General features: G+C 37.7%; 2 protein-coding genes across 4 annotated transcripts; one reads left to right on the plus strand and one right to left on the minus strand.

Moving 5' to 3' along the window:
* The first annotated feature begins 560 nt into the window (after positions 1–560).
* Positions 561–2,997, plus strand: LOC149845051 (CBS domain-containing protein CBSX5-like). The gene is made up of 2 exons (XM_089997432.1): positions 561–1,013; positions 1,768–2,997. Exons 1-2 carry the CDS (start codon positions 661–663, stop codon positions 2,699–2,701), a joined length of 1,287 nt encoding a protein of 428 aa, XP_089853558.1. The 5' UTR covers positions 561–660; the 3' UTR covers positions 2,702–2,997.
* Positions 2,998–14,568: 11,571 nt separating this feature from the next.
* On the minus strand, positions 14,569–50,691 carry LOC149845052 (uncharacterized). 3 transcript variants are annotated; one of them, XM_089997434.1, is made up of 4 exons: positions 50,569–50,691; positions 49,803–50,499; positions 15,878–17,949; positions 14,569–15,290 (listed from the first exon to the last, which is right to left on the minus strand). In XM_089997434.1, exons 3-4 carry the CDS (start codon positions 17,930–17,932, stop codon positions 14,976–14,978), a joined length of 2,370 nt encoding a protein of 789 aa, XP_089853560.1. In that variant the 5' UTR covers positions 17,933–17,949; positions 49,803–50,499; positions 50,569–50,691; the 3' UTR covers positions 14,569–14,975. The 3 variants fall into 3 exon arrangements, with proteins under 3 accessions (XP_089853560.1, XP_089853561.1, XP_089853559.1); XM_089997435.1 differs by lacking the exons at positions 49,803–50,499; positions 50,569–50,691 and adding an exon at positions 37,410–37,496; XM_089997433.1 differs by lacking the exons at positions 49,803–50,499; positions 50,569–50,691 and adding an exon at positions 36,250–36,269.
* Positions 50,692–67,171: the final 16,480 nt, after the last annotated feature.

The following is a 67,171-nucleotide window of genomic DNA, read 5'->3' on the forward strand; positions in this document are numbered from 1 at the left end:
GATTTGGTAAATTTTAGGCTATTGACTTGTCAAGGTCCAAACTATATCAACATCAGAGAAAAAACGTGATGCAAGGGCTAATTCCTGCTAACCCAAACATGCCAATCGCATCTGAAGTGCAATTTTTTTAAAAAGTAATAATCATTTTAAAGAGTTAAATGAAGCGAATTGACAGAAGAAGTAACTTAAAGCGGTCATATGGGCAATTCATTGAAAAGAAAGGTGCATATTCAAAATCTCTTAAAATTTAAGTGGTTAAATGAAATTCTGCCATAAGTTAGGTGCCTATACTTGAATTCTCAAAGAAAAAACTCAAAAACCTCTCACATTTGAACGAGCATACCGCACACGTTAGGAAGTGGCAGCCTCGAAGATATATAGAGAAACGAGGGTGAAACGTTAAAGATCGAGGATGAGGGAGGCAAAGGCCAAAGGGTGTGTGTCTTCTCCTGGCGGGCTGTACAGCAAACGGGATGCCAGGGTTACATCCGGTTGATCGGTCTATAAATATACCTCTCCCCCACAGCTTTTGCTCCGATAAAAAATCTCCCTTTCACCGTTCTGAGTCCTCTCTCTCTCTCTCTCTCTCTCTCTCTCTCTCTCTCTCTCTCTTTTGTGTGTGTGTTCGGCCATCTGTCTTGTGTGTGTGCCTGTTAGTGCATGGCAGTTTGCTTGAGGAGCAATGAGTTATGGGAACTGTGCCTGGGGAAGCCGGCATTGAGGTGGGTTCCTGCGACGGCCACCGTCGGCGATGCGCTAGCCGCTCTCAGGAAGTGCAGTGAGGGCTTCGTGACCGTCTGGTCCTGCAACCATTCGCTCTCCAAGGGTTCCCCCTCCCCCGCCGGCGACTGCAGGTGCCTCGCCAAGCTCTGCATGGTGGACATCATCTGCTTCCTCTCCCGCGACGACAACCTCGCCAGGCCTGCCTCCGCACTCCGCACTCCCCTATCCGCCCTCCTCTCTTCCTACAACCAACCAACAACCCCCATCCTCCATGTCCATCCTGACCTAAGGTCCGTATCATTGCATCGCTTCACGGTTCCGAGAGAAAGAGGGAGAGAGAGCTTTGATGAATTTGTTATCTTTTTCTTTCTTTCTTTTTGAAGATATTTTTTGTTTCTTTTCTTTTCCCTTCTTTGGGATCTCGAAAAGGATTTGAACTATCCAAATTTGGGGGTTCCGGGGTCAGTGGTGAGATTGTCTTTTCGAGAGTGGACTTATTCCGACTTCGCTTCATATTGAAATTGGGACTCGTAATTTTTGGCTTTTGTAGTCCGGGAAGAAGGTACTGTCATCCCCTTTTATAAACAAAAGAGAGAAGAAAAGCAAAGGATTATGGTTTGTGTTTTCGTCTTTTAATAGAATCTTTCGGCGAAGGATTAAAGAACGAGGGCTTTTCTGCTGCCATGTTTCCTTGGTTTTTTCAGTTCTCGTTTGGCTTTCGTTTCAGGGGAACAAGAAGAAACGAGATATTCTTCCCCATTTTTTTTTCTTTTCTTTATCCCAATCTTTTCACTCCTGATGTTCTCATATGCTACCAAGCATTGGTCTCGTTTGGCCCCCTTGTGATTTCCTCCTGCTCACCAATTTTTAGGTTGTTTGTTGATTTATTGTAGCTTTTTTGGATCCGTTCAAAAGAAGCTTCTAGTCCTTCTTTATGGTCTTTTCTTGAGCACGATTTTGACTTTGTTTATTAGGAGTTTTTATTCATTCGAAATTGTAGCAGAAAAACTCATTCGATTTTTCCCCTTTTGTTGGTTGGTTCAGCTTGTTGGAGGCATTGGATCTCATGGTAGAGGGAGGGCAGAATCTGGTGATAGAAAGAAAGCGTGGCATCGGCTTCTCAAAGAAGCATCTCCAGAAGGTCCCCTCCGCCAACTCTGCCACCGCCACCCTGTGGCCACCTACCACCCACGAAGGAAAGGAGTTCTGCTGGGTTACCCAAGAGGACGTGGTCCGCTTCCTCCTGAGCTCCATCGGCCTCTTCTCGCCCCTTCCTGCCGCGCCCATCGACGAGCTTGGCCTCATCTCCACCACCGACCTCCTCTGCGTCCGCTATGACGAGTCGGCGGCCACGGCCCGCGACCTGATCCTGTCCGCTCTGGGGCGCCAGGTATCGGTGGCCGTGGTCTCCGGCGACCCTGAGCCGCGCCTCATCGGCGAGATCTCACCGGAGACGCTGGTCTGCTGCGATGAGTCGGTGGCGCTGGCGGTGGCGACGCTCTCGGCCGGCGACCTGATGGCCTACATCGACTGCGGCGGGCCGCCGGGGCCCCTGGTCGCCGCCGTGAGGGCGAGGATGAGGGAGAAGACGAAGCGCCGGAGCGTGGACGAGGACGGGTCGTCGTCAGACGAGGAGTCCTTCGGATCTTCAGGCTCGGACTTGGGGTCGCCGACGGGCCCGCTGAAGCTGCAGGGGGAGGCGTCCTTCTCCTTCTCCTCGGGGTGCGAGACAGGCAGAAGTAGGGCTCGCGGTGTGTCGGCGAGGAAGGCCCGGCGGGCAGAGGCGATCGTGTGCAGGCCGTGGAGCTCGCTCGTGGCCGTGATGATCCAGGCCCTCGCCCACCGCGTTGGCTACGTCTGGGTCACCGACGACCACCATCGCCTCCTCGGCATCGTCACCTTCGCCCACATCCTCCGCGCCTTCCGCGACTCCCTGCTCCTCCTCCTCCCCACCTCACCGACCGTCTTCGACTCATGATCCGAATCGGATCCGGAAAAAACAAGCCCCTTCCCTTCCTCTCAATTCCAGCCACCCAATTTTCTTTTCTGATTTCCTTTTTTGTTTTTGTTTTTTTTTCGCATGTTTCTTTTCCTCCCTTTTCTTTTATTTTTTTGTTCACCCTTGCTTTGTTGATATGAGAGAACACCAACTGCCCCTGCCTTTGGCTTTGCCTTTGCCTTACGGGGTGTGTGTGTGTTGTTACATGTTGCAGAATGTTAAGGACACAACGTTGATAATATATATTAGTTTTGAAGTTGTTCTTGCAAAAAGAAGCGACCTATGTTTTGTTGACCAGGTGGAAAACCCAAACGTCGAGGCCCACGGCCACCATGTCTTTTTATTTCTTTTCTTCGACAGAGAAAGCTGGGATTAGGCAGGCAGACCCCTACCAGTTCCACAACTATACCTTTGGGGTTGGAACTTGCAACATCCACCAACTGCTCCTGCCAGACAAGCGGAGCCCCCCGTGTCGAAATGTGTTGCCAGTAACAAAAAGAAGAAGATTGGAGGCGCATCTTTTTCTCTTGTTTGCTGATCTGCAAACAACATAAAAACGTACTTAAAAAGCCTGTGTTTTTCTAAAGTATAAAAAGTTTAAACAAAAGTTTCTATATGAAAAATAATCATAAAGTCGACGAAGTTCATTTTCATGTACGAGTAAATTTCTGTTTTTGGAAGTGAACTTTATAGTTCTTACGAATCGCGAGGAAGCATGGAGTCTCATGATTCATGCAGGTGCTTTCAAACAAAATGATTCCTCTCTAAGCAACTCGAGATACAAGCATTTCGGAGAGAGTCTCATGGAGACTCCTATGGAGAATGGGGGATAAGTCGGCAGGGGTGGAGGGATGGCCACCGCCACACAGGGGAAAGCAAGACGGTCATGGGATGGTTGAGAAAATAGAGGGAGCTACCAGGGGATGCTCGTGGTCGCCAGAGGTAGCGCTCAGCAGGGCCCGGCGTTGCAAGTTCTTCAGGCCAGCGAGACCAACCAACGGCTAAGGGTCAAAATCCCGGTTGGAAGATATTCACAACTTTTCGAATCCATGAGCCTCACACTGCTCGCAGGCTTCCTCATTTCGGCAAGCAGAGAAGAGCAGCTCCTACACATATCTAGGAAGGGTGCGTGGAGAGTGGCGAGTCGCACTCTTGTAACGAACCCCTGGAAGCCTGGCATGCCGATGAAGTTGGAAGTTCAAACAACAGTTCCCCTTTGGATTTGATTGCAGGAGCTATGGTCGACAGATGTTTTCGAGAGCATCGCAAAATCCCTAGGTGCGAAATATGTGGAATGACTATTATACGCAAACGAAAGAGCGTCTGCAGATGCGATGCGATGTTCCTCTTGATTTTTGACTGGGCGCCCTCGTGGACATTGAAATCGAATACGGACGTCTCATTCAACAAGTAATGTATGAGAATAGTATCCCATATTGTGGATATTGCACGGCCATCATGCATACATCGGACCGTTGTCGCAAGCTGCCAATGACGACGTAGGAGGGTCCCAAACCAGTTGAAGAGTGGTGGCACCAAGTGGAGGTGACCCAGAAATCGTACCAACGAGGTAGAGAGGGGTAGAGGAATAAGCACACTAATCGTTTTGGCCTTCCATCAGAGGGCAGGGAAACAGATTCGACCAAGATGGAGGAGGAATGGCAACCACCTAGCTTGATCCCTCAGCAAAGCAGCGACGTAACCAGGGGAGACAGATTCAAGGGCCGATCACCACGTTGAGAGGGCGCAAGAGTTGTTATGGTACCTTGGGTGTCACGATGGGACCGCTAGAAAAGCTATCGGCCGGCAAGCTGAAAACACCATGACCGAACAACGAGTTGATCATGTCCAGGTAGTGGCTAACTCAGTTAGCAGACAGGAGGAACAACATATCCTGGTGATGAATGACACAGGATGATGCAACAAGGGGAGCGTCCTAAAAACACACCGTAACGATCTGAACAAGGAAGCCTCTAGGCGCACAACAGGCAACAGGAGGTAGGGAGTGCAGGCTCAAGGCCTGCCAGATGGCAGGTCCCAATCCATTTCCACTGTTGATTCACAACAGCAGAACCAAGGGATGGTACCAGAGGTAACACGTGTAACGTTTCAAAAAAAATCAACTTTTTAAAACTTTTCTCAAAACCCAAAATTTTGAAAAAAAACTAAAATTTTTACTCGATTAAAACTAAACATGACTTTCAAAAGTATTGCATCAACCAGTTTATCTATGGCTACATTTCAAATATTTTAAATATTGAATGGCCCGCCTAAGCACGAGCACAAACATATATTAGCCTTTCAATATCAAGTATAGTACAAAATCATCTGTAAACACAACTCGATTGAGTTTATTACATTATCGAAAATCATATAGTAAATATATTTAAAGGTCAAGACATTTGTGAAGTTACGTAATAAGATTGAGATTTGAAATAAAATTACAATTTGCATACGAGAAAAGAATCAATATTCACGATATCATCTTATTCCAAAATATTTATTAAATCTTTAACCAAAATCCATGACTAATTTGTTAAACAAAAAAAAGTAAGAGTTTAATGTCTTTATAAGAAACCAAAGTTCGGATTCTACAAAGGATCAAAAGGGGTAAGGGTGTCCCTCGAGAGCTTAACAACCCATCATTTGCTTCAGTTCTCAAGGATGATATATGTAATTTGTTTGGGCGTTAATACAATACACTCGTAGGGAACTCAAAACCAAACTTGAAAAATACCAATCAAGTTTGTATTGGTATAATCATAGTGTGATTCTCATCATTTACAAATAAAGAGTCAAAGGAATTCACATTCAAAACATTCATTATAAAACCTGTGATTTTTCTTTAGCATTTAAAGTGAATAAATGCTGAATTTTTGTACATCTATGACTAGAGTGAAAATTTTTTATTTTATTGATTTTCTTTATTTTCTTGAATTTCTTGATTTTAACTAATTATGAAATTCAGTCTCAAGTTGTAACACATGCGATAAGTAATAGGCTAATTAGACTTAGGAATTTATTTGGTAGTAAATTGGGAACTAAACCCAACCCCCTCCTAGATGGTAGAGTACATATGGAAAGGTTTAATATAGTTCTTAATTTGTTTAAAGTCAAACTACTAGATTAGTTTCCTATTTTTCTTAAGGGTCCTAATTAACTATTGGTCCATTAGTTTTTTTAATCATGTGAGAATCCTAATTAGACTAAGAAATTAACAATTAAGGAAAATAAAAATTAGAGAAAACTTTCTTGTAGGATTAGGAAACCCGTACAAGAAATTATAAAATGAAGAGGTTGTTAGCCCTTACCATTTCACGCCTCTCTCTCTCTCTCTCTCTCTCTCTCTCTCTCTCTCTCTCTCTCTCTCTCTCTCTCTCTCTCTCTCTCTCTTCTTCCTCCTTATCCCACGCCCCTCCCTTGGAGGTTAGGGGGCTGGTGTGGTGCTATGTGAACCAACTATTTGAATCTCGATAATTTTGCTTGAATGATTGTCTATTATTCTTAAATACTTATTTTATGAACGATCCATTTATTTGATAAATGATATAAATTGATTTATTAAAGAGTGATGATGCGTTTCAATACTTGTAACCCACTTAAAGTTCAAACCAAACTGAATTAAATGTTTTTTGTTGTGCATTAAAAAAAATCATGTATTTTTAAGTTAAAATTTTTAGGCGTGACAACTTTGGTGTCAAAGCAGGGATACAATTTTTGGTTCATGGCCCATTCAACAACCAAGCATCGTTCTGTAAGTATGTTTCAATTTAAATTGCTTGATTTTGCTATACTTGTTGAGATATTGTTTGAAAATTTTGTTGTATACAATTGTTAACTTAGAAACAATTAGTAGGTATGTCACTCAATGAGTTCTTCTAGATCGAATTGTAGATAACGCGTTGAACAAGTGAGTGACAGGAATAGAGGGGCGTCGTAATGGATGCCCTCAATAACCTAGTCCAAACTATGAATAACCATATTCAAAACCAGAATGCCTATTCCATAGGTGAAAACCATAACCCTGGTGTGGTGACTTACGAAAAGTTCTTGAAACTTGACCCTTCAACCTATTTGGAGAAAGTTGACCCTAAAGTTGCTAAGAATTGGCTTGAGGAAATCAAGCGAGTGTTTCGAGTGCTGCCAGTGCCTAAGGATAGGTAGACAGACTTTGGCACATACTGGCTTAAGGGTGATACCAAGAAGTGGTGGGATATGATGCAAGATGCTATATTCGTTGAGGAATACTACATTCCTTGGGGAGTTTTTTGGAAGGTATTTTTGGAAATGCATTTTCCATGGCATGTCTGAGATATGAAGCAACAAGAGTTCTTGAAATTATCTCAAGGAAGCATGAGTCTGGTGGATTATACCACTAAATTTAGGAGTCACGAGCATTATTGTCCGCACTTGTTCACCAATGATAAGGCTAGGGTGTTAAAGTATATTCGGGAACTTAAAGATAGATTGAGGTATCAAGTGATGATCAGCCGAATAACGAACTTTAACGATACAATCGAAGCAGCTACTACTCTGAATGAAGAGTGAGAAAGATGCAAGGGGTATCAGTCCAAGGAGTCAGCTAGTAATGGTGGGACTCGTGAGCAACAGGTTTTGGGTTGCAATATACAACAATCACCATTCAAGAAGCAGAAATCCTAACAAGTCCACCAATCCCGCCAGCAGCAGAGGCAGCCACAACAACTGAACATCCAATGAATTTGTCAATGGTGTAACCAAGATCATCCCTTAGGTGTTTGCCCTCTTTATATTGGTGTTTGTTATATATGTGGGCAATAGGGGCATGTTGCTTGGTTTTACTATTACTATTGTCGACCATCCTGCTCGAGTTATATTTGATTATAAATGGGAACAACCGAAGAATGATTGGAGACATTAGGAGTGTCCTCGGTATAGTGATATCATGGTATTGAGAAGTATTCATAGAACCTGAGTATAGTATGAGAGAGAAATACCCAAGTTTGTTTGAATAGTTCTCGTATCGAATTTCAAGGATGAAATTCTTTTAAGGGGGAAGGATGTAACACATGCAAATTTTCTTAATTATTTAATTAATAAAAATGAATTTTATGTCTCAATTGTGGGTTGAATTTAATTTGAATTTCTAGTTGAAATAGAATTTAAATATGAATTTCAAGTTAATTTGGACCTTAATTTGATTTTTATTTTATTTTATTTGAGATTTAATTTCAATTTGAGTTGAATTTTATTTGAGATTTAATTTCATTTTAAGTTGAATCTCATTTGGGATTTAATTCTATTTTTAATTTAGAATATAATTGAATTTGGAATTAAATATAAATATAAATTTGAATTTGGTATTAATTTGAATTTGGTATTAATTTGAATTTAACGTGAATTTGAATTTAGTATTAATTTGAATTTGGATTTGAAATCTAATGTGAATTTGAATTTATAATTGAATTTGATTTAGAAGCTAATTTGGATTTGGATTGGTTATGGATTTATCTTAAATAAAACTTGGATCTAAATTGGATTTGGATTTAAATTAAGAAATCAATTAAATCAATATGGAATTTAATCCAAGAGGGTGGGACGCCGACCCCATCCTATTCAACGACTCTCTACTTTCTAAATTCTAATGGCCTAAAAATTCTACCTTAAAGTTAGCGTTGGAAATTGAGAAGGGTTTGGAAGGTTTAAAGAGTTGAAAGATATTATAAAAGGGCCAAGGAGGGGCTCACGCGCACCTATTGGATTTTCTAATTTTTTTTCAAGTTTCCTTCTCTCCTCTCTTCCTTTCCTTCTCTTTTGTTTTCTTCCTCTCCATTGGTGTTGAGGTGCTCGAACTCCATTAGAGGGAGCTCAGCCAAGGAGTACAACCACTTTGAAGGAGGTAACCGGTTCGAGTCCATGCTAGATAGTTTGATATTTGTAAAGTTTCAACTCCGATGATTTTCTATGATTTTTTGAGGTAGGGGGTTCTATCCGACTCAAAGGATGAATATGATTGAACCCATAGATCGATCATTACATACGTGAAGGCCAATGTTGGTTCAGACCTATTGAGCACTAGATCGGTTTCAAAACCAGTATTCAATTTCATGGACTGATCTAAGTATGGATAAGTCATGAGCATTGATCAAGGTGAAACTGATCGACTACGCTATATATATATATATATATATATATATATATATATATATATATATATATATATATATATATATATGATTGATCGATCTTTTTAAGAAAAAAAAGAGAACATTTTTTATAAAGACCAAAAATGGGTGTTTTTGAAAACCAATTTTGAAAATCGTTGGAGTGACCGATCCATTTGTGGATCAATCATGACTTTGAGACCTGATTAAGGTCCAGACAAACAAACCTCTGATCAATGTGTGTTGTTTATATATATATATATATATATATATATATATATATATATATATATATATATATATATATATATATATATATATATATATATATATATATATATATGTAAGGTTATGAGCATAAGAGTCGAGTAAATCGGTCATGGTCAGTTTCATGAAACAGTCTTGCATACTGACCAAGAACTGATCCACTTGTGGATCAGTTTTGAACCAACTTGGGAACAAACCTGATCAGTTCTTTAGTGGGATGGGTCGGTTCGGTTCCTAGAAAAAAATAAACGTAATAAGATATGTGTAGTTTGATTACTCCAAAAACATTTTCGAGGAAAAACATTGTTTTTATTCTTTTTGCTTTACTTGCTTTACTTTCTTACCTGCATGAATAGGTGAGACTGTTATGATTTTTCTTTTTATATGGATGCTAAGAAAAGTGAAAATATGTAAGGATGTATGCAATCAACCATGGCTAAGATGTGAAGTTAATAAGAAAGGTATTTCAAAAAAAATGTTTTAAGAAAAATGTTTTAAGATAACCAATGTATTTTGCAAATCTTGATTTCTTATGCAAATGTGATTCATCTTTGTTATGTATTGAGATGTGGGACTGATATAAAAAAAGAGATATAAATGATATATATTTATAATATACAAATATATGCAAACCGGCTGGGGTTTTCCCCAACGCCTGGTCGGCTACGCCTATGCCTTGCGGACCACATGGGTCTTGACCAACACGACACTCGAAGTTGTTGTGTTGGTCAGAGTATAGGCCCAGCTGCACCTGCCAAGGTGCAGCAGACTGGGGTCAGTCGGACCCTAGCCTGTCGGCTCACCCGAGTGGCCAACAAGGTGTGACATTGCTGGTTCACCGAACTGCAGCAAGTTGTAGGATTGCCCTCTGCTTGTTGCAGCTCAATGGTGGTCCCGACCCTAAGAAAAAATATACAATATATATTTTATATATCACTATCGATTTAGATCATAAATTATTTTGATTTCTATATAAAAAGAATATAATTTATATGTGTTAGTAGTTTCACACGATTTATGTTATTTTCGTCTATGTATGTAAGATCAGACCTTTGTCCAGTAAATCGTTCGTATCTTCCTCATTCGAAAGAGTTTTACAAACAGTTTGTTGAGTTGAAAAGCTGACAAAATTTTGCATATTTTATAGAAGTTTGAGTTATGTTTTCAGTTTGTGCACAGTAACTATAAGAACAACAGGGCAAATATGGGCCTAAACGGGTCTCGAACCAGTTATGGATAAGATAGTCAATGCATAGCATGAATGTCTGATATGAATCTATGATTTTAAGTGTCTATTTAGCATGCAAATGTGATATGTGATGTTGTGTATATACAAGAGATAAATTTCTAATGAGCATGACATCAAAAAATATTACTATTGTATGATTATGATTGAATGCACATTACTATCAAATTTTATATGTTGTGCATTATATTGTTTCATGCGATTATTTTTAGATGCATATAATTAATCATGATCAATGCCTATTGGTGTACACTTTAGCAATGTATTTTTGAATAGATATTTTTAATAAAAGTATTTATGAAAGTTGGTCACCAAATTTTAAAAATCCAACTCTCACAAGTAGTGAGAACCGAGATCGAACTCGAGGAATGGGTTGATAAAACTTTATATTCTACTCAATTCAAATTATTTATTGCCTTAAAAAGAAAAAATTAAAACTAATTACAATGTTCAACAATGAAATATTAAACATATTGTATCAACTATAATTAAATTTTGCATGGACCTAGTTTCAAATTTCATGGGTTTAACTAAATTTACCAATTTGTTTTTGAAAAAAAAATGATATGACAAAAAATGCTATATCTAAGGATTTTGACCATGGAAATCCTTCAAATTTTTACAAAATGTCTATAATATCATACACTACTGGCCCAAATCAAGATTTTTAGAAAAATCATAGCCCAACCTATGTATTTTGAAAATTTACGGGTTTAGTTTCTAAGAAACCGATTTTTGGAAAAAACGTGTTTTCAAAAGAGGTTTTCTCGCAGAAAACCATTCTATTTTCATATTTTAATAGCCCTAAGCCAAACCCACGTATGTGAGGGTTGGTTTAGGGTCCATGCTTATGAAAAAATAGTGGAATTCATGCTACAAATCATGTTTCGCAAGTAAAGTATAGATCCTCTTACCTTTTGGCAAAAAATTTGCTCCTACGCAAACCAATGGGCTTTTTCTCACAATCAGGCCATTCCACACGATCCACGAACCCGGGAACAGCCTCCTAACACCAGCTTGAATGATGTGGAAGCCTTCTTAATGGTGAAAACCCTATGGAAGGGGCATAGGGAATGAAGAGAGAAGAGAGAGGGACTTGAGAGGGGGTGAGAGAGAGAAAACTTGCGAGAAAAAAATAAAAGGCAAAATGGGGGGGGGGGGGTGAGCCCCTCTTCCATATTTATAAGGTTAGGACTTTGGGTCAAGGGCTGGAATCAATCCTAGCCCTTGATCCAATCTTAACTTTGTTTCTAAATTTCATTGCCTTATACTTACCTTTTTTAAAGTATTTTTCTTATTCACTTTGTTTTCTAGAATAATATATGGTATGTATGTTATATACATTACTTAGTATATATATTATATAATGTAGTTTAAATTCTAAGGAAGGGGGTAGGTCAACCCCCATGGTTGGCCTCCCTTTCCAAAATCCGAAATTGGCAAGTTGATTGCCATGTCATTTCCTTCTTTTCTTTTCTTTTTATATTTTTTTCTATTATAGTGTATGGTATAAATGTATATATAATATATACTATACACATCATATAGGGACTTCCATAGGGTTAGTCGACCCCCCCCCCCCTATGGGAGCCAAACATTTCTATTTGCAAAATTTAGCAACTTGCTCGCTTGGCAAGCAAGTTGACTAATTCAACTCTATATTTATTTTTTCTTTGCTTACCTTTTTCCTTCTTCCTTATCATATTTTTTTTCTTTTGACTTGGTCCAACCCCCCTTCTAGAGAGATCTAGGGTTGTCACCACCCTTATGGGCTCTTTCTCTTTGAAAATAAATTTTTTTGACTTTTTTTCTCTTTAGTTTAGGTTTTTGGTAAGTTTTATTTTAACCCCATTTTAAAGTATATTTTAGTTTTTATTATTTTAAAACTTTAATTTAGGATGCCACATAGAATGGGATGGCCCACCTATGGACTTCTATAAGATTATATAATCTAATTAATTTTTTAGATTTCATTCCACCAAATGAAATTCTAATTTAATTTAAATTAAATTCAAATAGAACCTTTCATAAATGCAAATGCAAATTCCCATGAAATGTAAATACATGGAATCTAAATTAAGTCTACCCTAATTAAGTTTTAGTAATACATTTCCAAAATCTTAAGTATTTAAATTACTTATTTTAATTAATTCCCCTAAGGGTCAATTCAATTTTTTTTCAAAAACTATTTAGGAAAATATATTTCAAAATTCTAGAAAACCCTAGGCATGTAGGGGTTATTTTTCTCCATATTTAAAATTTTCAACTAAACCCTCTAGTGTATTTCTAGCTAAAATTTGGAATTATAATTTATCAATAATAACTCAAACACAAAAAATTCAAGAAAAAAACTCAAAATTTTTTGGGTATTACAATAACAAACTCAAATCAACTTGAATTTATTGAAAAAAAATTTGTAATTGATTTATACATGGCCTTATGGATGGAAATGCTCCAACTAGACTAAGCACTAGGGGGCAGCCTGAGCACAAGCGTGAGCATATATTAGCCCACTAAAACTAAGTTTGTGAATGAGACAACCGAGGATAAGAATCTTTTATATTAAAAAAAAAACATAAATACATCCCAAGGATCCAGTGCACATCACAGATTCAGAACCCGTGTTTCACCATCAAACCAACTATTCATTTCAAACCATTATTGAAATGAAATAGTTCAAACTTCAAATAAAAACTTGATAAACTTCAAATTAAGTTGACATGTTCCCACATGGTTTAGAAAAAGAAACGCCTCACAATCCATAGATCTATCCTCTCCAGCACTAGTCTTGCCATCATGCCACTCAACTATATCTGAGTTTCACTACCTAAAAAATATAAAATAATGGGTGACAACTATAGTTCTCGTATGAAATTATTACACAATCCAATAGTATAGCATAAAGCATAAATCAAAGAAACATCAACTTTAGAAAAATATTAAGGTATGTAAGACAATTTAAACATGCTTGCAATCATATAAAATGCATGAACGGATGCATAATGTGTGACATAACTTTTATCTTTCTTATTGACATTTATCTTTGAATGCATGAACATGCTACATGTAATTAATTTAAATTTCTTCATTACCCTTCTGTGGTATTGTTCATAGACAAAAACTAAAGTATAATGCAATACCAGAGGTATTTTCACTCACATAAAATTTATATTTTGTTAACCTGGTATGCACATGTTCCTCAAGCTATCAACAGGAATCACTACCTTCAACGGCCACTGTTAGAGAATTACCACCCTAGATGGTCACTGTCAGAGAATCACCACCCTAGACGACACTGCTTGGTATACCAATAACGCTTAACAGATGAAGTCCAACCACACCATTCTCATGTCTGAATGGTGGAAAGAGGTCCTCTACTACCATGGTTGAGGACACGAGCCTCAATATAGTGCTTTTGGGGAAAAAACATTATGGGTTTTAGTACCACCATGTCCCCCATGATAGTCATCCAAGGATCTCACCTTCTTAAAGGGCAACCAAGGAGAAAAATTAGCACATTGTTTGGGTATCTTTTACATCTTTAATTTGTATGCATTCTTTCTGCATAAAACGGTTTTAGATCCACCATATTAATAGCATGCACTCATGCTACATGAGCTTCATATCCATCTCAAACACACATATCATCTCATGCAATATTCGATTGGACAATCTCTCTGCTCAGACACAATAATATATTCATCATGTGCCAATGTGTACAAACATGTCATTCATCATATGCATCGTGACAGAATTTAAACTTTGCATTCAATATAATTTTTCACAAAATATTACACTAGCATACAACCTCAATAGGCCCATATGTTACTCAACAACATGCCACAAAGTCCATCTGGTTCAAGTATGGAACCATCACATGTTCGTTTAGTTCACTTCTGGAACCATCTCATGCATTCAAACACAATCCCCTAATTCGGGACTAATAGCACAAAATTTACCTGTCATTATAAATTTTGTCAAAAATCATACAAAATGATATAGGCTCTGGGAGTTTAACAGAAGGTTCTTACATGCGTATAGGCAAAAGCCTAGACCTTAACTGATTACAGATCAGGAATTAAAATTCTTGTAACACAGGTTATTTTCTGTTCATTGAACAATCTTATCTAATTCTGCCCTTTTAAGCAGCCTCGCCCACTGCATACAAAGATTGAAAAATAATGAAAGTCTAAAGATCAAAACCATTAACTTCAATAGCAAATCCCTGGTATACCTGCCCACAGTAGTATTTCTTGAACATTCAAATATTTTCACTTTACATTGTTATGTGACTTAATAAGTACATTAGCACGTACAAAGAATAGAATAGCCTGCTCGCGCCAATAGATCCAATATGGACCCTCTGAACAAACATAAAACTGGAAACAAACACGATGAGGATCAGAACTTCAATTCCCAATCATCTTATAGTCCATAAGAAGCACCTGTTCTGCATTCCAGAGCAACAATGTACAAATCTCTTGCAAGATCGCTGGCTATGGCACAGCAGCTCTAGCTCCGATATTGCATTTGGATAGTAAATCCTACTTTAGCCTTCTGAATTGGAATGAGATAATATCAACTATACATATTATCACTATACCCTACCAATTGGCGAAATTGGTGGATCAAGCATAAAATTTGCCTGAATATCCACCCTCTTTGATGTTTTCCTTCTTCCATCCTCTGTGACCATTCCAATCAAACATTCCTCAAGAAGAGCCTTCAATGAATTACCATTCAACCTCTGCTGGAAATTCTCTTTCCCTGCAGGTATAGAGATCTCAGAGCTATGTAAGACAGCAACGCATATTGCAAAGGCCTGCAGTGATGATAGTTGTGCATGAAAATTGACAGAATATAATCCTTTGTCAACAATTGCTATAGTCAATGCAGGCATCTCCTTCTGCCCCTATGGAAAGGAAGAAAAATTATCAGTCATCCACAGCACAAGGCTCTTAAGAAACCAAAAGTGGAAGATGCCATGCAAGCCAGTTTGTAAAGAGTTACCACTGAAAAGTGAGAATGAAAAAGAAACATAAAAAAATCACCAAAGTATTTTCTTTTTCTGTCAGCACCAAAGTAGAATTACAGTATCAAAACTTATAGGGGCTGCATTAACTGCATCTCTAGTTTTTAAAAATACATACTCTGTGCCAAACCAGAAACAACAGCAAATTCTCACTAGTGTATTCCGGCCCAGTACAACAACTTGCAATCATAAATAATGTCAAGAACTTATTGAACAGAAAGGGATGACTACAATCCAAAAAAAAACGGCTAGCTCTCAAATCAGAACAATCAGATATCAAACCTAGGAGATACTAGGAATAAAGAGAAGACATATTTTAACTTTTTATCATCCTTAAACAGCTAAAGATCCAATGTACAAGAGAATTTCCAGCGAACCATCAACCTACAAAATGCAAGAGTTAAAAAAGTTTTTTATGAAGATGAACACAAATGATGATAAGCTTCTCCATTAACATCCAAATTTACCTGAACAAAAAGTTCCAGAAGCTGATGACTCCTCTCAAAGGAAAACCCCACGTGATTATGAGCTCTGTGATTATCAAAAATGATAACTGGGCAAGCCATGTCCCATCCACCACAATCACAGCCTCCACCGGATCTCCATCTATCCAATAATGGTGATGGTCCAGTTGCTTCACTAATTGGTAACCCATGGATTCCACTAGGGGTAATAACAGTCACATGTGCAGCATTTTCTGCATCAAGGATAATGTCACTATTCCGGTTGGTTGCAGAGGAGCTGGACAAGTTTTGATTTCTGTCACAGCACATACTGTCATCTTCAATTTTACCTTTTAAGCTTTCACTTTTTCCCAAAGGCACCTCAACGATCATTGCTGCAATCTGAAGATGTGGTTGAGAATCCAGAGACATCCATGAACGAGAAACGGTAGCACCATTACCATCATCAAGTGTCTCAGAACGATTAACAAAGGGGCAACCACACTTCAGAGGCTCTAATCTACCATGTGTCTCATGTCCCTCAGAAGGAGATCTCATCACCATACTTTCAACAACAGTTCTTTCAGGGGTTTCATGAGATTGTTGATAACACTGCCTGCTTGGAGAATGGTTTTCCCCCTCAGGGATAGAAAAACTTTTCCTTGGGCAAGTAGAATCAAAGAGAACAAACTCTGTGATGGCATAGGGATCTAGAGATTCATGATTTCTCATCCTGGAGCACAAATTACAGGAAACCTTCATTTGACCAACAACAGAAGTCTCCCTATATCCATCTTTTCTCCCCCAGTTGTCATTCTTCTTTTTACCACTAGCAGAATGAAACGTGTATAACCAGTTAAAGGCATTGTCTGTTCTCTGAGTTCTGGCTGCAAAGTTATTTTCAGGGTCCTTCAAACTGAACTCAAAAAATGGAGCGCCATGCTTATATGCCATTTTAAGGCAACCATGTAATTGAGCAGGTGAGGAAGCTAATACTGGACCACAATCTAATGAAAGAACATGTATTTCTGACTCATTCGAGAACTTGTGGTCTGTTTTAGAGAACTTTAACAAGGATTTCTTAAGCAAGCTGTTCTTAGTGATGCTTGCAGGATACAATCTTCTGATATGGCCGAGTTTTGTTGAAGGTAATGAACCATGTGAAGATTTGGAATTCATGATGGGATCCAACATCCTTCTAAATGGGCTGACCTGAGTTTTTGGGCATTCTTTTGACTCATAGACATCGAGATTAGAAAGCAGATTGGACACTGTGCACTTTTCTGAAGAAGATTTGGATGAAGGGAAAATATTGGCATTATCAAATAGAGCATGCATCTCAGTTTTCAAAGTAGAATTTTCATCTCTGTTCAAAATTACCTCTTTCTGCAAGCTTCTCCCTGCAGCCTCAGCAACTGTTTCACCATGCCAGTGCTCTGTCACATTATGCCAATGCTCTGTCTCATCAGGATGAAAACAGATTTCCAAGAAGCTCTCTGGTGAACTAGGTTCATCCACAAGCGAACCTAGATCATTATCGCAAGCCTGGAATGAATTGGCAAGACGATCATGGAAGCCTTGCAAACCTTCATTCTTCTTCTTGGGGTTCATCCTGCTTATACTTGTTGCTTTTAAGTAGATGCTGGAAGAATTTGAGGGAACCCTTTTCTGTAGAGCAGATGGTTTAGTCTCATCTTGATAAGATATAGATAGTGTGTTAGTAGTCTGAGAACTGAACTCTGGCCACATCAGTAGTCTGCTTCCAGGAATTCCCCGGTTCTTTGTTTTTCTTACAGCCTCCGAGCTTTGGTATATAGAACCTCTCTTCAGCTCTCCTCCGTAGCTTGTTCCAACACTCTCAGAAGGTACATTTTGAAGTGAGATACGTGGGCTACTGAAGCATAACTCTGTAAAGTAAGGGTCGTCATTTTTGAAATGGTAGCTTCTGCTTGAAAGCTTTGCTTTTCTCCTCTCTTCGGCACTGAAAACATCATGATAATGACAAGAAGGCTTCATGGAGTTTAGAGTACATCCCGCTCTACTGTTGGTGTCACATTCCATAGCTACATGAGGGCCCATAGATTCTCTATTGCAGCCTGGAGAAAATGGGCAAAGTTAAGATCTCTTAGAATATTGTTTCTGATAGAAGCAATAGATTGTATCCTACAAGGCAGAACATGATGCAGCAAACTTGAGCAACACAGACTTGAACCCCAGTAACCTGGCTGCAAGGTTCCTGAGTAGCATAAATGCTCTTTTCATTGAATAAAACATAAACGGGAAAGACAGACCACAAATCTTAAAGATTGTAACCAAATACCATTAGAACTCATTAAGTTGTTATGAGGGCAGTATAGTTTTGCAACATTGGCATGATGTATTATTCCATGAGTTGAAGGGTATTTTTGTAACATCAGTTATATTACTAAGATAAAGGACATGCCCTAGGTGTGTGGGTATCAATCCAAGATCTCCCCATCTCTTTCTTCTTCTCTATTCTCTCTGTTCTTAGGGCATGTTTGGAAGCAAGAAAAACTATAATAGGAAAAGAAAAAATTTCCTATGAGAAGTTTTGATATGATAATTTAATGAAAATTTTTCACTCGTTTGGGTAGCATGAGAAAAATAAAATGAAAAATCTTTAAAAAATGAGAGAGAGGAGGAGGGGGGGTGGTGGAGCTTCTCCGGCATGGTTTTTTGAGAGGTGAGTGATGGTGGGTGTGGTGGTGGTGGTGAGATGGATGGTAGTGGTGAGAAATCATTGTGGGATGGTGGTGGTGAAGCTTCTTTAGTGTCGTTTTCCGAGAGGTAGGTGATGGTGGTTGGTGACGGATGGTGAGGAAGGCGGTTTTTCAGGAGGTGGGCGATGGTGGTGGTGAAAAATTATTGGTGGTGGTGATGGTGGTGGTGGTGGTGGAGCTTATCCGCACCATTTTTTCGGGAGGTGGGTGATAGTGGGTGGTAAATGATAGTGGTGAGATGGATGGTGGTGATAGATAGTGGAAAATCAATGCGAAGAGGGTGGTTTTCCAAGAGGTAGGTGATGGTGGTGAGATGGATGGTGGTGGGTGGTGGGTGGTGGTGGTGGTGAGACGTGAGATGGGTGGTGGGGAGTGACCTCACCATTTTCTTTTGGTAGAAAACATTCCTTCACCTCCCCTGTGGAGGAATATTTCCTATCAAAAAGTGTACTTTTTAGAAAAACTCTCTCAGAGAGGAATTTTCTCTTGTCTGGAAGGGTCAGAAAAACAGTACGAAATTTTCATTTTGTATCACTTTTCCTGCATCTTTCTCACTTCCAAACGTGCCCTTAACATGAACTGCAGAGCACAAATTCTGAGGCAAGTTTTGACATGGTATCAAAGCAGGGCAAGGATAAACCCTCACTGAATCAAGACTGTTGATATTCTTGGTTTGTCGATTTCCTTGTCTTCTTATTTCTCCTATTCTTCTATTCCTTTTATTCCCCTATTCCTCTTCTTTAAATCCCATTCTTGATATTATTCTCCCTATCGTCCTTCTTTCTCTTGCTTTGTTTTAAAAGGAAAAGTCCCTGCCCTCTCAGCATGATCTGATCTATAGACTATCCCAGTTAGTATGATCTGATAAAAGAAAAAGGAAAAGACACAAAAAAATGACACAGCAAAAAAAAATCAGATCTCGTGAATAGATCTGATTAGCTCATTGCCTGAGATCAGATCCAACCAAGTTGTTTTTCTGCTGTAGATCAGTATATATATAATCAGACAAAATAATGAGTTTGAGTTTGAAGAGAAATTCAGATATGAAAGAACGTAAAGAGAAAAGGGAAAATCGACACTCCAATATATATAGTTTTGAAGTGAGTATGAGTCTGATTTCATCTCCTCCTGTGTGTTGCCCTTCTTTTATTCTTCTTGTTCATGTTTTCCTTTGTGTTCTTATATTCCCTCATTGATTTGTCTTTTTGGACCTATCGTAGTTTCTTCAAACCCTATCAATTCATCATTTTTGAATCAATTGGTTATTGACAAACTCAATGAGTGAAACTTCATAACTTGAAAGAAACAGATTATTTCCTTTATTAGCAGTCGCGATTTGATAGGGCACCTTGATGGTTCCCAAACTATGTCACAGGTACGGGTACGAGGGTAAGACACAGCAACAACAACAACGCCTTCATCCCAAACAATTGGGGTCGGTGATATGAACCAAAAAGAAAATCATTTTGGGTCCTCCACATGAATCCTATTCCTCCAATTATTTCTATCCAATGGCATGTCCTCAGTGAGGTTCAAAGCATTCATATCCTTTCTTATCATCTCCATCCAAGTCTTCTTAGGCCTACCCCGACCTCTTTTAGCTAATATATTTTCCCATTTCTCCATCCTTCTAACCGGAGCATCATTAGGCTTTCGCCGAATATGCCCAAACCATCGTAAAGGATTCTCACTCATCTTATTTTCAATGGGTGCAACGCCTACTTACGTATTTCCTCGTTCCGAATCTTATCTTTTAGTGTCTTTCTACACATCCATCGAAGCATACGCATCTCAGTTACACTCATTTTTTGAAAATGATGTCTCTTGGCAGTTCAACATTCAGTACCATATAGTAAAGCGGGTCTAATTGTCGTCCTATAAAACTTCCCCTTCAACCGCAATGGCATTGTACGATCGCACAACACTCCAGTTGCACTTTTCCATTTCATCCACCCAACCTTAATCCTATGATTTACATCTCCATCAATTTCTCCATTCTTTTGAATGATAGATCCCAAATATTTGAAACAGTCATCCACCGCTATTTCTTGCTCACCAAGCTTCACTACACTCTCATCACTACTTCGTTGCTTACTAAACCGACATTCCATATATTTTGTCTTACTCTTACTCAACGTAAAACCTCTTGCTTCCAAAGTCTGTCTCCATAATTCTAACTTAGCATTAGCCCCAGCTTTAGACTCATCAATCAAAACAATATCATCAGCAAACAACATACACCACGGCACATTTTCTTGAATTGATCGCGTAAGTTCATCTATCACTATAGCAAAAAGGAAAGGGCTTAATGCAGATCCTTGATGTTGTTAAAATATAGCTTGCGTATGGATCTGGATCCAGATCCATACACATGGTATGTTAATATAACACATGTTGTATTTTTCTCATTAATGGCATCCTTGTAATATCTCTGATATTACAAGGATAGTTGTATAACTGTTGATTTATTTATATATTGATTAGGGCTTGGAGGTCGTGTATTCTTTTGCCGCCCCAGCCATTGTGCTCTCTCTCTCTCTCTCTCTCTCTCTCTCTCTCTCTCTCTCTGTGTGTGTGTCCTGTAGATGCTATACCATATCTCAAAACTGTCATGGTATCAGAGCACACGTGAGGAAACTCTGAAATAGGAGATCGTGAACAGCGTGCGTGAAGAAGATCTGGAATAGCAGATCGTGAACAGCGTGCGTGAAGAAGATCTGGAATAGCAGATCGTGAACAGCGTGGGTGAAGAAATTCTGAAATAGCAGATCGTGAACAGCACCCATCTCTCGATCGTGAACAGCAGCAATCAGCAGATCGAGAACAGCGTGAACAGCGTGTTCATCCCAAATCTCATCAGCACCCATGTCCCGATCGTGAACAGCAGCAATCAGCAGATCGAGAACAGTGTGTTCAGCGTGAACAGCGTGTTCATCAGATCGAGAACAGCGTGTTCAGCGTGAACAGCGTGTTCATCCCAAATCTCAAAGAAATGAAATCTCCCCTTCTGAAAGTTGGTACCTTTATTTTCCTTTCAGCGTGAACAGCGTGTTCATCGACTGTGTTCATCCCAAGTTCCCTCTTTTTTGTTACTCTATCGTCTGTGCTGGTTCCAATTTTTTTTTTCTCTTGCCTAAACATCACCAACTGTTGTTTCCTTTCCTCTTTGCTGTTTTAGTGTTCTTTGTGCAGCACTTTTGGTCGTACAGGTATATGCCCTATTACAGTTTTTACTGATTGATTAAGTGATCTCAAATCTGTTTATTTCTTTTCATTCATCGTGTTTTGCTTATTCATTATTCCACTGATATGGATTATTCTTCATCTTCGTCATCCGGTCCCTCTGCCAATTTCTTGAGTCAGCTCGTTACAGAAAAACTTACTCATTCTAATTTTTTGACCTGGAAAAGGCAAATCCTTTCTTTTATACGGAGTCAGGATCTCGATGAACATTTAGATGGTTTAGTTCCTATACCACCACGGCTTATTTTGCAGGAAACCAAGGATGAGAAGGGTGACACAATTACCATTTCCATTAAGAATCTAGAGTATACAGCTTGGAGGAAGCGGGATCAGTCTTTGGTTGCTTATATTACGTCAACACTCTCTCAAGAAGTGTTGGTTACTCTTTCAGATGATTGCACTGCGGCAGATCTGTGGAGTAAGTTGTCTCAGACATACTCTCAGATATCAGAAGCCTGAGTTATGTACTTAAAACATGAATTTCAAAGTTTGAAGAAAGGCTCCATGACAGTCATGGAATACATAGGCCGCTTGAAGAGTATCACTGATCAATTGGCTGTTGTTGGAAGTGCTATTGCAGATAAAGATAAAGTTCAACAACTTCTCAATGGATTGGGTCCTGATTTTGACATGTTTACCACAGCTTTATCATGCCTCCCTCACTTGCCTACTTTTGACGACCTCCAAGCGAAACTTCTTCAGCATGAGATGATTATGAAGCAAAGGGCAGAAGGAAATGAATCAGCTCGTCCTCATTCAGTTTTGGCCATGGACACTTCTGTAGGTTTTGGACGAGGGAATGGAGGGCATCAAGGAGGCAGAGGCCGCGGACGTTTCGGGCAGGGAGAACGTGGTATCTTGCCTACACCTAATATTTTAGGGGTTTTTAATATAGGGAATCAGAGGAGAGTGCCCACTTGTTTCTTATGTAACAAAAGAGGACATGTGAAAGCTGATTGTTGGTTCAATCCACAGAATAGAGGAAAAATAAACAAAATTGAGAATAAATCAGCTATTGCTCTGGACACAAAAGTGTCATCCACAGATGTGCAACAACTTTTGTTATCAGCATTGTCACAGATGTCGATCAAGCAAAATGAACAAGGCGAATGGTATGTTGATTCAGGTGCCGCCACACATGTTACGGGTAATGCGGGTAAGTTATCTCACTTATTGCCTTACTTTGAAAAAGGTAGTATAGTTACGGGAGATGGAACTTATCACTCCATTAGTCATACTGGCAATGCACATATCCCTATGTCAAAGTCCTCACTTCACTTGTCCAATGTCCTTCTTGCTCCTAATATTAAAAAGAACATTGTTTCTGTAGCTAAACTTGTTGACGATATGAATTCTTCCGTCGAATTTACTCCCTCTTCTGTTTATGTTAAGGATCTACGAACGAAGGAGACGTTCGCTAAGGGGGAGCGACAAGGAAACATGTACGTCTTCAAGGAGATTCCTTCAGTGTCTTCGTCTTCAGTCCCAGTCCTCCAGTTGCACTCGTCCAAGCATTCTTCAGTGTCTTCGCCTTCAGAGTCTTTGTTTTTTCCTTCATTGAAAGTTTTTAATTCATCTTATTGTAATAAGCCAGATATTTGGCATAGTCGTTTGGGACATTGTAGTCGAGGTTTCGTTGAAAATCTTGTATCTGATGGTCTCCTTCCAGAGTCTAGTTTATGTTCATTTTCTGATGATAATAATAAATGTTCTTCATGCGAACTCTGCAAAAGTCATGTTCTTCCTTTTCATATTATAAATAAACGAGCTTCAAAGCCATTTGAGATTATTTGTTCTGATGTTTGGGGACCCGCACCTATTCCCTCTCTTTCTGGCCGTCGTTACTATGTTATCTTTATTGATTCCTATTCCCGTTATACTTGGATATATTTCTTAAAACACAAGCATGAAGTTTTTCAAATATTTCGGGAATTCCATTCGATGGTCAAAACAAAGTTTGCTTGTGATATTGTGCATTTACAATGTGATGGTGGAGGAGAGTATTCATCGAACGAGTTTATTGCCTTTCTTCGGGATAAAGGAATAAGTCAACAGGTTTATTGCCCTCATACTCCTCAACAAAATGGGGTTGCAGAGAGGAAACATAGGCATATTGTCGAGAGCGCGATGAGTTTTTCACACATCTGTTCATATCATAAATCGTCTTCCTATGTCACTTTTGGATCGAAAATCTCCCTATTATACTTTATTCGGGCAACATCCCTCTTACGATGAGCTGCGTGTTTTTGGTTGTGTATGTTATGTACATGTTGATTCATCTCTACGAAATAAGTTTCAGGACAAGGCTGTCAAGTGCAGATTTGTTGGGTATGCAGATGAATACAAAGGTTATCGATGCTATGACCCTACTACAAAACGTATTAGGACCTCCAGAAATGTTGTTTTTGACGAACGAAATTTTCAGGTTAATGACTCTGCAGCGTTGCCATCTCGAGAATTAGAAGTATATGATTCATGGATGAGCGCAGATCTTTTTGCTAATACCGGAGAAACATGTCAGACAAATTGTCCTCCCTTCAGCTTGAGTAGGGAATTGAATGACTCACAGATGCATGTTGAATTATCTCCAATTGAGTCTCCAGTTCAGCCACCCCCAGTAGAACGCTTCTCTGGACAGATATATACTAGACGGGACAAAAATACAGAGCCGAGGAATGTGGAAAGCATCGCCAATGATTCGGCTCAAAGGCCGTCACGCATTAAGCATCCTATTCAACGATGGGTGAGTTATGAGACCTTCTCCCTTGATTTCCAGTTGTTTATGTCTCAGCTCACAAAACAGGATGAACCCACTTGTTTTAATCAAGCTCTTCAATCCCGTCATTGGACTGAAGCTATGAATGAAGAAATGGAAGCTCTTCATGAATGCCAGACTTGGGAAATAGTCCCTCGGCCAAAAGGAAAGAATGTAGTTGGCTCCAAATGGGTTTATAAAACAAAGTATAAGCCTGAAGGAAGTATTGACAGATATAAGGCGTGACTTGTTGCTCGAGGATTCACACAACAATATGGTGAAGACTACGATGAAACTTTTAGTCCGGTAGTCAAAATGGGTACTATTCGTGTCATCATATCCCTAGCAGTCGATCGAGGTTGGAGCCTTAGCCAGATGGATGTTAAAAATGCATTTTTGCATGGAATTTTAAAGGAAGAAGTGTATATGGAGCAACCTCCTGGTTATGCCGAGAAGGATCCTACTGCCTGGGTGTGCAAACTAAGGAAATCTCTGTATGGGTTGAAACAGGCATCTCGTTCCTGGTTTGAAAGTTTCTCTATGCAAATTCAGAGTTATGGTTTTAGAAGATGCTCTCTGGATCACTCACTTTTTATTTACCAAAAGGCAGACATTGTTATACTTCTTCTTATATATGTTGATGACATTGTGATCACTGGGAGTTCAGATAATCATGTGCAAGACGTGAAGCAGTTTTTAATGAAAACTTTCAAGATGAAAGATTTAGGGGAGTTGAGGTACTTTCTTGGTGTGGAAGTTGACAGACAACAAGACACATTGACACTCATGCAACACAAGTACACTCTTGACCTTCTGGAAAGAGCCGGCATGACGAATTGCAAACCAGTCAGTACTCCTAGTGTATTACATCAAAGACTGAGCTCTGAAGATGGTCATCTTTGTGTCAACCCTACAATGTATAGAAGTCTCGTGGGAATGTTACAGTACTTGACCTTTACCAGACCTGATATAGTTTATGTTGTCAATCAGGTATCCCAGTTTATGCATGCTCCAACAGAGGGTCATATGGAAGCTGTGAAGCGCATTCTACGCTATTTAAAAGGAACTATAGGAGACGGACTTGTTTATCGCAAGAACGATAATCTGCATAGAGGACATGAACTCATCACTTATACAGACGCAGATTGGGCAGGGGATCCAGATGAGAGACGATCTGTCTCTGGATAGTGTTTGTATTGGACACAATTTAGTATCCTGGAGCAGCAGAAAACAAAAGGCAGTGGCACGATCGAGTACAGAGGCTGAATACAGATCGATGGCTGCAGGCACGGCAGAAGCCACATGGATTAGACACTTATTGAGTGATCTTGGGGAGACAATTATTCAATCTTTTCTTCTATGTGACAATCAAAGCGCAATAAACATTGCATGTAATCCTATCCAGCATAGCAGAACGAAGCACATTGAGATTGATCAACATTTCATACGGCAGAAAGTCGAGATGAAGGAGATAGAACTACATCATGTTCGAACAGAAGATCAAGTGGCAGACTTGTTTACCAAGGGGTTAACAGGACGTCAATTTTGGCTATTGAAGAGCAAGTTGTACATGATCCAAAATCACGTACAACTTGAGGGAGGGTGTTAAAATATAGCTTGCGTATGGATCTGGATCCAAATCCATACGCATGGTATGTTAATATAACACATGCTGTATTTTTCTCATTAATGGCATCCTTGTAATATCTCTGATATTACAAGGATAGTTGTATAACTGTTGATTTATTTATATATTGATTAGGGCTTGGAGGTCGTGTATTCTTTTGCCGCCCCAGCCATTGTGCTCTCTCTCTCTCTCTCTCTGTGTGTGTCCTGTAGATGCTATACCAGATCTCAAAACTGTCAGATTAACCGTTATAGGAAAATTGTTTGTCACCCCTCCACAAGTGCGGACATTGGTTACTACTCCTTCGTGCATATCTTTAATTATACTAATGTACTTGAGAGAGATACCTTTCTTTATCATTGTCCACCAGAGAACATCCCTAGGTACTCTATCTTATGCCTTCTCCAAATCAATCAAAACCATATGCAAATCTTTGTTCCCCTCTCTATATCTCTCAATAAGTTGTCTAAGAAGATGTATAGCTTCTATAGTTGATCTTCCAGGCATAAAACCAAATTGATTCTCTGATATCATGGCAACCTTCCTCAACCTATACTCAATCACCCTCTCCCAAAGTTTCATAGTATGACTCATGAGTTTTATACCACGATAGTTTGTGCAATCTTGTATATCACCCTTATTCTTATAGAGGCACCAAAGTACTCTTCCTCCACTCATTAGGCATCTTATTTGTCCGCCAAATCTTGTTAAAAAGATTTGCCAACCATACTAAACCTTTCTCACCCAAGCATTTTCAAGCCTCGATAGGTATACCATCCGGGCCAACTACCTTTCTGGATTGCATTTTCTTCAAGGCCACTGCAATTTCTTTCTTTTAAATATTGCGCATGAAGTCACGATTCATCTCATGAAAAGGAATGGAGAAGTCTCCAAGATCCTGGGCATGCCTTCCATTAAATAGCTTATCAAAATAATCTTTCCATCTCTCCTTAATCTCCTCATCTTTAACTAAAACCCTTTGTGTTTCATCTTTGATACATCTAACCATACCCAGATCCCTCGATTTCATATCTCTCATCTTTGCAAGCCTATAAATATCCTTTTCGCCCTCCTTGGTATCCAACTTGTCATAGACCTCCTTATATACCTTATCCCTCGCGTTTCGAACTACTTTTTTAGCTTCCTTCTTTGCTACCATATACTTCTCCAAATTCTCATTATCACGACTCTTACTTAGATTTCTATAACACTCTCTTTTAACCTTAATAGCTAATTTGACATCTTCGTTCTACCATGATGTATCCTTACCTAGCAGTGCACCGCCTTTAGACTCACCCAAAACTTCATTCGCCACCTTTCGCATGCAACCCGCTATCTTATTCCACATTGATTTTGCATCCTCCTCGAGACACCAATTAGCTACCTGATCTACAAACATTCCTTGTTTATCTCCTTTCAGTGCCCACCACTTAATTCTCGGATCTATCCTATGTCTATCCCTTTTGTGGCATTTTCTAATTTTAAGATCTAAAATTAAGACTCTATGTTGTGTAGCTACACTTTCTCCAGGTATAACCTTACAATCGATGCAACAACCCCTATCTCTCTTTCTGAGTAGAAAAAAATCTATCTGACTCTTATTAACCCCACTTTTAAATGTTACTAGGTGAGACTCCCTCTTCCTAAACCACGTGTTGGCTAAGATCAAATCATAGGACAAACCAAAATCTAAAATCCTTTCTCCACTTTCGTTTCTTTCTCATATACCATAGCCTCCATGGATACTCTCAAATCCATCTCTACTAATGCCTACATGTCCATTAAGGTCTCCGCCGACGAAAATCTTTTCTCCATGAGATATCCCTTGTACTACTCCGTCTAAATCTTCCCAAAATTGATGCTTAATGGAATCGTCTAAACCGACTTGAGGTGCATAAGCACTAATAAAATTAATAATATTCGTACCAACTACTAATCTAATAAGTATAATCCTATCCCCCTTCCTACAGACCTCAACTACATTATCTATAAACTCACGACTAATAACAATCCCAACTCCATTCCTATTCCTATGTATTCCTGAATACCAAATCTTATATCCCCAAGGTTGTATCACTTTTGCTTTCGCACATACCCATTTGGTCTCTTGTAAACATAAAATATCAATATTTCTCCTACACATAACATCTACTAACTCTTCCAACTTACCAGTTAAAGACCCTATGTTCCAAGTGGCTAACCTAATTGTATGGTCTTGAACTATCTTTTTTACCCTCACCCATCCAACAAAGTGCGGGAACCCTTGCCTATTTGACCCCACCCCCGGGCACCGGTTTGACGCATCGCTTCTGGGCAATGTCCTAGCTACACTTGCCCACTTATCACTACCTCCGGGCCTATAGAGTACAGAGCGTCGCTTAGTAGGGAACGCCCCAATGAAATTCGCATATTGGTTCATATTCATAGGGTGTGACTAAGTTTTTACGTTGGTTGTCACTGGCCTACCGCAACCCTCCGTTATCCGGGCTTGGGACAGACAGTGTATAACTAAACAGTTATGCACAGGATAAAAAAACACGACCTAAAAATGTATAAAAATCAAGTTTTTTTTTTGAAAAGAAACGACATGAAAACGCCACAAAAGGAGAATTTGGCGGAAGTACATAAAAAAATACCTTGAATCGTCGCTCATCGAGGGGGGCTACCTCCGTCGCCCATGTCGGATCTCCCAAGGCGTGAAAACCCCCTCCCTGCCACTGAGAGAGAGAGAGATATAGATGTGTGGTGGGAGCTTCGTCTACCTCCGGCGACCCAGGTTCTAACAAGCTTCCTGTGTGTATGTGCGCGCGCGCTCGAGAGAGAGAGAGAGAGCAGTTAATCAGGTTTGAGGGTTGGGGGAAGGCACCGCCGAGCTTCGTCTGCCTCTGGCGACCCAGGTTTCGGCGACCCAAAGAGAGAGAGAGAGAGTATCCGGTAGTCGAGGGTTTCAGATTGCGTCCCTGCTCTGGTTCAGGCGACCCCAAAAAGAGAGAGAGAGTATCCGTTAGTCGAGGGTTTTGCTTCACTGTTAGTCGGCGACCCAGGTTTCGGCGACCCAAGAGAGAGAGAGAGAGAGTATCCGGTAGTCGAGGGTTTCAGATTGCGCCCTGCTCTGGTTCAGGCGACCCCCTTGATTTACACCAAAAATTTGAATGAGAATCCCTGAGCCTTTCAGAAATCCATGAAATCCCCAAATCCACTACGCCTACGAATGCTGATTCACGAAAATCTCAACCCCTCCTGAGACGAGGATGGAGACGAATGGACCTGAAACGAGGTTAACCTGTGTGGTTCGGATACGAATGCAGAGGGGCTGCAGGAGGTTTGGCGCTCCACTGGTGCAGGGCGCTCAGTAAGGGATGGGGGCAATGACAGCAGCAGTGGTTGTGCCTCGATGATGAGGAAAGCTGCAAAGATGGAGAGGTGTGGGAGGCTGCAACAGGGGATCAATGAGACAGAGAGAAATCACTCACGATGGGGGCAATGATCGAGGTGCAGCGTAATGACGCAGCAGAAGACCAGGCCTCAAGTAAAAACCCTAATAGTGGATTCGTGCAGATCTTCCCCAGTCTCCTTGGTTTTCAAACGTAAGGAAGGGGATGAAGAAGGCGAGGGAGGGGGCAGAAATGACCCCCCGATAATGGTGGATTTGTGCAGAGGTGTTCCCAAAACAACTCATTCGCCTTTTCGAAGCAGCAGGAAGAAGCTGGAAGCGACCAAGCCAAGAGCGAGGGTAAGATAGCCATTTCTAAAATTATGGGTATGGGGACACGGCGATACATATATATATATATAGGAAAACACGTATCATCGAATGTCCAATCCTCGGACGCAAGGTCAGACACACAGTATCTGCATTTTTTATTTTTGGTCTTTAGTGATCGGCGAAACTGCTGCTAAATACCTTTATTTTGGTAAAAACGACATTTTTTCTGCCACCGATAAGTCAGATCAGCGACGGATAGTCATCCTACCATCATCAAACACTTTATATAACGACTCCAACTCATACCCACAAAAAGTGATAAATTTTTTTTTAAACAATTACGGAAACATTCCGAGAAACTCGGGACCTTTATAGTTTAACTACAACCACCATCGCAAGGGATCTTATATCCATCATCCAAACCAAACACAAACTTTATTTATTAAAGTGCATAGAGTCTGAGACATAAGCAAATAAAATATAAATAAAGTAGAAAGAAGAGTCGTTGTCCAAAGTAATCTGTCAAGCAATCGCATAGCCATCGTAGCTCTTCACAAAGTGAATCCCTTCACCGAGCCTCAGAGGCTGTAAAAACACAAAAGTAGGCATGTCAGAATCCAAAGAATTCTGTGTATGAATCCCTCTAATGAAACAATTAAGTAAAAAGAACACAATAAGATTCATACAATATTTAGAGAGATGCAATTATGATAAATTCATAACTCAATTAACCATTCATGCAATAGAAAACAATTATTAAGCTAATTTAATAAACAACAGAGACTACAAATTAAGCAATAAAGACATTTAACATGTATTAGAAAACAAACATCGTGCATTAACTAATGTATTACAATTAAGGGAACAAGTAAATATAAATGATCTAATGTATAACAGGAATATGCATGATTTCTATGCACATGCATGAATAAATTATTATCTTTGATCAGAGTTTTCTTTTATATGCATGTCTCTATTAAATGCACACAATTTTAGTTCTTCTTTTTATTACTGTTGCCCGCGGATACTCCAAACGAATAAAATTTTCTGAAGTCAAGTTAGGTTCTCAGTTGTAGCTTAGCACACAATTTGTATTTTATTACTGGGTTCCACACTCAACCCTCGACCGATATTAGAAATCAACATCATCCATCGGAACATTAGAAATCAAAAATGTCGGGACACTATGAAAATCAACAACCATAATACTACTTTCTTGGTATACCAAAACAACAGTTATGTCTACACATCACTCTCAGGCAAAGTGGTGGATTCTTCCTAAAATTCTGGCCAGGAGAAGAACCTCAATATCGGGTTCAGGGGCACAACAACGCACACGGAGTTTTAGTATCCTCACGGTTCTCCAAAAGCGCAATGTCCAAGATTCTCATACTATAGAAGGGACATCAAGGAAGCGTAGATTACACTGTTCTTTTAATTTTTTTTATCTTGTTATTAATTCATCTTTTTTTTTATTTGCAATTCAACATGCAGAATTAATAATGCAAGTTCGCAAATCAACATGCGAAGCTCTTCACGGGACCACAGCCCATGGCAACATAGAACAGTACAATTAGAACAATAATATCACATTTGATTTTTGCAATGCATAAAACAACACAAGGAGCAACACATGCTCAAGGCTCGCACGACTTACGATGGTTCACTTTGATCATCGATGCATTCTTATGCAAAAATCATGAATAACATGCCACTATACATTTTTTCAAATGCTTCTCAATGCACAATCATGTATGCCAATATAGAGATGTGCATGAAACAACATTATTCATATGCATGTTTTCAATGTTCATATGCATGAGTTCGCATATTCATGCCAAATGCATGCTTTCATTTATGTATCATCTCAATTATAACATATGAACATTCATGCAATTACATACATGCAAAAACATATCAATTCAAATAGGCACATGTACATGAAAACAATCGTGCATTAACACTTGGATTAAGCATGACAGCCTAAGTGCAAGCATACGAGTATTTCATTCTCTTGCATGCATAAAGCCAACTTAACTCAATTACTAGTCTAAAAATTCACAAATCAAACTTAATTCTATTTAAGTTATAACAGGTGGAAGCAATATGCATGATTAACTTGTAATTACATGCACTGGCCATATGTCAACAACCATGACAGGACATATAATATATTAAGCACTTAAGCCATTAAGAGGTGACGCATAAATACATATGTACATTTAGAACTTAAGCATGGATAAGCACGTGAAAACCGAATGGTGATGCATACGAAACAGAAAATAAATATATATAGTTTGTTTTGAAGACATGTGACCCAACCGACAGTCGGCCGGGTCAATCCCTCAGCCCAACTGACCCAGTTGGCTGGGGGGCTGTAGACCATGGCCCAGCTGGCTGTGGGTCGGCTAGGGCTCAAAAGCTACAAAAAATAAAACTTATTATATATATATATATTATAAGCATCTGCCCAACCGAGCCCACTCGGCTGGGCCCCTGTGGCTTGGCAGGCCTGTCAAAGCACTGCCAGGTCTGGCCAGACCCAGTCAGCCGAGCCGAGCTCGACTGGTCTGGCCGACCAGACCACTACCCAAAAATATTTTTTTTTGCAACTTACCTACTCAAGCCGAGTGACTGGCCTGGCAGGATGCAGGTCGGCCCCTGCAGAGCCACCCAAACCAGAAGACCCATAAAAATTTACTTCTTCCATGTACGAAATACCATGGTCAAAAGTCAAATATGCATGCATATGCACCATCATGATCAGACTGCACGTGTAACCAAGATTTCAGAGCCCATGTATGCATGAATATACATATACCCATTCAGTTATGCATGATTCACAATAAACAAACAGATTTTCAGATTTTCAGATTAATGCATCTACAAACAACGCCAATTACAAGAATACATACATCTACTTAGTTTTACATCCTATGTTTAAGATTTCACGTGCACTAAATCTGGGTCAAATTTGCGCATGTTACAAACATGGTACATCTGCCCTCATTTAGAGATTCTCGAATACTAACACGAATATATATGCATTTTCTCCAAAATAAATTCTGAAAAAGAGAAGCATAAAACTCATATTAGAGTAAATATCTAGATTTACTCTTTTTCCATGGATATTTACTAAAATCTTGCATGAAAATCGAATCTATGACCTTTTTCTCACTCGAAACAAGAGAGAAACCCGTACCTTGACCGTAGATCGAAAAAGAATTAAGAACGGATGGTGGAAACATCGAATGATGAGAGAAGAAACCTCTCTTCTTCTTCCTTTCTTCTCTCTTTTCCTCTCTTTCTCTATTTCTCTCTCTCTTTTTTTTGATATATATATATATATATATATATATATATAGAGAGAGAGAGAGAGAGAGAAGTAGGGGGTGACCCCCCCCCTTCTCCAGCCCCTTCTAGATGGGCTTCCCCAAGTTGGACTCTTTTCCCTCTATAGAGTTCCGAAAATTTTTTGACTCTTAAGTTGACTTTTCAAAGTCCAAATCTATTTAAGACTTCTAATATATTCTCAAACCTTCTTAGCTCTTCACAAGTGTTTAAGGACTCTACTCAGAGTCCTAAACAAATACCAAAATAAAATTTCGGAATTAAATAAAATTAATTAATTAATTATTAAGTATTAAATAATAAATAATTATCCAGAAGCTTCCAAAAGTTCCAAAAGTTATTATATCAATCTGAGAGACTTCTTAACACTAATTAACTTCAATTTAAAGGTATCTAATGAATTTAAAGTTGAAATTTCGTTGGGCATGGATTTAGATCTGGATCTGGATCTGGATCCAAGATCCAAATCCATCTCTAAAATCCAATGGATCAAGGGCTGGATCAAATCCAGATTAATATGAGTCTTGGATAGAGTCCAGATCCATATTAATTTAGACAAATCCATTGGATCCAATCCGGACCTGGCCCGTCGAGGTGATCCTTTTTTGGAAAACGCAATTTTTGGGTCAACCGTAGCCCGAATCCAGAAAAGTAAAATACAGTTATGCTCAAAATTTTGAGACGCATCCAACGATATATAACTTGAATTTCGCCTGTGAAATTCAATCGAAAATAACCTGAATTTCACTCGAATTTTGCTTGAATTTAAACGTTAAAATTAAAACTCTTTCTCATGTTTTAAGTGGCTCGTTTAGGCCTTGACAATGAGACCTGGGCCAAGCCCAAACTCAAAAGCATCGGCCTAAAATCGAGAATCTACCGATTTTTCTTCTATACTTAGCCAAATTTTCGAAAATCTCAAAATGACTAAGTGTGAAAAATATGCGATATTACACTTTACGTGTTTGATAATATATATATATTGGGTTTGGATCTTGTATGGATCCATGTTAACAATAAAAAGAAAAGTCTATAACTTTTAAAAAAAAGTCATTTTTTAAGCTTCATTGACTTGTCCAAACCTGGTCAATGATCAGGTGTTATAAAAAGGGGAAGGGCTACGCCCTTCCCCCCTCTCTCTCTCTCCATGTTTTGCGAGATGAAGAAGACTACTACTGACAAACTCATTGAGTCAAACTTCATTACTTGAAAGAAACAGATTATTCCCTCTATGAGCAGTCACAATTTGATAGGGCACCTTGATGGTTCTGAAACTGTCACATGGGTACGGCTACGAGTGCGGGTGCGGGTGCGGGTGCGGGTGCAGGTACGAGGGTATGACACAATAATTTTTAAAATTACGAGTATGAAGACATGGCGATAATATATAGGGAGAGAGAGAGAGAGAGAGTTTGGGTTTGGATCTTTTATGGATCCATATTAAGATCCATGTTAAAAAAAAAAAGTCTATAACTTTTAAAAAAAATCTTTTTTTAAGATTCGATGACCCAGGTTTGGAATCATATAAATTATAAAAAGGGGAAGGGCTACACCCTTCTGTAATGAGATCAAGAAGTCGCCGCACACCTCAAACAAGAGGCAAATACAAACCCACAAAAGGGGCACAAGCACAATAGCCACTTAGGGGCTTAAGGGTATGTTTGATGGCTTGTCTAGGGTTGGACAAAATGAACAAAAAAGATGGAACAGAATATTGGTTATGTTCGTTCTGTAACAACTGTTCCAAGTCCAACGTTTGTTTGGACCGTACTTGGATGTTGTGTTTCAAATGTCTGTTGTTTGATAACGATGTGCAGACAACTTGGACAAACATCAATAATGGGTCAGATTATGTCATTTTAGATGGTATGACCCGATTCACCCATGGTTTTACATGTTTATTAAGTTGTGCGCAATTAAAGCAAGATGCTCCATCTAAAATACAATTCTACACAAACAGCCCCCTAACCTAAGGTCAATGATCTACCAAATACCCCTCGCTACTCTGTTTGCTAATCTGCAATTGATTAGCTTAACCTCAGCATACCTAGTACAACATCTCTCAGAAAATAATCAATACGGCCCTTGTATCATTCTGAATTAGAAATCTATGAAAATCAGTAACCCATTAATACCTATAAAATTTCAAGCCAAGGAATGCAAAACAAAGGAAAAAAGAAAATGTCAATTTCATTATAAGGAATGTACAACCATCCAACAAAGCCCACTACACCAGAGCCATCAATACTAAGAATCCAATTAACCCCAAAAGCAAAAAGAGAGAAAAACTAGTGGGCGGCGAAGGAATGTAAAGAAAACACAATTTTTTATAATTTCTATCCAAGCAACATTCAATTCAAACACCCCTAGCTTAACCTCAACATACCTAGTACAACATCTCTCAGAAAATAATCAATACGGCCCTTGTATCATTTTGAATTAGAAATCTATGAAAATCAGTAACCCATTAATACCTATAAAATTTCAAGCCAAGGAATGCAAAACAAAGGAAAAAAGAAAATGTCAATTTCATTATAAGGAATGTACAACCATCCAACAAAGCCCACTACACCAGAACCATCAATACTAAGAATCCAATTAACCCCAAAAGCAAAAAGAGAGAAAAACTAGTGGGCGGCGAAGGAATGTAAAGAAAACACAAATTTTTATAATTTCTATCCAAGCAACATTCAATTCAAACACCCCCAATCAAACTAGAAACTAAATCTCCCGAACTCAATGGATTACAACCATTCATCCTCATTAAATAAACATATCAAACCATGAAAAATAGACTAGTAAATTTTGCAAACATAAAGCCATCACAACCTAAACCTTTCTCTTCAAACAAAAAAGATCAACTTAATCAGAGCTCCCAAACCAGTCGCCAAACTCAAATTCCCTAAACTCAATGAATCAACATCAACCATGCAAAAAGATAAAATTTGCACACTAAAAGTGATCGATACACACCCATTTTGTCTGGTTGTCCGTCTTGTGCCATCTCCAACACCCATGACTAACCCTCGATTTGATCCCCAAAAGAAAACCAAAACCCATGACTAACCCTCGATTTGTGACATCTCCAACACCCATGACTATCCATCTTGTGCCATCTCCAACACCCATGTCCGGCTGTCTGAGTTCTAGTCGGAGTAGGAGGCGTCGTCGTCGAGGCAGAGGAGGGACCTCTTCAGTAGCACCACCGACTCCACCATTTTCTTTTGCCCCTCCGCCCGCTGCACAGGAGAGAGAGAGGGGGCCGGGTGCGCTCATCGAGAAACTTTTTTTTTAATATGTTCCTCCCATACCTGTTATTTTCATAACAGGGGGGAGGTGGATTGATTTAAACACACTTTTAGGGATGCGGTGGACGGCGTTCCAGTCATCCGCCGCATCCAACATTTGCTGCAAATTGTGGTGGTCTTTTTAACCTTCTTGTCCCGCGCGATGCGTCGAACGCGCCATCAAACATACCCTAAAGGAACACTCAGAACATAAAAATATAATCTTTATTCACTATAATCTTTATTCACTAACAAATGCACACAAAATGCATAAGGAAACAAGGGGCACAAGGCCCATATTTATACAAGAGATGGGAGTGAGGAGCTCCCACAATATAGCTGTTGGGAGCTCCCAACGGCCAGAAATCTAGCTGTTAGGGAGCCCCCAACGGTTATAAAATATGCCCTTGATAATATAACAAATGCCCACTATGCCCAAAATAAATATAAAATAAAAGAAATAAAAAAATATTTCTCTATTGGGTTGTTCCTATTATAAGGTCAAAAAGACTAAAATACCCCTAAAGAGTAAAATATATTACATGTACAAAAATATATATGCATTGGACATTATATATATGAACATATATATAAGTAATACTTATATTTTAACACCCCCTCAAACTCACGGAATCACAACCGAGAGTTTGCTAAGGAGAAAGTGGAATCTGAGAGAGGGCAGCACCTTAGTGAAAAAATTTGCCAGTTGATACTCGGATGGTACATATGGTAGAGTGATTGTCTTCTTTAGGAATTCTTCACGGACATAATAGCAATCCATTTCAATATGATTTGTTCGCTCATGAAATGTATGATTGATTGCAATATAGACAACACTCTTATTACCTTAGCATAATCTTGAGGGTTCAGATATGCAAACTCCTAAGTCTTCTAGTAGTTGTCGCAACCACACCAATTCAAAAGTCGTAGTGGTCATAGCACGATATTCGACTTCTGTAGAGGACAGAGACACCTTTTGTTGCTTTTTGCATCTCCACGATATCAAGGAATCACCTACAAAAAGACAAAAATCAGTAGTTGAGCAACAATCATTTACATCTCCTCCCCAACCAGAGTCGGTATAGGCAATAACATCTAAAGGGGATGACGATGATAAAAACAAACCATGATTAATAGTATTTTTAACATATTTAACTATTCTCACTACAACACTCATATGGACTGTAATGGGAGAATGCTAAAATTGACTAGAAGTATATATAGCATGAGCAATATCAGGACGAATAATAGAAAAGTAAGTTAAGGTGTCAATCATTTGGCGATATAGAGTTGGATCTTTCAAAGGTTCTCCATTATCTTTCTTCATTTTTGCATTGATGACCTCTGGCGTGTCCACTCTCTTTTCATCAGTAAGACTAAACCTTTCAAATATCTCGGCTGCATACTTAGTTCGAGACAAAAAATACCCTCAAGGTGACTAAGCAACTTTTATTCAAAGAAAACCAAGATTTGTCATATCAAAGTTCCTTTTGAGAACATCTTTGATATGACTAACTTTTTGTTTATCGCCTCTTGTGATAATCATATCATCCACATAAAGGAGTAAGATAATTATACATGCATCAGAGGACTTAACAAACAAGGTAGTATCAGTATAATAAGATCTAAAACCTAGTTGAACCATCACATTACTAAATCGGTCATATCACATTTTAGGAGCTTGTTTTAGACTGTATAAAACCTTTTGCAAACAAAGAACTTTTTCATGTGTCATACCTAGCTTGGGTAGAGGTTCCATATAGACTTATTCATTAAGAGTTTCATTTAAAAAAGCATTTTTAACATCTATTTGAAAGATAGGTCATTTTTTAATAGATGTTACATTGATGAGTGTTCAAATTCTAGTTATCCTAGCTAAAGGGGCAAAGGTTTCCTTGTAGTCTATTCCATATTTTTTACTATACCATTTAGCTACTAGCCTAGCTTTGTATCTCTCTAGTGTTCCATCACTTTTGGCTTTAATTTTATAGACTCATATACACCCTATGGTTTTCTTTCTTATAGGTAAGGATTGAATCTCCCAAGTTCTGGCTTTTTCTAAGGATTCTAATTCATTATTCATGGCCTCAATCCACTCATGATGATTTTTGGCCTCACTATTGTAACGACCCCAACTAATACCCTCTGAAAAATGCAGATTTTTTTTTCATGTGCGAAACAAATTGCGGAGGCTTTGAAAAAAATGAAATCAAGAAGGGCAGTTGGCCCAGATGGTATACCTATCGAGGCTTAGAAATGCTTGGATGAGAAAGGTTTAGAACGGTTGACAAATCTTTTTAACAAGATTTGGCGAACAAATAAGATGCCTAATGAGTGTAGGAATAGTATTTTGGTGCCTCTATATAAGAATAAGGGTGATATACAAGATTGCACAAACTATCGTGGTATAAAACTCATGAGTCATACTATAAAACTTTGAGAGAGGGTGATTGAGTATAGGTTGAGGAAGGTTGTCATGATATCGGAAAATTAATTTGGTTTTATGCCTAGAAGATCAACTATGGAAGCTATACATCTTCTTAGACAACTTATTGAGAGATATAGAGAGAGGAACAAATATTTGCATATGGTTTTTATTGATTTGGAGAAGGCATACGATAGAGTACATAGGGATGTTCTCTGGTGGACAATGATAAAGAAAGGTATTTCTCTCAAGTACATTAGTATAATTAAAGATATGTACGAAGGAGTAGTAACCAATGTCTGCACTTGTGGAGGGGTGACAACCAATTTTTCTATAACGGTTGGGTTACATCAAGGATCTGCATTAAGCCCTTTCCTATTTTCTATAGTCATGGATGAGCTTACAAGATCAACAACAACAACTACGCCTTCATCCCAAAACAATTGGGGTCAGCGATATGAACCAACAAAGAAAATCATTATGGGTCTTCCACATGAATCCTTCTCCTCCATTCATTTCTATCCAATGCCATGTCCTCGGTGAGGTTCAAAGCATTCATATCCTTTCTTATCACCTCCATCCATGTCTTCCTAAGCCTACCCCGACCTCTTTTAACTAATACATTTTTCAAGATCAATTCAAGAAAATGTGTCGTGGTGTATGTTGTTTGCTGATGATATTGTTTTGATTGATGAGTCTAGAGTTGGGGTTAATGCTAAGTTAGAATTATGGAGACAGACATTGGAAGCAAGAGGTTTTAAGTTGAGTAAGAGTAAGACAGAATATATGGAATGTCGGTTTAGTAAGCAACGAAGTAGTGATAGGAGTGTAGTGAAGCTTGGTGAGCAAGAAATACCGGTAGATGATTATTTCAAATATTTGGGATCTATCATTCAAAAGTATGGAAAAATTGATGGAGATGTAAATCATAAGATAAAGGTTGGGTGGATGAAATGGAAAAGTGCAACTGGAGTGTTGTGCGATCGTAGAATGCCATTGCAGTTGAAGGAAAAGTTTTATAGGACAACAATTAAGCCCACTTTACTATATGGTACAGAATGTTGGGCTGCCAAGAAACATCATATTCAAAAAATGAGTGTAGCTGAGATGCGTATGCTTAGATGGATGTATAGAAATACAATAAAAGATAAGATTCGAAACGAGGAGATACGTAAAAAGGTAGGTGTTGCATCCATTGAAAATAAGATGAGAGAGAATCGTTTACAGTGGTTTTGGACATATTCGGCGAAGGCCTAATGATGCTCTAGTTAGAAGGATGGAGAAATGATAAAATATATTAGTTAAAAGAGGTCGGGGTAGGCCTAAGAAGACTTAGATGGAGATGATAGGAAAGGATATGAATGCTTTGAACCTCACCGAGGACATGGCATTGGATAGAAATGATTGGAGGAGAATGATTCATGTGGAAGACCAAGAATGATTTTCTTTTTTGGTTCATATCGCCGACCCCAATTGTTTTGAGATGAAGGCGTAGTTGTTGTTGTTGTTCATGTGCGGAAAACATCCCAGAGACCTGGGGTCCTCACAGTTCCAATTCCATCTGGATAGCCCAACACCACAAAGAGACTTACAATTATCACCCACCATAATCAAACCAGACCTCTTTATTTATGAATAAAAGTGAATTTCAGAGACAAGGTTTTACTCAAATGAAAATAAAGCAACAACTGACTAAGCAAGAAAACTGAAGAGAACAGTAAAACTAAAAGATAAAAGAAATAGTCACTCTGTCAATTGCTAAAGTTGTCAAGAACCAAGTGTGACTCTCGTACTCTCCCAGGAGTAAGACAAACCTCACTGATCCCCGGTTCCTGTGAAAAACCAACAAAGTAGGGTGTCAGAACCGAAGTTCTGACGGCTACTTCTAAAGAAACCAGGTGAGACAAAGAATATGGATAAGATTTCATGTAATAATTTGAGTGAGTGCGGATATAACAATTTGCAATGTTTAAGAAATCACACATGCAACAGGTTTCGTATACTTACTAAGAAGGAACAGTAAAGCAGTAGCATATAGCAAGAACTAAGTAACAAATTCTTTCAGCATGCATTTAAGAAGTAAATAGCATACACCCACCATCATATCATGATCTAGAGAACAATTTAAATATGCATGATCTAGTGCATAACAGGAAAATGCATGAGTTCTTTTCAATGCATGAATCCTTTTAGTATCTTACCTTTAAGTTCTCTTTTTCCTTTCCATATGCATGCTCTATTAAATGCATACAACTTTAAGTTCCTCTTTTTAATTACCATTGCCCGCGGATACACCAAACGGGTGCAATCCCCGAGGTTAAGTTAGGTTCTCAGGGTAGCTTAACACACAATTTGTATTTTTATTACTGGGTTCCAACTTAGTCCTCGACTGAATCACCTTCGAAACATTAGACCTCCACATCTAATGTCGGGGACACAAGGGACACCCCACGCCCACATGTGCCACTTCCTTGATACCAAAACAATCATAGTTGTGACAAACACACTACCCCCAAGTAAAGTGTCGGACTCTCCCTAAAACCGTGGCCAGGAGAAGGAACCTCAATATCGGGTTTAGGGGACCAAATTTATATACAGGGAGTTTTTGTATCCTCACAGTCTCCCCAAGACCAGATCTCTAAGATCTTCATTCTCCAGATGGAAGATCCCAGAACATATATTATACTGCTCTTATTTATTATATTTTTATTAAAATCAATTCTTTAAGTTTGCAACACCATATGCAAAAGTAAAGTGAAAACCCAACAGGAACAGTGTAGTAGTGTGTCATACAAACTTGTGTGGTTTAAGTGATGCAAATCAAAATATATATATATGAGAAGAAATCAAACCCACGGCTCTCCAGGCCGGTGATGGTCCATTTAGGCCATCGATGCATCATATAACAAAACCAAAGTAGTGTTTTATTCATAACACTAGGCCAAATTGCCAAAAGTATGTGCACTCATGCAAACATAAACCCAATTATAAGCATGTCATTTTTCAATCATTTGCATTCTCACTATGTGTGTTACTTCCATCACATACATGTATCCACCAATGCATATCTCCTTCGAGTGTGTGCATGTGCACATAAATTACACATTTTTATCGAGTGTACATGATTACATTAATTGCACAATATCAATAACTTGGCAGTTAAATGACAACACATGCTCACAATAATGATGGCATAACTAGGACAATGAACCACTGCTTAGCAAGATCAATCACATATACATATCACTGGGCAGAACTTATAATTTCGTACATGAGCACCTATGTCAACCTAACATGGATGAACAGTATTAGCATTATGAACAACATTAACCATGACGAACATAGGTAACTTATTGAACGTATACCAACGCGCATTGGGCTGCTGTTATGCCTGTTACAACTTCAGTGAGGTCAACACACCCCTTCAATTCCATACAGAAAGTTTATTTTCTGTTTGGCACTGGGACAATTTTCCCTTGTCTTAATTCAAGACAGATTAGTCTGTTATCCATTGTTTTACATAGATGCAGTATCACCTTAGTCTGGCCTTTAAAGGTGTGAAATAGTTTTGATTAAAAGTATAAATACCGATCCAATCAACCACATTTCACTCAGTCGTGAAACCTTATTCAGATAGGAACACGTCATAGGCTACTAGACCAGATTAATTTCAGCCCAAGGAAGCAAACAGGCCAAATACTAACAGTTCATTGGCAAAAACATAATACCTCACACCGCAACACTTTGGACTATGCAATATCAAATCAAAATAGGTACTAACGGTTCATTCACAAAAACATAATACCTCACACAGCAACACTTTGGACTGTGCAATATCAAATCAAAATAGGTACTCGTCCACCCAACCAAGTGGTGAAATGAAACCAGGGGATTGAACTTTTAACGAGATTGCACTGTACATTTTAGTCTCTTCCACAAACCTTAGATCTTAAAGGAATCCCCTTCCGCCATAGTTTAGGGATATCACTACTAAACAACAATGCTTCGTTGTTTTAACAGTAGATTATCTTTATATATATATATATATATATATATATATATATCCCTTTTTAGTGAGAAATACAGATTTGATAAGCTTAACAGTGATTCCTATGAGATTTTGGTTGTTTTCCAGCATGAAACAGAAAGTACTTAAGGCTATGGAAGACTGGAATAACCCAGTCATATTGTTCAAAAATGGCACTGTACCGCTTACATATCCAAATTTCAATCCCTAAGGACGAGACCAAATAAAACCAAAGAAGTAGTTCAATAAACCCCAAATTCAAACCCTAAATCAAAGCCTCAAATCGATCAAACCCTAAAATAAGAACCTCAGATCAAATGGACGGCCATCTAGAGAGGTTTCCAAGGACTTTCATCTCAAAAGATCAACAGAATCGAACCCATGTTCAATCCCTCGCCTAGGTTCAAGAGAAGCACCGTACCTTTTTTCGTTGGTTTTTTGGCGATCGGAGACAGCCGTCGCGAGAGAAGGGTCGGTTGATGTCGCTTTCTCCGTTGTCGAGCCTTGACAGCGCTGCCGTGAAGGGGCGATCGGGCGGGAGAGAGTAGAGTGAAGAGGTGGTGGTTGGCGACTGATGTTGCTGCTCGAAGAGGGTCGTCGACGATGGCAGCAGCAGGTAGTCGGGTGACGTGCCGACGACTGGGCTCCTGCGTGCTCAAGAAGGGCAGAGAGAGGATCTCAGGGGTAGAATGAAGGTGAGACTCCCCCCCTTCATCCCCTTTTAACGAGAAGACTCCCTCCTCCCCTCCGAAAGGGATGGAGGGAGTCGGTTACGATTCGTAACCTCTTCCCTCCCCCATTCTTGATTTTCAGCAAGAATCGTGCCCTAGGCATGATTCTTGTAATTGATACTTATTAATAGGGGGTCGGGTCCGAGTCTGAACCCCGTGACCCGCGATACCGAATCCAAATCGAGATTTGGATCCGGGGCTAATTAGAAATGTGGATCCGGTTATGCTAATAACGGTGGATCCAGGAGTTGGATCCAATTGGGTCTCACCGTGGATCAAAGCCAATAAAAGAAATTTTCTTTATTCTCTTTTCTTATTTTATTATGATTACATATATATATATTATAATAAATGGATATATGGATCCAGAAAGTGGATCACAGACCTATCTACGCACTATTTTAGATAGTTATCACTTGAATAATTTAATTAGTTAAAATTATCGCACTTATATAAGTTTATACGAGATAAATATATACGTAAAGATTCTTTTATGGGTCATGGATCTGAAACTTGGATCCCAGACCCAAATCACAATATTATGAAATTTATATATAACATTCCTAAATAAATGCCTAAAAATTGTGGTTATTATTAGGCATAGGTAGGGTCATAAGACAAGCTCTATAGTGGGGTTCAAATGACTCATAGGATATAAACCTACTAGGTGTTTGGGATATTCTCGTAGATCTTCTAACACTAGATTGATATATGTCTTGACTTTGGGAATACCTCTCTAATGCACATGGTGGTTGGTCTTGTGTACGACGAGAATACATTTGAAGTTCATTGTGGGGCTCAACAATAGGCATACTACCTTCAAGAGCATCATGAGTGTTGCCATTGACACTCATGCATACTATAAATATAATTACTTTCATTCTCATGAATGACATCACTTTCATTTCCATCAATAATATCATTACCATGCTAATGCATTAGATCAAACAAACATGAATATTCACATGGTTTCTTAGATTCAATTTTTTCAAAACCATTTTCCTTAAGAAAAGTTACATTCCTTGATACATAAAGCCTTGTCTTTTTCAATATCATAACACCTAAATCCTTTTTGGTTTTCAGTATAGCCTAAGAAAACCCAAGGAATGGACTTAACGGAAAGCTTATCTCTTTTGCTAGAAAGAACAGAATATTTGCAACCAAAGATTCTCAATCTTGTATAGTCGGGAGAGATTTTAAATAATTTTTCAATAGGAAAAGTATTTCCAAGAATAGAGGAAGGCATTCTATTAATTAAATAAACCGTCGTAAGGGTGGCTTCGGCCCAAAACCTTTTAGGGACATTTTTGGATATTAGAAGAGTCCTAGTAGTTTCAATAATGTGTTGATGCTTTCTTTTGGCCAATCCATTTTGTTGTGAGTATAGGGGCAAGATTTTTTATAAATAATCCATTGTTGATCAAGAAAATTTTTAAAATCATTTGATAAAAAATTTTCTCCGGCATCAGATCTAAATATTTTAATGGAGGTTTTAAATTGATTTTTTACATAACTATGAAATTTTTGAAAGCACTCAAATACTTCGAATTTGAATCTAAGAAAATAAATCCATGTGTGCCTACTATAATCATCCACAAATATTATATAATAAGAAACTCATCATTTAGACATAACCAGTGTCGGTCGCCATACATCCGAATGTATTAGCTCAAATGGTGCTTTAGACACAAATTGGCTAGTTCTAAAAGGTAGAGATTTCATTGTTCAAAAAATGCAATCGTCACAAATCAAATCATTTTCATTACAACTTTCAAGAAAAGGGAATAAATACAATTTTGACATACTTGGATGCCCTAATCTCCTATGCCAATTTTCAATATCTTTATTTTTGACAAAATTACAAAAACATAATAGGATAGTTTCAAATTGTTGCTAGGTCAAGTATTTCAGATGATAAGAAGGTTGACACTTCTGAAGTTATAAATGTCAAAATGAAGATTGATGATAAGGGACCACTTGAAAATCCAATACCATACAGACAACTTGTCGGGACTCTGTCATATATCTCAATTACGAGACTTGACATTGCACATACAGTTCACACAGCAAGCGAATTTCAACATGCTTCCACCACTGTTCATATGAGAGCAGTTTTGCATATTATTAGATATATCAAAACTTCTATTTTTCGAAGACTTTTCTTATCTGCTTCTTCCTCCTTAGATTTAATTGTTTATATTGATGTTGACTGGGGAGGTGATCCAAATAACTGACACTCAACCACTGGTTTTTGTGTTGTTTTAGGTGACTCGTTGATTTCATGGAGGTGAAAGAAAGTTTTTCTCTTCAATTAAAGCATAATACCGAGTCATGGTTACAACCACTATGGAGGTGGTCTGGCTAAAGAGATTGTAGGTTGACATGGGCGTTCAGAGTAAAGGAGCATCATGACTATGTTGTGACAACAAAAGTTTCATCTACATTGCCAGCAACCGGATCTTCCACGAACGAACCAAACACATTGAGATGGACTATCACTATGTAAGAGAGGAATTCCTACAAGGCACCATTGATCTTTCCTACGTTACTTCAGAATATTAATTGGCGGATTTTTTTACCAAACCTCTCGCTGCATCAGGATTTCACTTTCTCTTGGACAAACTTTCAGTTATCCAACCGTAAGTTTGAAAGAGTTAAAAACAAGTGTATACATATATATAGTCATATTATGTAATATAACTAAATAGAAACTAGGAATAGTAACTAGAATTAGTTATTTTATTTTTTGTTTGGATTTGAACTAGTCAACATGAGTTGACTGGTCAGAATAGAGTCGTTGGGACCCCAACGACTCTCTATGGATCCCCATGTATATATATATATATATATATATATTTATATACATACATACATGTATATATATGTATATTTATACAATATATGTACATCAGGGGTATTTTGGTTATTTTATATGTTGTAATACATACAGTCCAATAGGGACTGTATTGTTCTTTAGTTTTTTTATTTCTTTTTTTATTTTTAAATGTAATCAGTTTTGGACTGTTGGGAAGCAGTCCAACTAGTCGTTGAACTGCCTCCCTTTTCCTGCTTTTTGGCTGCATATACAGCTCTATAAATAGAGCTCCTTGTAAGATGCTTAAGTATGCTTTTAAGCATATTTGTTGAGAATATAAAGAACATTCATTTTTACATTGTGTTCTTGTGAAGTTTGTGTTTTTATCTCTTTTATGAGATTGTATTCGGTCCACTAGAGACCATATTGTGGTTGTGCACTTGTGTAGCCCTTTGTTGGCATTGTGATTGTGCACATATTGTTTTATTTCAATATTATACAAGATATCTTGTCCAAAAAATCCCAAAGGAATGAGATGGCAAAAAGGAAACATCTATACATAGTTGAGACAACTTTGACTATGTCGATTGAGTCCAAAGTTGGAAAGAACTTATGGAGTGAGGTGTTTCATACAATTGTCTATTGTATCAATCGGATGCCTCTTTCTTATTTGGAAAGAAAATCTCCATACTACTTGCTCTTTGGTAGACACCCTAGATTATTAGCTTATGCAAGCCTTTGGGAGTAAGTGTTTTGTGCACATTCATAGCTCACGTGGTAAGCTTTCTCCTAAAGGCACAGTAATGTCAATTCATAGGGTATCATTATGAATATTTGGGATATAGTGTCAAATCTTTGCAGCCAATGTCCTGCATGAAAGAGAACCAAAATTTCATCAAGAGGTGTGTCAAAACAAGCGTTGGATAGAAGCAATAAACGAGGAGATTTCAGCACTACATGAGTGTGATACTTGAGAAGTTTCTGGGTCAACTGATAAAAATGTAGTGGGGTGTCGTTGGGTGTACAAAATTAAATACAAGTCAGATGAAAGCATAGAGTGTTTCAAGGCACGACTTATGGCAAAGAGATACACTCAGGAGCGTGGTCTAGATTTTGATAAGGCCTTTAGTCTCGTTGCGAGAATGGGGACGATTATGGTGGTTGTCTCTTACAACCACATATGGTTTGTAAGTCAAATAGATGATAAAAATGTTTTTCTACACAGAGTGCTACCTAAAGAGGTGTATATAAAGCATCCACCTAGATATTCAAAAGGATATCCTCGATCTACTATTCTCATATTGAAGAAATCCCTATATGGATTAAAGCAAACAACTCGTGCATGGTTTGAGACTTTTAGTAAGACCCTCTATTCGCTTGGATTTATTCGAAGTCAATGTGATGCACTTTTCCTTCATTATGATAAGACACACTACTATAGTTCTAGTGCATGTTGATGATACTGTAATCATAAGTACTGATCACGCCCGAATTGTGACTCTAAAAAGGATGCTTAGCTTAAGGTTTCACATGAAAGATAGATCTGGAGCCTTTAAGATATTTTCCTAGAGTGGAAGTGGTTCGGACTACAAAGGTATTGACTCTTACACAACATAAATATGCATTTGATCTTCTTAACCGCTTCAGGATGATAGATTGCAAGCCAATCTCAACCCCCATTTGGTAAATTTGAGATGGGGCAGGGGTGGAGGTGCAAAGTCCCCCCCACCCCCCATCATAGGGATGGAGGTCACTATTTTGAGATGGTGCGAGGATGGAGACCTTGTCCCCCACACCCACCCCAGTCCACTGCCATCCCTACTTAAGCAGGCATGACCATCAAACCAAATATTGCCTAGTGACAGAAAACTGAAACAAAAGCAAAAAGTGTCATTCATCCTTCAAACTCTGGACCTGCATAAACAATTAAAATTATTCTACAGATTTTTTAGATCTTTTGGTAATCAGTACATACAAATGGTTAAGGTCTTTATTAGAGTACCTTTTTAGCTGTTTGCAGTGGGACCATCATATATGAATACAACTGGCGTTTGTCATAGTAGAGATTATTTTTTATATTAAAAGCTGTTTATTTATCCAGAGCACTGTACCTCAAATTCTGACAGATGTCAAATGAGTGATAATTCATTAACAAGCAATATGCTTACTGATTTATGAAGACAACAACATTCTGACCAGAACGAACATTCAGGCAACTCAATGCAAGCCCAAATTCACTGTCATGAGCTCATCCAACTAGGACAAACTTCGGATGGACCCATCAAATAGACAGATCAGCCTGCATCAGTTTTAACATCAGCAGAATATGCATGGTGCCCAACTTGACCTGAGTCTCAAGGTAGCACTGTGGTCTTATGTATGGTGCTACCATGGGGTTCACTGAATTTCCAAAGAATCTTTTTACCAACTTTGTCTACACAATAAGATCATGAAAAATAAGTCATATAACACATCAATTATCTCAATGAAGTTTTCCGTTGGTTTCAGTGGTCAGAACCAATGTTCGAGAACCAAGCCTGGGACTCCATAACCAATATTGATCCTACAGAAGGCCAAAATGATCATGGAATAAACCATGGAACCTGTTCTGATTTGACTAAGCAACTCATCTTAAGCTGTTCAGATCAGAAATGACTTAAGAAAAATTAAAGTTCATCAGGGCTCTACAAGAGTTCCAAGCATGAAACATTCAATTCAGCTGGAGAAATGACCCCTAATACAGATAGCAAAAAGAATTCTGTTGCAAAATTATCTTTAACTCAGACTTACAACAGTGAAACCAACTACAGGAAATGGGATTCCTATTCCCGACTCAAGGACTTCTGTAAAACCACTAATGAAGGCTTCTGATGTGTTCTGCTGAATGACACCATTCAGTTAATAAGAGTATGAATCATGCATCCGATTCATTAACATTTTTATTGGATCACAGAAAGTTTCTCAGAAGCAAATATTACTAATCAACCAGTCCGTTCAGCCAATGACCAAGGGCAAAACGTGAAAAAAGTCATTATCAGTGTAGTAAAAATCTAGGTTAGTCCGCGAAATGATGGTAACAACACAGATAATTGAAAGCGTCATAACCTAACAATTAACATCATAAATTAGGCCCTCTACTACCAGAAAAGCATATCTAAGGGGAGGAAAAAAAAGAAAAGAAATAACGTAGAAAAGGAGAAAAAAATGAGATGAAAGAAAATGAGGATTGATTGATTGGTACCTTTCTTAAATGAAGATTATGACACAGAACAGAGAAGCCCAAAAAATATGATTCCACCAGTTCTCAAATTCATAATAGACAAGGAAATGCAGCCACATAAATTACATAAATTCCAAGAAATTTCTCTCTTCCCCCTTTCTGATCTCTCATTATAATTGTATAAATAACTAATAAAGAAAACCAGCGGCATCAAAACCACCACATCCACAAATGTGTACTCAGACCCTCAAGAACACCCCATTCACGACTTCATTTCACACGCCATCAAAATCCACGGACCCACCAACCGTTCCACTAATGTTCCCATTTCTCCCTCATCCCGCCTCCCATTAAATAACTTAAAACGAAAGCTAAGCTCCCTCCTGTCTAAACATAACCAGATAATCCCAGGTTTACCAAAAGCTGCTCACTCTTCCTCCTAAATCTCAGGTACCCAAGTGTTAATTCTCGGAAAAAGATGACAAGACATTACTTAACTTGAACTCAGCAGCAATAAATACTCCAGCCACCACACGCTCTACTCCAATCCCCTCCCCCTCCTTATATTATATCAACAAACCACCAACCCCAGCAAAAACCTGATCCACAAACGAGATATCCCTCAAAGGGAAACGCTAAAAGAACGACACCCACCATCCGATCAATAAAAGAAAAGAAAACCAACCATCTTGCATGCAAGAATCACAGAGCAGGAAACCTGAAAAGGAAAGAAAAAAAATGCATCAAAATTCAATACTAGGAGAGAAGGGGAGGGAAGATCACCAACCTGAGGTAGAGGTAGAGTAGCGGTCAAGTATGTGAGGGGGAAGCAAAGCAGCTGATGGGTGGTGCTCTAGAGGTTGTCGGCTGAAAAAGCCATGGAGGAAAACGGTATCTAGCGTTGGGATTCGCTACTACAAAAGAAAAGGCTTTGTCTAGTAATTAATTTGCAGGCTGATTAATAAATTAATCGTGGGTGAAAACTAAGATTTACTGACATTGCCCCTCCTTTGTATATAATATATTATTATCTCCACAGTTGGTCCAACGTCTCTACTGTTTTCTGCTTCTGCTTTAGATGGTGTTACGGAATCATCCTTCTTTCCTACAAAACCTTTCTCAACTGCCACCTACGGTTTTAGCTTGCATCGAGTGTTGACTGCATGTGGACTGAAATCTGACCTTCAATTGTAGGGTGTAACTGGGTTGGGTACCGATTATACCTGTTCCAAAACGATATTGGTGGACCTATGAGTTTGGGTCAGATCCAAAAATTTCACCCATAGTGAAAATGGGTCCGGTTTTGAGTATTGTAAATGAAGACCCGAACTTGAATGGATCTGACCCGATTATGTACTTGAAAACAAATGGTTCTCCATATTTTAAAACTGAACGGATCCGAACCTAATTATGTAGCTGACCCGCTATGTACCTGATCCGACTGTGAAGAAGGAATACGAGGAAATACATTACATTTTAGTAATCAATACTTTAGGTCATTTTTTTGTTGTCCTCTCATCAAAATCGTAGGGTTAAAGTGAATCCCAGAATAATATTCTTGGAACTCATTGAATTCAATGCATTTTGAATATGATATATCATTGGTTTTTTGCTTCAACTTGAAATGATTGGTTGACATGGAAACATTCTTTTTATATTAAGATTTTGACATTATTTTTTAAGTAAAAAATATAACTTTAAGATTTGTTAGTATATATTTTTAATAAATAGTTGATTTTTATTAATTTAAGTATTTTTTATTGGCAAGTAATCCAGTCTTGAATACAAATTATATCAATACCCGAACTAAAACTTGAACCTATTATGACCCAAATTCGTTAACCCATATGGGTCTACTTTTTTCAGCCATACCCAACTCGAACTCGACCCGAATCAAAATGGGTCTATTAAAGGCCCGAACTGATTATACCTGACCCGATGCATACCCAAACCTACCCGAATGCGATTGGGTCCATAGTTTCTAGGTGTACCCAAACCCGAATGCGATTGGGTCAATTTTGGGTCTTACTTTTAGACCCGATTTAGATTCTGGTCTTATAAGACCTAACCAAACCCGACCCAGTTACACCCCTATTCAATACCTTACAATGGGTCCCATAACTCTCTTGTGAGTTTGGTTTCACCATGGACCATGGTCTCACCCAATACGATCCGCACATGTAAAATTCAAGAATTTTTAGTGATTTTTTCATGATTATTGAATTAATAAAAGTAGAAATTTTGCCCAAATATGGTTTGCAATTTTAAATTAGATTTAGATTGCATTTAAATTGGTAAATAATAGCTTTTACGCTAGCATCAGAATGACCCCATATGAGGCTTTATATGGGAGGCATTGACGATCTATAATGTATTGGGACAAGGTTGGTGAGCGAGTTATAGAATCACCAATCGTGTTGTAGCACTACACCCAACAAGTGCAAATGATTCGAGAAAGAATGCAAGCAACAAGAAGCTGACAGAAAAGTTATGCCGACAAACGGCGTATAGAACTCACTTTTGAGGTTGAAGATTTGGTATTTGTCAAAGTTTCACTCACCAAAAATGTATTCAAACTCAAAAAAAAAAAAGGAAACGAAGTCTCAAATTTATTAGATCTTTCAAAATCCTAGAACGGATTGGTGAAACAACTTATTGATTTGTGCTACCTTCTCAATATACTCAAATCCATAATGTTTTTGTTGTGTCTATGTTGAGGAAGTATATCCACAATTCATCGAATGTCATCTAGTACGAGGATGTGGACATTTTAGATGATATAACCATAGAAGAAAGGCTCGTAGAGATCTTGGATCGAAAAGAACAAATATTGAAGACGAAAATCATTTATCTTGTCAAAGTGCATTGGCAACATCACGACATTAAGGAATATACTTGGGAACCTAAAGCCAACATAAAAGAGAAGTGCCTCAGTCTATTTAAGTAGTTCTTGTATCAAAATTTTGGAGATAAGATTCTTTTTAAAGGGGATATGATGTAAAATCAAAGAATTTTTAATGGTTTTTCCAATATTATTAAATAAATAAAAGTATAATTTTCACCCAAATATGGTTTATACTTTTAAATTATATTTAGATTGCATTTAAATTTGTAGATGGTAATTAATTGGGCATTTAATTGCTAATTTCTAATTAAACTAGCACTAGTAAATTAATTAATATTTAATTAGGAATTTAGAAGGCAATTAATTAATATTTTAGTAACCAAAACTAGTTTTAAATTAATTAAAGTTTTAAAAAAATTATTACAAATAATATTGGATTGATTCAATTCATATTAGATATATTGGACCAACCCAATTCACATTGGATTTGATTGGATTGACCCACAGGGGTGAGATCCACTTGGACCCATCTGGAAAGGCTAGAGGTAACGCATTTTACAAGGAACATATGGCAATTCATGTGACCATATGGCCAAGTTAGTGAAAAAATCTATAAGAGGCATATGGCAAGCTAAGAGCCAAGTAGAAGTCATATAAGACATATGGCAAGCTAAGAGCTAAGGAAGTTAAAAGTAGGAGTCATGTGAGACATGTGGCAAACTAAGAGCTAAGGAAGTTAGAAGTAGGACATGTGGCAAGTTCTAAGCTGAGTAGGAGGTTTAGGAGGACAAGTGTCAAACTTAGAATAAAGGAGACAAGCAAGTAAAAGGCCAACTTAGCTAACCACTTAGCCAAGTGGAGGGGGTTCTAGAAGCTTTCCTCCTAGCCGGACCCACCTCCTTCTATCCTCCCCTTAGTCGACCTCCCTAGAGAAGGAATGTAGGACCCACACCCCACATGGGATTCCAAAATTGGTTGAAAACAATAAGCTTTGAGAAGCTTCTTGATCGTTAGGTGGCATGATCCTAGACATCCATTGTCAATGAATTTCAACCCTATACTTGTCAAAATGAGAAGAAAACCCTAATAACTAAATCAATTTCAACCCTTGTTAAAATCTTAAACACCTCTACTAATAAAACTTGGGCAATAAATAGCCCTCCTAATTCTTCACTCCTCTCATCCCCCATTTAAAGTAAGATCACTCTCTCTCCCAAACTTTTCTCCCTCTCTTTTACGATTTTGTAGTCTATCTCTCTCACTCTCTCTTATCCCTTGGTCGAGTTCGAGGAGGAAGAAAGAGGCTCACCTTGGACAGTTAGGAGGCTACCCCATTGAAGAAGAAGGAAGTCTCTCTCCCACCTTGGATGATTTTTTGAGAAAGAAGGAGAAGGAAGGTCTTAGGCTATTTTGGAGGAGTTCCTTTTCACCCAAAACGGCCTTGGTGGAGCTCTCTCCCTCACCACACGAGTTTAGAGAAGGAAGAGGTTATCTCTCTATCTAATTCATTTTATAATTTGAGAATTTTCACTAGGTTTTTCGGAGAATTCATCTTCTAAAAAGGTAGGGTCTTGATCCTTATATGATTATAGAGGATTTAAGCATGATAATTAGGGTTTTTTCCTAATTTATAGTGTAATTGCATATTTGAATAATGTAACATGTTTAATTAATTGTTAGATTAGTAATTCATGCAAATTAGATTTAATCCTTCTGTTAAATTTGGAAATTTTTTCTAATTCATATTCTAATCCCATATTAGTGTGGTGAATCATGCTTAATTAAATTTTAAATGTATGATAAATTATTAATTCATGCAATTGGTATTCAATTCTTATATTAGATTTGGGATTTTTTCCTAATTCACACCTTAATTTCATATTAGAGTGGTGTATCATGTTTAATTGAATTTGAAATGCATATTAGATTACTATGCAAATCATAATTGATTCATGTATTTGAATTATGAGTTTTTCTAAATTTGCACTCTAATCACTTATTAGAGTGCTGATTCATGCTTAATTGAATTTCAATCACACGGGAATGTTAATTCATGTGAATCATAATTGATTCATGTATTTGATTTGGGAAAAAGTGTTAAAAGTGGATTATGTATGCATGATAGAATGATGTTATATCTAAATATGAGCTTGTACATGTGTTGGAGTTGGATCATTATCTTAATTCCTAATTATGTGGGCATGTTTAACTATGTTAACATGCAAAATAGAATTTAATATGATTTGAAACATGAACAAGTAATGGATTTGGATCATTTCCCAAATCCGAATTATGAATGCAAGTTTGGGAAAGTTACAACACTTGTATATCAATTATGAAATGTGATTTAATGCCATGTATATGGGCAATCAAAATTGATCTACGATAAGTGAATAGTGCTGATATTTAAAATTAAGATTCATGGAATCATATGGTGCCTAAATGCTTATGGACATGTGTTCTATGTTCCTAAAGCATGCATGTACATGTGATGGCTCATGAATAAAACGTGGGTTGATGGATCCATAAGGTGTGGAAAGTGCACCAGAATATACACATAACTCGTGTTTTGCCTTCACATGCAAGGTGTTCAATTAGTTTAAGGCACTAGAGCACTGATGGATGGGTTATGGAACATACTAAACCCGTTAATTTTGTACTTGTTAACTTGATAATAGAAGTCTCTACTTTCTTGCCTTCTTCTATGCTCTCTTGCCTCTCTGCTCTCTTTATGTGATTGTATGTGTGTGTTTGTGCTATTGCACTCGTGTACTTGACAAGTGATGTTTAGCTCGATTTATGTTGTGCGGTTGAAAGACTGTTCAGATGTTGGGGTATACCAAAGCACATCACAGGGGCCTTTGCTTTTATCCCATGACAGTCAATATGTGACCTGTGATGACACAACAAATTGTATTTTTGGCTTTTGAGTGTGAAAAACTCCCTCACAAGACCATGCTTATCTAGGATTTTTCTTTTGGTTGTTTTGAAGAAACGAACTCTCATTTTTTGGGATAGTCAAGCTTGATCATCTCTCTACCTTTCACATTCTTAAGAGAAAAATTTATGATTAATAAATAAGTTTTTATTTCATTCTTGCCTTTGATTTTAAAAGTTCTCTTGAAAATGGTGATGTGTATGGTTAAAGTGAAGCTCTAACTCACCACGTCAAAATATTCCATCTTTTCTTGTATATTAATTATTGAATCTAATTAATTTTACTTTTTATAATTCTTTCAAGAATTACTATGGACAAGAGACCCACTAAGAATCCTCAAATCTTGGTTTTCATTCCCAATCCTGGGCTAAGAATAATGAACTAGTGATTCATTGTGATAGCACTGCTATGGTTGTCAAGGGACTTTGATGTCATTGTGATAGCACTCCTCAGGTTTGTGCATCAGTAACTTTTAACCACATCCAATATAGGAAAATGCTGCTACAAAAATTTATCAAGCATGTCGGTCATGCGATCTAAGCATTCTCTTAAATAGCACTTATCATCCTTCAAATGATTCTTGTGTGTTTTCATGACTCAAACAAGATCTTTACTTGATCGTGGCATTATTTTTGGTAGGAAAGGAAACTGATGGCTCTGACACTACTTTGATTTGTTGTTTGATTCGTAAACATTTACAATGCGATTTATTTTATTAATCTATGCCAAACTATGAGTTTGTAAAAAATAAGCAAAAAAACAAAAAAATGACTTATCATTCATTCAACTTTTCCTTCACTGAAGTCTCTATAATAGGAAAATGAAAAATGACCGTATTGTATGGCTAATCTAACCTGATTCCCTAAAAATCCTACAATTTTATATATTTTCCCTATGTCCAAAATCGTAAATATCTGACATCGTTAGAACCCTTTTACCCTTCGCTAATGCGAATTGAGGCTTTATTGAGATAAAATTGTATTGCCCGTTGGCTAGGTCCAAGTCCCACTTAAACCTATAATTGCTAGTTTTTTATGCGAAACTCATGAAACCACACAAATTTATTTGTGAATTTTGGATGAAACTAAAACCACCAAAATCACAAATATCCTATGCTTTCACATATATGTCAATATTTTGCATAAATATATTTATGGAACTCCACTTAAATTTAAACCACTAAATTTGCATTTTTGCATATAAATCATGATTTCACATAAATATAGTTACGATAATCCTACTGGTTCGCAAAAATCCTTTTGTTTTGCAAATGAATTGGGTATTTGTGATTTTAGTTGTTTCAATCGTTATGTGAAATAATAGTTTTTTTGCAAAACAACCAGATTTTTTAGAATCAGTAGGATTTTTGCAAATATATTTATGCAAATTTATGAATTATATGCGAAAAAATTTGATATATACAATTTTAGTGGTTTCAGTTTAAGTGGACATATGTTTAAGCAAATTTATAAAGTATTTGTGGTTTTCATTTTTTAGGTGGAGTTTTGCATATAACAACCTAAATAACAGTGAATGTAAGCAAATAGATATTCAAATCATTTAAACATTCAAATGATTTAAAAACATATAAACAATGACATTATATACAAATCATGCAATAGTGCTTTCAGTTTAAACATTCAACAGTGCTTTCAACTTAAACATTCAAATCATTTAAACAATGACATTATATAAAAATCAATGATATTCAAATAACTTTATATAAAAAATTAATCATAAAAACATTCAAATGTCATTATATACAAATCAATGAGTTACAATGTTGATCTTCGAATACATACAGAAAAATAAAAAACAATCAAACAAATTTTTACAGTTGAGGATGTTGTGATTGTAGTTCCTTGATGACCTTATTTGCGTTCTCCAGAAGGCCAGCTTGAGTACATATCATATCCTCTTGAATATGTATCATATTCTTTAGCATGCAAATTTCTTCAAGTGCAAGAGTCAACTCTCCCTCCGATACACTTACAATCTTTTTGTGCTTCTCTCCAACTTTCTCCTCCACCTGAAAGGCCCTCTTTGTTGTTGAATAACATGCAACCTACTAGGCGATTTCCTAGTCAACCTACAAAGCGATGCAACAGATTCAACATATGACATGTGAGGACCCACCAAACTTCAATCATGTCACTCTTCATTGCATGACCAACTCCACATTGTGACATTGTTATCGTTGCAAAATTTTACTTTTGCAAGTCAAACTGACCTTTTAAAAAAGTTTTGAAAATAACTTGCATTCGTTTTGAAAATATGGGAAATTTGAGAGATTGGGACTTGCCTGTCGGTACGAGGTTCGACTATTCCTAACGCCATAATCAAGGGTAATCACCAAAGATCAATCATGTGCTTTACTTTGCTTAACTGTCTAAATCATTATTTTATTCCTAAATGCACGAAGAAGCAGGCATGTCCTATGAACTTTGGAAAATGCAGATCGAAAACATGATGTATGCTTCGAATATTTGAAAAATACTTGGAAAATGATATGCTTTGAAAATCGTGAACCACACTTGGAAAATATTTTTTAAAGAAAAGGAAACTTGGAAAATCATGAATTGGACTTAGAAAATTGAAAATTTCTTGAAGACTGAAGATTTTGAGGAAATCGATTTTGAGAAAAAGAAGGCTTAGAAAATGATGTTGGCTAGCTTATATGATGAATGAAATATGGTTTTTGGAAAATCAAATTTGGGAAAAGGAAATTCGAAAATCTTTAAGGAATCCCCTTTCTTTTAGAAATCGATTTTGTATAAAAGGGTTTTTATATGCCTTATAGAATTTAGATAAGATAAATTCATTGCATATCCCTGACTATGGCCACGAATATGTATTGAATATATCTCATTTGATTCTAAAAGAAAAAATACTTAGAAAAACTTTTGAAAGTATGTAATGATTTCTGAAGATAGCCTAAGAGTGTAGGCCATTTGTAACTTAAAAAAAGATGATAAATCTAAGTATAGTTCATATTCTGACTATGACCACAAATACGAATTCCACTGAGATTATTAACTCCTTAGAAGCAGGTGCATATGACATTTGTGTTGACCATTGTGAATTTGAAATATGTTCATGAATGACAAGCAATATCAGTGATATATCAAAATTAAACTATATGCAAATGCATCCTAAGCTAAGCAGAAAAGTAAAATGTTCTTATTCTAATATTACAATTACAATTTATATCAATAATTAAAATGAAAAAAAGAAAAGAAAAAATAAAGAATAAAAAAGAATCTAATCTTGAGCTTTCTTGCAAAATTAGCAAACAAGTTAGTAGAAATATGTAGGCTTTTCTGAATTTATCCAATAATATTTGAAAATTGAGAGATTTATCCAGATATAAGCCTTTTCTCATGCTTTTCTAAAATAGAACCAACTAAATAACATAATGGATGATTCATAACTAAATGAATAATAAAAACAAACATGTTAAAAATTTAAAATCAGAGAAAAATGACTAAAATACCCATGAAAATTGAAGTTATTTGCAAAATAGGGTTAAAAACAAGGTTTTTCAGAAAACATTTTTATAATACGCTTAATCCGAAGACCAAACAAATTCAAAATGATGTCAAATCGAGTGGAAAGCACCCTGATATGATTATGAAGATGATCAAATCCTAAAAATATAAAACTTTTCATAAAAAATATGAAATAATAGAAAAAATTTGATTTTTGCCCGTATTTCAGCTGAATCAGAACTCTACGAACATCTTATTTTTATGAAATAACTAAATAACATATCAAGTGACTTCAAAAAATCATAAAAATTGACATGGATACTTCTAATAACCCTAAAAATAATATGCAATTGAAAAATAAAATTTTGAGATTAATTTGGATATAAATATTAAATAAAAGATAAAAAATATGTTGTATTACCTGTTGTTCCATACCTATCACTGTGTCAGACCAGAACGATATATCAAACAGAGATAAAAATTTATAAACTTTAACATGAAAAAAATAGACAAATCAATAAAAATAACTCTTTTTACAGATCTGGAATACAATCTCTAGTTAAGAAAATTTTTTTCTGACAAGTTATGCTTGATTCTGGCCAACGTATAACGGTTCAAAAAAAGTACGTTTTGATTTCGGGTTAAAGAAAAATAGTAAATAGACTTCAAAAATCACCAAAATCACACTAAAAAAACTAGACATGCAGACGAACATGGCACTTTTTATGAATCAAAGAGATCATCTTCGGTTAGGGAGAAATTGATCCGACAAGATGACCCAAGGTTTAGACAATACCTAACAGTTCCAGAGAAACAAGTTTTGGTTTCGATTTAAAGCAAAATAGTAAATGATCGTGAAAACTTCTAAAAATTTTACAGAATAAACTAGACATATTGAAGAGCACGCTTCTTTTTACAAATATGAAATACAATCTTCGGTTAGGGAGATACGACCCCAAAAAGATGCTCGTCATTTTGCAGAGCTTTTAACAGTGCAGAAATCAGGTTTTAGTTCTTGAATTTATAAATAGAGTTACAAAACTCAAAAAAATATAATTTTTTTACTAAAAATTGTAGACATATGCATAATTATACCATAAAAAATTTAGATTTAAACAATAAATATAAACTGATAAAATAACAGTATTAATAGGCTGTCGAAATTGAAGATGGTGAAACTAAAACCCTAGAATAAAAGAAAACTAATCAAGCATGCTAAAAACTATAAAATGTGCATATAAGGCTATGAATCATGATTAAATGCATGAATAACTTAAAATAAACATGAACATGATGAAATAAAAATAAAAGCACAGGGAAGCATGATCAAGAATTTGATTTAGCTATTAAAATAGGGATTCGATCCATAGAGGGGTCGAATCTCAATCTTTTTTAGGCATTAACGAAATGAACGAACTATAAACATTGTTAATGGATAAAAAATGTGTAAAGGGCATTAAACACTCAGCTGATCATCTTCTTGAAGCTCTCACACGATTTCTTGAATGGAAAAAGAAAGAGAAAAGGCATGCATAGGGGGCGACAATGGTGAATTAAAAAAAAATACATAAAAAATCATAAAAGAAGAAGAAGAGGATGCTCACCTTGGGATTAATAGAGGCTGCTGAACTTGAGGAGCTTAAGGGAAAGGAAGAGCTAGAGAGAGGAAGAGAGAGAGCATGGGACGTCCCCCTTAGAGGTAGGTATTTATAGAAAAAAAATGGCTTTGGTTTAGAGAGTTCTGATCTAGTCGGAACTCTCTTAATTAAAAGAGATAAACAATAAGGGGGGGGGGGGGGGAGGGGGCGAGGGGGGAGGACGATTTCTCTTGGAGCGTTCTAACCTAAAAAGACTCTAACTAATTAGACCTAATTGACTTCTAAATAAAATCAAAAAATTCCCAAATGTGGCGCCACCTATGTGGGCCCACATTTGGTTTTTAAAGCCATAAATAAAAGTTAAAAACAAGGCTAAAATGCTAAAACAAAAATAGAGTTTTTAAATCAATTAGATTTTTATTTTTTAAACTTTAACTTAATTAAAACACTAACTAAACCTAAATAGACTTAAATACCCTCAAATGTGGTGCCACCTAATATGGGCCCCATTTGGTTTTCAAAAATGATTTTAAAAGAGTGAAAATAAATGGGCTAAAAACAAGATTTTCAAAAAGCTTTAAAAGACACCTAGATCCACTAAAATTTTTGTATTTTTGAAATAGATAAAATATGAAAATAAAATGAATTTGAATAAAGGTGAAAAAATTAGGGTTTGGTGCCCCCTGCAGGGTGGGCCTCACTTAAAGAAAATTGGTAAAAATTAAAAATTGATTTAGAAATCAAGTTTAAAACGAATCCAAATCATTTTTCTAGAGAAATGCTTTTGAAATAAAGAGATATAGATCCTTGGGGGTTGGCCAAATGAAAAAAATTGGTTTTAAAACCCTGGTTTTTGAATTTGATTTCGAAAGAAAGGTTTTAAAATCAAGTATGGATTTGAAAATTTGAAAACAAGAGTGTTGGATCTCAAAAATGGTATGCAATGTCATGAAATGCAATTAAATGACATAAAATGACATGCAATGACTACGAAATGCAAACCCTGGATGAGGGATTTGAAGTCCCAGAGGCAGAGACAAAGAATTGGAAATTCTTGTCTAAGGATACCAATACGAACACTAGATTTTAAAAAAAAGCACCAGCATGAGCACTGGATTTGGAAAAATGACCAGTACAATGACTGATTTTTGATAAAAAACATCAGTACGAGCACTGGATTTTGATAAAAAGTATCAGTATGAGCACTAGATTTTGAAAAAGAGGCCGACACTCTAAAGATATTTGAAGATTGCGAGAGAAATTTTCAACCTCGCCTTCACGAGGGATTGTCATAAATGACAGCTGGGGTCTCAGGATTTATCCCTTATCCTGAATGGGTAGCAAATCGATGCAAAATGATGCAAATCGATGCAAAATGATGATAAAAGACAATGCTTGATAATGAAAGAATTTTCTTGATCCTGCTTGCATACAGGACATTTACAATAAAAGACAAGTTTTCATAACAAAAGATGCCCCAGTATAGCCTGGGAAGAAAATGTTAGATGAAAGAATAATTGATCATTATTAAAGGAAGCTTTTTTAAGAATACAAAATATAGAACAAGCGTTCTAAGCATAGAATTTCTTCAGATGCAGGGCATTGATGGGACCTGACAATTCTACCCCATCTGCATTAATAAAACGATACGAGTTACGTGATAATGATTCCTTGATCATGTAGGGACCTTTATAATTCGATGACCATTTGCCACGCGGACGGTGCCTGAGATGAGTCATTGATCTAAGGATCAGATATTTAACTCAAAATCTTCTTTCAATAACTGACTTGGCATATTGCCTAAGATGAGCATGCTCCGCTACCTTGAGTCTTCTCTTGTCAAGTACATCAAGTTGTATCAACCTCTGTTGCTGATACTGATTGAGTGGTAGCTCTAGAAGCGATGCAAACTTGAGAGCGAGCTTTTGAACATGAAGAGGTAGTACCACCTCGGTTCCATAAACAAGCTCTGATGGGGTGACATTGGTTGGGGTTCGAATAGTAGTTTGATACGCTCAGAGTGCATCATGGATTTTCTCATGCCAATCACAACCTGTCTCAACGATTCTTTCCAGGATACGAATTAAGGTTTTATTGGTGGGTTCTGCCTGACCGTTCTCTTGAGGGTAATAAGAAGCTGAAAAATGGTGATTGATCCTGAATTTTGAACAAAAGATCTTCATTCTCTCATTCTTGAAATGATTGCCATTATCTGAAACAATGCCATGTGGTATGCCAAAATGACAAAAAATATTCTTGTGGATGAATGAGACCACATGTCGATCTTCCATTGCACGCAAAGTAACAACTTCAACCCATTTGGTAAAATATTTTGTTGCAGCAAGAAAATATTTGTGACCATTTGAAGCAGAAGGAGTAATTGGGCCCATGACATTGAAAGCTCACATGGAGAATGGCCATGGAGATACGACCGATTGTAAATATGTGGCTGGCGCATGAATAAAAGGTGTGTGCATCTGACATTTGACACACTTTTTCACAAAACAATAGCAGTCTTGTTGCATGGTTTTTCAATAGTATCTTGCTCGAATGATATGCTTAATAAGGGTCTGATAACTGATGTGGCCACCACAAATGCCTTCGTGCGCTTCTCAAACGACCTCCTTGGCTTCATCTTCGTCCAAGCATCTAGAGTACTCGACACTGAACCCACGACGATAAAGGATATCAGCAAGAATGAAATATCGGGCAGACATGCGCTGAATCGCTCGTTGTTCCCTCTTTGACAATTCTTGTGGAAGCTTATCAATTTCAATAAAAATTTTGATATCTTGGTACCAAGGCTTCTTCTTTTGCTCTGCCTGGTTGATTTGCATAATTAGAATGAAGGCAGGTTGATCGAGTCTGCCAATTTCAAAAGAATGAAAGGATTCGTTGTCTTTAAAGGACATAATGGAGCCTAGGCTGGCTAAACTGTCAGCTATTTGATTAAAATCTCTTTTGATATGATAAAGCTAAAATTTGTTGAAGCTATTGATAAGAGCTAAAACAATCTTCTGATAAGGAAGCAGCTTATGATCTTTCACCTGTCATTCGGCTTTGACTTGACTGATGACGAGCAATAAGTCACCAAAGGCGTGCACTCTCTTGACGTTGAAGTCTTGTAAAACTCTCAGACCTTGTATTAAAACTTCATACTCGGCCATGTTATGAGTACATTGAAAATCAAGTTTGAGGGAAAAAAGGATCATCTCCTTTTCAGGCGTGATCAATAAGATCCTGATCCCTATGCCAACCATATTCTTGGAGCCATCGAAAAATAAACTCTAGACTGGAGACTGTTGGACATTATGGATGCACTCATCAGGAAAATCATTCTCGACTTTCACATCTTCTGTCAAAGGAAAATCTGCTAACTGATCGATGATAGACTGACCTTTGATTGACTTTTGAGAGACATACTCTAAGTCATACTACATTAACAAAACTTGTCACTTGGCAATCCGTCCACTGAGAAATGGTTGTTCGAGAATATACTTGAGAGGATTAAGCTTTGATAGAATCTTGACTTATAATGTTAGCAAGTAATGTCTCAATTTATGACACATCCAGACCAGAGCTAGGCATGTCTTCTCTATTTGAGAATATTTTTCCTCATAATCAATTAAGGTCTTGCTCACGTAGTAGATGGCATGCTCCACTCGACTGCCTTTTTCATATTGCACCAAGAATCTGCCACAAGCAGTTTGATTAACTGAAACATGTAACAAAAAAGGTTTTCCTAGTTCTGGCAGCTTTAAAACAGGTGGATTGAGAAGATATTTCTCGATGCGCTCAAACAACTGTTGACACTCTGGTCCCCATTTAAATTTCACTCTTTTTTTGAGTAGATGATTGAAAGGTTCACACCTCATGGCCAAATTGGATATGAATCATCGAATTGACTGAATGCATCCCTGAAGACTATGCAACTCTTTGAGATTGGTCAGAATTGGCATATCAATGATGGCCTTTGTTTTAGCGGGATCCACTTCTATCCCCTTTTTGCTAACCATGAAGCCAAGCAGTTTACTTGACTCTACTCCGAAAACATACTTTTGAGGGTTGAGTCTCAACTTGTATAGAATGAGTCGCTTGAAGACTTGACCAATAGCTTCAATATGGTGTGCTTCTTCCTTGGATTTTATTAGGCTGTCATCGACATATGTATCCATGATTTTATGCATTTGGTCATGGAAAATGACACTCATTGCATGCTGATAGGTTGCCCCAATATTCTTAACCCCAAATGGCATGACTATGTAACAAAAGGTGCTCCAAGGCGTAGTGAAGGATGTCCTGGACTAGTCACCTGCGATCAACTTGATCTGATTATATCTGGAATATTCATCCATAAAAGAGAACATGGCATGACATGTCGTATTGTCGATCAGAAGATCGATGTTGGGAAGTGGATAATCATCCTTTAGAGTAGCTTTGTTGAGATCTCGAAAGTCGATGTAAATTCAAACTTTGACGTTCTTCTTTGAAACCACCATGATATTTGCTAGCCAGTTCGAATAGTCTATGGCTCAAATGAATCCGGCTTTGAGTAAGTCCTCAAGTCCTTCTTTGACTTGTTGCTCAATTTGAGGATCCATTTTTCTTAACTTCTGCTTGATTGGCTTAACATTTGGCTTCAAAATAAGACTATGCTCAACCAATTTGGAATCCAAACCCGGCATATCCTCATAAGTCCATGCAAACACTTCTTGGTGTTGCTTGAGAAAATTGATGAGCCTTTCCTTCTCATCTGCGTGTAGACTCGTGTTGATCTTGAGAATCTTTGGGCTGTCCTTTGAACCAATATTAACATCTTCGGTCGGATCTTGAACTAAGGATGATGGCTCATCTTGCTTCCGAATCGATGCAAACTCTGGCAATTCTTGGAGAGATGAGTCGAACTCTGCAGACTCTTCTAACTGCTTCGTGGCCTTACTATCCTCAGCTCTTGCTTTGACCCGATGGATCTTTGCAGGCGTCAGAATGATTGAAAGAATATTCGGATTAGCGACGAGCTTCCTAATCAATTTGGAAGACATTCTGAAAATCTTGAAAAATAATAGTATTCAGGGAAAATCGACCATCATAAGACGTATTGAAAAAATAAAAGAAAATAACGGTGAATTAGAGAGACAAATTGCAAAAAGAGAAAAGAAGGATGACATCCAGTTAGATGGAAAAAATTGATAACTTTATTAAAGACTTGAATAAAATGATGACAATGAAAGAAAAGAAATGGGACATTGTCCCTACAGAATGAAGAAAACTGAAAATGAGAAAGCAATGACATATGCTCTTAATGCGTCTCCTTGACGAAGATGATATTTCTGTGAGATCCTCTACCCGTGAATCCCAATCCTGCTCTACACGGATGATGGATAGGAATTACTGGCTCTAGCCGGACGTCTTCGCTCTTGCCCAAGCCTCTAAAAGGCTGGTAGCCGTGCTTCAGTAAAAGATCAAATCCCTTTTTGACTTTTGCGAACTGAAGGAACAAGGGGTGATCTTTAAAGGTACTATAATCAAGACGACCTCCAATCTTGAAGAAGAGTGGTCCTTGCCATCAGACCATTGCTGCAATATTCTCAGTGGGTCGGGCCTCCTCTAGTTTCAACAATTTCAAGCTTTCGCTGAGAATAACTTAATCACTTTCTCTTATGCTAGGGATTTCTGCTGTGAAAGTTGGTGGGGGAATCATCGGTTGCGACAACCTTTCTTCTGGATCTTCACCTAAGACCGTAGTGATCATGCCACCTTTGGACCACTTGATGCACTGGTAAAGGGTAGACGGTACTACATTCACATTGTGAATCCATGTGCGTCCCAAAAGAAGGTTGTATGTTGGAGGCATGTTGACGATGTGGAAAAGAACCATATACACAGAGTAGTTGATGAAGATTTTGAGGAAAATCTTCTCCTTTGTTGTCTGTCTATGGTTATCAAAACCATAGATGGTAATAGGATCTGGCAGATACTATTCTTCTTTTAGTCCCAAGGCCTTCGCAGTTACTTCCGGACAGATGTTGAGGTTGTTGCCTTCATCAATGAGCATGTGGGGTACGAACATTCCTCTGGTCCATACTACAATGTATAGGGCATTGTTGTGAAATGCATGAGGCTTTGGCAAATCCTCATCTAAAAAGGTAATAGGGGCGTTGGTCATGGCCTGGTTGACGATTTGGGTCATGTCTTCAAGAGTTGTGCCTGGCTTTACCTTGATCTTCCGCAGTAAATTGTTCAGGATTTGCTGGTGCTTGGGGGAGGCATGCACCAACTCGAGGATTGAGATGTTCGAGAGGACAATAATTGGCCTCTGGACTGGATTGGCATTTTTATCAAACACATTGTCCTTTTCTTGAGCAGTCTTGATAAACCACTTAGGAAACCCGGGAATTCTTCCAACAACTTCGGTGGATGCCTTTGCAGGCTCACTTGATAAATTTAACTTGCTGAGGGCTGAAATAAGATCCATCTTCTTGGTGCTGGACTGGGCTTGATGCAGCACTAGGACCTAATGC

The sequence above is a fragment of the Nuphar pumila genome, chromosome 2, assembly GCF_984573655.1.
Source record: "Nuphar pumila chromosome 2, dmNupPumi1.hap1.1, whole genome shotgun sequence".
In the NCBI taxonomy this organism is placed as follows: domain Eukaryota; kingdom Viridiplantae; phylum Streptophyta; class Magnoliopsida; order Nymphaeales; family Nymphaeaceae; genus Nuphar; species Nuphar pumila.

What these genes read in the sequence shown, in the direction of transcription:
- LOC149845052 (XM_089997433.1), bottom strand. An exon ending in TTCTGGAACTTTTTGTTCAG is followed by an intron (nt 15,291 to 15,877) that starts GTAAATTTGGAT and finishes TCCTTTCCATAG; the next exon opens with GGGCAGAAGGAGATGCCTGC.
- LOC149845051 (XM_089997432.1), top strand. Translation starts at nt 661, where the DNA reads ATGGCAGTTTGCTTGAGGAGCAATGAGTTATGGGAACTGTGCCTGGGG. An exon ending in CATGTCCATCCTGACCTAAG is followed by an intron (nt 1,014 to 1,767) that starts GTCCGTATCATT and finishes TGGTTGGTTCAG; the next exon opens with CTTGTTGGAGGCATTGGATC.